Genomic DNA, 72,089 nt, shown 5'->3' on the forward strand with positions numbered 1-72,089 from the left:
AAATAAATCATTTATTTATTTTTATTTCCAAATAAAAGTTCAGATATTTTTTCCCTCCAAACCAAATATCATAAAATATTCCAAATGGTTAATTCTAGAATGTGGTTAATAATATTTTATTATTCCTCATTATTCGAGGATAACTTAATATTTTATTTATAAATAGAAGAGTTTTACATTCATTCTTCACTTTTGATTATTTTCATTGTTGCAGCTCTGATTATCATCACTGTCGCACACCATTTTATTTTTCATTTGAGTCCGCACTGAGCTCAAACTTTTTGTTCGCTGGGTTTTACACATTATAAAGGAGAGACTCTACAAAAGTTGAAGACATTTGAGGATAGCCAAGAAACCATCCCATAGAAGGGGACTGGTAACATCATTTTTTCCCTTTACAATTGTTGTTTAATAAAATATATTCTTTATATATCCGATTTCCATTGGATTATTGGAGTTACTTGCGCTTATTTTACTATTCCATCTTGTTGTTTAACTAGTTATGTTGCATAGATCACGGCTTTGGTAGGTTTTGTTTCTATTGTTTGTTGTAGATCCATACTTGTTAACAACCATTTTCATTGTTAGGGTTGTTTTTCATCCATAGCCTAAAGTGGTTTCTTTTCGTACACCTTCGAGAAGAATATTGCATAACAAATTGGCGACTCCACTCAGGATTTTCTATTTGTCACTAACAATTGACGACTCCACTGTGTTTTTAATTTTGATTCAAAAAACTGGGTGGCATTCAATTTTCAGCTTAGGGTTTTTCTTTTTCAGTCTCTTAATGTTGTTTACTAGCATTCTAACCGTAGATTAGTCAAATTTCTAACTTCCGTAAGTTTTCTGATCATTTTCACAAGTCACAGGAACCAGCCGTGATAGAGATGAAAACATTTTCCGAGACTTGCCACTCGAGAACTAAGGAGAAGAAATCACACTTTTCTACCCCAAAATTGCGATCTAAAGGTCCATAGCAAACTTTCTTTCCCAAAAAGTGCAATATCCCCCTAAAGAGGTCAATACCTGCAATTTTAGGGTTTCTGTGATTTTTTCTGATCTATTTCTAGGTTTTGTCGAGAGTTGTATGTTGGGTTGGTTGATCACTGTCTTAACCCGCTTAGGCCTTGATCTACTCTATTTTGCTCGTTGAAGTAGAATTTAGCCCCTTAGGGGTTCTAGTATGCCTCCACATTTATAGGACGAGTTTAGCTGAGTAAGAAGTCTGAGTTTTTATAGAGCTTTCAGCCATACTTTCCAAATCTATATCTTCTTGTTTTAGATCTTCAAAGATAGGTTTTTTCCATCCAAAGTTTCATCTTAAACCTTGTTTGGTCATTCTCCTTAAGGTCCCATTGGTTTCCCTAGGTTTCACACCCATATCCCTCTTTTTGTAGTGATTTCCCTCCCTGGTTTTTTGTTGCTGTTGCACCACTTTCTAGTAGCATAGTGTCATTTTATCCCAGTAACACTGACCCTTAGATCTCTTGGCCTTTTTGTGTGTTTTCAATTAATTTCGCCATGAACTAGCACAGTGTTTGCAAACCTAGTTTGGGTGGGGTTTAGAAAGTTGATTTGTTGTTCATTTTTTGTTTTTAATTTCATTTTATTTCAACAATCTTTTTCTTTTTTCAAACATAATCTGGGCTTAATTAATAAACACACTTGCACACACAAGCAAACCTTAAGTGAAGGGTGCTTGGTTTACACCGCCAATACAAGAGTTAATTTAATTAATTTATCTCCCCACACAGAGACAAAAACATCGTGTTGATGTCCCTTCACCATTTTCATGTCACTTATGTCTTACAACCATTGCACCACCAAGGCATTTGTCGCGGAGCTCTTAGGCCTTCATCCCCAGTTTCTGATTGGGCATATTACTCCTCCATGTAGGATTCGATTTCATAGTCCTCACAAGTCACGACATAGACTCCTCTTTTGGTTCATCTAATTCCTCAGCTAATTTCGAGCCTTCTTCACCGCATATCGTCATCATGTTAGGACCCACTGCAGGTGTAGGAAACTAACCTAGTGTTGGCTTTGGATTCCATCTCGCTAGTCACATCTAGTAGAACCGCTATAGGAACCGTTCCGGAAGCTCTAATGCTACCTTTCAAGGCTAGGTTAAGTCTCCCGAATTCAATCCAGTTGATTAAAGACCCCATACACCATGATGTCGGTTGGCCAGCTATGCCATTTAAGCTTCCCTCTAACATTCCCAAGTTTGAGGGTAATTCTGGAGAGGACCCCACCAATCATGTCCACTCCCTCCATATGTGTTGTTCATCCAATTCCATCAATGATGACTCCATTTGTCTTCGATTTTTCTAAGGCACGCTCACTGGAGATGCTACAAAATCATATGTTGACCATCCTCCTACCTCTCATTCCACTTTTGTGATGCTTACTTAAGTGTTCCTTTCATATTTTCAATTACCTCTCCAATATGGCACTGGTACGAAGCTCTTGACTGCATTATGTCAGTCCTCTGCCACCCGTCTTTCTGAACATGTCCAGGAATGGTGTAGAAGGAGGAGCAACCACTTTCCTATAGGCTTTAAGTATTTATTGGCTTCTGCAGTAAGTCTAGGGGATTTTCTACCAAATAACTCTTGGTGAATAGTGAGCATGTCCTCATGAAAGATTTTGTATAAGTGAGCATGGTATTTGGTTTCCCAAAGGATATCGAGATAAACAGATATAGGACTAGGAAGTTAATCTGTCCATTTCCATCCAAGAGATGGAAAATCATAAGAAAAACAAATTGTGTCCATGATATATGCACTCATAAAGAAAGGAGTCGTTCTTTGAAGAACATTGCAATTTTGTTTGTAATTGCGGGCCACATGAGAGCTTAGTCATTTTCCCAACCCTAAAATGCCCATTATCTCTCTACACCAAGAGAACTTCTCAGAGCTCACAGATTTTTCATTGCATCTGCAGTATTCTTCAAATTGTCCACCTTTACCAGCAACACCATTTTGTCTTCTATCATATCCCTCACAAAGTGATATTGAACATCAATGTGCTTTGTCTTTGAATGATATGCAGGGTTCTTTGCCAATAAAATTGCACTTTGGCTGTCACAGTCTATCCTTATAGCTTCCTATACTAACCCCATACTTGAACACAATCTCTGCAACCAAACTGCTTCCTTGCTTGCATGAGTGGCTTCCATGTATTCTGCCTCTATAGTTGATAGTGCCACTACATATTGTTTCTTACTCATCCAACTAACTACTCCTCCAAATAGGTTGAACACATACCCACTTGTAAATATTCGCTGATCCAGATCTCCAGCCCATTCTGCATCAACAAAGCCACGAATATCTAACACTCTATCCAATCCTAGTCTTCCTTGGTAGCACAGACCATAATCACTAGTGCCACACAAATACCTGAAAACCTGCTTCACTACTGTCCAATGCTCCTTTCATCATTTTGACATAAACCTGCTCAATACTCCAACTGCATGTGCAATGTCTGGTCTAGTACAGACCATTACATACATCAGGCTACTGACTGCACTTGCATATGGAACACGGGACATGTCCTCTTCCTGTTCTTGTGTCTTGGGACACTATTCAGCAAATAACCTCACACCTACAAGAATAGGAACCTTCACCAGTTTACTATCCTGCATATTAAACCTCTACAGTATTGTCTTGACATACTTCCTCTGGTTTAACCAGAGCTTCCTCTTTGCCCGATCTCTTTTAATTTCCATTCCCAAAATATAGTTTGCAGCACCAAGATCTTTCATGTCTAATTTAGAGGAAAATTGGGTCTTCAAATCCTGGATAATTTCTTTGTCATTTCCAACCAGCAACATATCATCCACATAAAAGACCAGATAAATAACACGGTCACCAATTAATTTAAAATACACATAGTGATCTACTTTTCTTTTGGTGAAGCCAAGTCCCCGTATAAATGTATCAAATTTCTGATACCACATCCTTGGTGACTATTTTAACCCATACAGAGACTTCTTTAACTTGCATACCAGCTCTTTATTACCCTTCACCACAAAGCCTTCAGGTTGCTTCATGTAGATTTCCTCTTCCAGATCCCCATGAAGAAATGTTGTCTTCACATCCATCTGTTCTACCTCAAAATCAAAAGCAACAACAACAAATAAAAGTAATCTAATAGAAGTTACCTTGGCAACAAGAGGAAAAATATCACCAAAATCAATTTCGGACACCTAGGAATAACCTTTTGCTACCAACCGAGCTTTGTATTTATCCACTTTTCCTTCTGTATTTGTCTTATTTTTGAGCACCCATTTGCTGCCAATGAGTTTCCTTCTAGCCGGCAACTCCACCAGATCCCAATCTTCATTTTTGTGCAAAGATGTCATTTCATCAACCATGGGCTCTTTCCAGAGTTTTTCATCCTCTGAATCCACTGCTTCCTTCACAGTTCTAGGATCATCATCAGTAACAGACAAAGCAAAATTTGAATAGAAAGCAGATGGACTATACCTTTCTGGCTGCCTTCTTTCTCAAACCGATCTTCTCACAATCGGAGTTTGTGGCTCTTCATCTTCTGGTTCCTCCTCTGCTATAGAGTCTGATTCTTCCTCATTTAGCTCAAACTCTATCTTCTCAGGTTCCTTTGGTTGGACTTCATGTTTAATAACATCTTTTACCTCTCTGAACACCACATCTCGGCTATACCCAACCTTCTGTGTGACTGTGTTCCAAAGCTTATAACCCTTTAAACCATCCTTATACCCAATAAAGATGCACTTTTCAGATTTACTATCCAGCTTTGTTTGTTTCTCCTTTGGAACATGTACATATGCATCACATCCAAATACCCTCATATGTGAAAGAGAGGGTTTCTTACCAGTCTATACCTCTTGAGGAGTCTTATCCTCCAACGCTGATGAAGGTGACCTGTTGACCAAGTAACATGTAGTATCCACCTCCTCTACCCAAAATTCCTGTCCTAACCTAGCACCACTGAGCATGCTTCTTACCCTTTCCATCAACGTCTTGTTCATTCCTTCTGCAACTCCATTTTGATGAGGTGTATATGGAGTAGTCTTCTTCCATGCTATACCACACTTCTTGCATAATTATTCAAATTCCTTATTGCAAAACTCTCCACCATTATCTGTCCTCAGCACCTTTATCTTCTTCTCTGTCTGGTTTTCCACTAAAGCCTTAAATTCTTTAAACCTGTCAAAGACTTCAGATTTCTTCTTAAGGAAATATATCCATGCATTCCTTGAGAAGTCATCTATAAATGATACATAGTACACAGACTTACCCAATGATGGAACCTTCACAGGTCCAAACATATCACTGTGCACAAGCTATAATATATGTTTCGCCCTCTTACCACCAGAGGGGCAACTCACTCAATTCTGCTCCCCATATACACAATTTTCACAGAAATCAAAATCCAAAGAGCTATTACTCATATCTTCTACCATACCTTTACCATGAAGTATTCGAATGCCCTTCTCTCCAATATGTCCAAGCCTTTGATGCCACAACATGGTCTTCTCTCCAGAGACCACTAGATTTTATACTCCACTTTCAAGAACCATAGAACTATTGCACCCATCAATAAAAGTGCTACCTTGCAGCTTGTATAGAGTTCCAATCCAAACTCCCCGCATCAATACCAGTGCTCCCCAAACCATTTTGCAGGTATCTTTCTCGAACACTGTTTTTACACCTGCATCATCCAGCTTGTTTATAGAAATCAGATTTCTGGCTAATCCAGGAATATGTAGAATACCTGGAAGCGTTCTAACCCTTCCACCTTGCAATTTCAGCTTTACTTTTCCATGACCAATGATTCTAGCCTTCCTATCATCCCCCAAGAAGACATCACCACCATCATATTTCTCATACTCGTAGAACCACTCTCTATGGGGAGTGAAGTGAAAGGATGCACCTGAGTCAATCAACCATTCCTCATGATCTACATGTGTACTTGAAGAAGCCAAGTACACATCCCCACCTTCATTTGAGGTGGTTTTCACCTCTGCAGAAGGAGCCTCATTAGATCCCTTTCCTTTGTCAGGAGCTTTAGATTTACAGTCCCTTTTGAAGTGGCCTTCATTTCCGCATTTCCGGCACACCACCTTTACAGGTTTTCCTAGAAATTTAGATCTCCCTCTAGATTTAGATCTCCCACTCAATGACTTATTTTTGTTTCGGTTCTGGGACCATCCTCGTATAGACAAGGCATCACCATTTTGGCTCTCCATATTTTTCCGTCTCATCTCCTCCATCAGTAAGGCTGAGACTATTTCATCAAACTGCAAGGAAGTTGCATTGCTACCTATTGCAATAACCAGACTATCCCATGAATCTGGTAGAGAACACAACAAACTGATGCACTTATCTTCATCTGAAATATTAATATCAACAGATGCTAACTGACTTACCATAGTATTAAATGCGTTCAGAAGCTCTGTCACTGAGTCTCCATATTTCATCCTCAGGTTATACAGCTTTTTCCATAGGAACAGTTTATTCACCAGAGACTTAGATTGGTACAAAGTCCCTAACTTGTCCCACAAAGCCTTCGTCGTAGCTTCCCCTGATACACTCAGCAATACTGAATCTAAGACACAAAATCATATTGTGCTCTTTGCCTTCTGATCCAACTTCTTCCATTCTTCATCGGACACTCCCGTTGGTTTAGTACCCGGATCTACCGCGATCCACTGATCTTTATCCACCAACAAATCCTCCATCTTGAGTTTCCACAACTCAAAACTCTGACCATTAAATTTCTAGATCTCTATCTTTCCACTGCTTGCCATCTTCTTTCACCACCAGAATCGATCTCGCAAATCTCCCACTGAACAGGGTCTACCACAGGCCCCAGTGAAACTCCTCAGCAGCAAAGGCATCCCCTTGAAGCCAAATCTACTCTGATACCAAATGTAGGTTTTAGCCCCGTACAAAAATTACCTGCATACGAATTCTAAAACACAGAAAATAAACAATGTGAGAGTATAACACATAAAACACATATACATAGAGATTTTCCCCTGGATCCCAAAAACCGGGACTACCAGCTAGATTTTTCATTATGTTCATTTCAATGATACAATACATAGCTATACATGTCGAAGCATCCAATACCATGGACTGAAAACCATCACGTCCAATACCATGGACCGAGAACCATCACATCCAATACCATGGGCTAAAAACCATCGCGTCCAAAAAACATGTGCGAACATTATACACAAAACCATAGGTGGGTCTGCCCAACCTAACATAGGGTCCAAAACCAAAATTTTCTGGGTCGTTGCCCCGAACCCCATAAAGTGGGGTTACGAGTGCCCTTCAAATCCCCTATTAACTACGTGGAAAGAATATAACACAACCCAACAAAGAACATTGTGATTTTGTTTGTAATTGTGGATTTGAGTGGTAAAATTATTGGATAAAATAGTTGCCCAATCCATGGTATAGCCATCGGCAGAGGTTTCTATCAATAGCACCCACTCTTCAGAGAATTTATGCATATTTGGATAACCATAGAGGTGACATAACATAGCAGCAATATGAGAGAAAGGGCCAACAATAGCCGCTAATGAATATATACCACTGTCCTCTAACTTGTTTTTGTTTGGGTCCTTTCTCCATTCTTTGATCATCTCCACAGAGTTCAGATTCTCTTACATGAATTTATGGATGAATTTTGTATCATATTTCTTCTGAGGTTGAGGTAGATGATACATTTTCCTTAAATCCTTAGGTTTAAAAGACCCAATAACTATCTTCTTCAGAGTTATAAACGTTATGTCCATAATGTCCAAATGGTCAACAACCCATATCACCATATCTATAAATGGTATAATTTTGGGGCAGGTAGCAATTATGTGGAGAAATGAATTGGCCACATCATTCCATGCATCATTGTTACTTGGAGGAGAATCATCAGCAGTAGTAGCCTGTTTCGTAAATATTCTCAGATTTTCATCCTCGAATAGTTTGTATATTGCCTCCTAGGAGGAAAAACCTCCATCCGGAGTGCATGTAGTATTTGTAAACAATGGAGACATATCAAACACTTCTTCAGGGGGAAAGACTAATTCTTGTTGTATTACAGACCTCCTCCTCGCCTTGATTATTTTTTACATGTCCTTTAACTACTCTTTATTGGAATTTACCTGTAAAGAAACAACTTCAAACTATGCAAAGAGTCATATCAATTCAATGTGAGTTTTATGGAAAATCCTTTCACATTAACTCAAAATTATTACAAATCATCAAAAAACCTCGAAATTAGAACTACATAGAGTGCTCATTTAATTTTCAAATGTTTGTTCACATGATGTTGACACTTGTCATTATATTGGAAAATCTTTTATCAGCGTTTGGTATTGAGTGATATTAACATAACTCAGTGATCTGCGATTTCTGTAAAACATATAGGTGTGAGATATATCAGCGAAATACTTGAGTTTTAATAGAATGTGATATCGACATCCGTCAACTGACGAAATGCGATATCATCTTTTGGCAGATTGTGATATTGGTTTCGACATTTCACATTTCAATTTTTCGCGATTTCTCTTATCGGCTTTTCGCATTTTCCCTGTTTCATATTTTGGTTTTTCTCTATTTTTCATTTCGGCTATTCTTTGAAACCGCTGATACCACGCGTAGGTTTTAGTAAGACGAATCCTTTTATTGTTTTTTTATTTATTTGCTATGATTTCGGGATTGGTAAGACGTTTAATTTATCTCCTAAAACTACAAAAGTATTCTTAAAAGGTTTTATGCCATTTTCATAAACTTTCTTGTTTTATTCAAAAATCAAAGAGTAAATATAAGACTTACCCTATTTTATCTAAACAAGGAATGATTCTATCCTAAAAATTGTAAAGGGTCCCCATTATTCTTTCTCCTAAGTCTAAAGATAATGGGGGGTTGTTGAGTACCACAACACATTCAAATACAAAGAATATTGATGTTCAATATTACTTCATAAGAGATATGATTGAAGACAAGAAGGTGCTACTAAAAAAAGTGGATACTTTGAAGAATGTTTTAGATTCATTAAGAAAATTTATGATCACTGAGAAGTTCTCTAGGTGTAGAAAAACAAAGGGAATTATTTCCCTAGCCTTGTTGATTATGTACTCTTGTGACCCCCTGTGTGCGAAGAAAAAAACAAGTGGGAGAATGTTGGTTATGTGTTATATTCCTTACAAAATTATCCCTACAAATTGTAAAATGCATGATGCATCGGGGGCGGCGGGGGGGTGGAAGCGCCCACTTTTCAGGGGGTTCATTGGGTGGATAAATCCCCCCTGCACAAGGATTCCTTATGAAACTATCCCTGCATGTTGTAAAACACATGTTGCATAGTGGGGGGGCAGAAGCCCCCACTGTTCAGGGGGTTCACAAGGGAAATAAATCCCCCCTAGATGAATATTCGATATCAATGCTCCTAGAAAAATAACAAAACAAAACCAAGAATATTGGGTGCTTTTTGGTATCTATTTTAGGCAATTTTCAACACACGATTTTTGCTAAAAGTGAGTTTTTGGTGCATGGTGGTTTTGCAGTTTTGGTTTAGGAACTACGGTTGTATTCTAATCGAGGGTAAATGGATTGGAAATTCATATATTCCACGGGATATATATTGTATTGTAATATTGTATAGAAGAATATATGTATATATATATATATATATATATATATATATATATATATATATATATATATATATATATATATATATATATATATATAGAAAAAAAATTATCTGGTTTTCCCAATTTGGGTATCTAGGATAAATATTTGTGTCAATGTGTGTGTTTTTCATTGCATATTTTACATTTTATTAAGAAATTGCTTGTAGGAATTAATTTTATAGGAATATAACCTACAATACACATTTTTTCGTTTCACACTAGACTCAATAGTTGTTCTCTTCTCCTCTATTCCAACATCGTTTACTAGCTTCACAAGCTCCTTGTTTTAGTCTCTTAAGCTCTTCCTCCTTTTTCAAGTTGCCTCAGCTCTCCCTTTCTCCTATCCACTCCATGTACCTAAATGTTGGTTGGAAATTTGAACCATCACAAGGGTTTGGCTTCCTCAGTGATTTCTCAGTCCAACCATCAATCCTTTGGAAGCTAACCAATCATGGTGGTGCCACTTCTTGGTTTGTCAACATTTCCTCATTTGGTTCCCTAACTAGTTATTACTTATTTGTTTGGTTTAACACATAATAATTTCACCTTTGTCTAGTTCCATAGCTAATAGTTACTTATTCACACAATTAGTCCATTAATTCATCACAAACCCTTTGAGAGATGTGGAATCACTGCAAGGCATGATCCACAGTATTTAGCAAAGCTATACCATATAACAACATAGATTTTATAAAAAAATAACTACATGGTGTTATTGCAACAATGATGTCACAACAACATAGCAATAGTGTGGTGTTGCAATAATGATATCACATTGATAGTGTCATAGAACCGTAATATTAGGGTGGTGTTGCAAAAATGATGTCGTAGCAATGGTGTCACGACAACATAACAATAGGGTGGTGTTGCAACAATGATGCTATAGAAATGGTGTCATAACAACATAACAATAGAGTGGTGTTGTAGCAATTATGTCATAGCAACATAACAATAGAATAGTGTTTCAACAACTATGTTGTAGCAATGTTGTCACAACAATGTAACGGTGGGGTAATGTTGAAGCAATGGTGTTGCAACAAAGCAATAGTAGAATAATGTCATCATATGCTTATTTTATCTCCTAAGATACTAACTAAAATCAGTTGATGAGGATTTATTTTGGCTAAGGATGCTCCTACATCATTTAACATTCAAATTATTTACTTCAATTAGTAGCAATTGTGGGTCTTGGTGGCTCCATCTAAGTGGTCCTTTAAGTTATCCTATTTGGCCTCTATTTAATTTAAGTGCTCTTTTGACTAGGCCAAAAAAATCTTATATTTACTTCAAAAGTTGATATTTGAAGTGACCCATTTCTCTCCCTAAGAAGATTCCCAATGGACTTGTCTTTTAAATTAGGCACATGTTTGAAAGAGCCCCAACGGTAATCTTTTGAATACATCCAATGACCTATTAGGATTATATTTTTGAAAGTGCTCAACAACATATTTTGAAGAGGCTCAATGGGTTGATATTCTTAAATTACCAAATGGAAGATTTTGAAAAGGCTTGATGGCCTATCCATTTTGTTGAAATTCAAAGTGTTACCTTTGAATGACTTCTTTGGCTTTCACCTCAATGTTTGTTTAAAGGTTGGGAGGAAATTTTAAAAATTCCCAATGACCCATTGTTGTCTTTTGAGGGATCCAAAATCATTGATTTGAATAGGATCAACAGGTTTAAGTAGGAGTTAATGGCCCAATGAGTAGGAATGATTATTTAAAATGAACCATGATATGGGCCTTTAAAAATATTCTGTGAAGCTTCTAAGAAGGATTAAGTCCTAGGAAAGATGGGTAAATTGGAGACTAGTTAACATAAAAGGGGATTATTGAAGCTATATTGGCTAATTTAGAAGAAAAATACAAAAAAATGTTCCCCTCCTACTTGAATGTGGTGAAAGAGGGAGATGGGTACATTAAGGACATCTTATAGATTGTGATAATTTTTCAAATTCAATTCATCAAATTTTGGATGATTTTAGGTGCACTATTGGGATGGGGACCCCCAGGTCTAATTTTTGTCTAAGGCTTGAGTCAATTTTGATGTAATATTGTAAAGTATCTGCATTTTGAGGAGCGGAGCATGAAAAACGTAGAAAGTTAAGAGTCAAAGGAGCTTTTAGGTAGGTCAAAGCCCCTTATTTTGTAAATGGATGGATTGTTTTTATTAAACAATGAACTCCGCCCATGGTTCGCGGACTATGGTAATGTAATGTAAAGCTATAAAAGGAAGTCATCAAGGAGCCATTAGGCAGTTTTTTAGCCAGTTAATGAATAAGATTTTGATTCTGTAAGTTTTTATTCTAGCGAAGGGGAAGGCTCTTGCAGCTAAGTGCGCAGAGACCTTCGTAAGTTTGTAGTTGAGTGTGCGGGCCCCTACAACTATGTGCGCAGGGTCAGAAGAAGTGTATTCATTGAAGATTTGAAGTAATAAAGCATATTTGAAGCAATTTCATGTGTTCTTTGTATATTTATATGATTATGTGTTTATGCTCAGCTATGATCCTATTCTTTGTAATATTGTTTTAATTACATTGCGAAGATCCAGATCTACTTTTGTATGATAACTTATGCATGTTAAAACAACTGGGTGAATCTCAAGATATATTTAATTAAAATTCACTTAAGTTTGTGATTCTGAAGATAAGGGTTCATGAAGGTTGGATTGGGCCCTAGATTAAGGAAACACCATAATCCTACACCACATAGCCTTCTAGATACAGAAACCTAGTTCTAACATCCCCCAATGTTGCCTCAAGTGAGACTGTTGTCTGCATTAAGTGGGTTGTTGCCAAAAGGGTCAGTAGTGTAGGGTTTTGTTGGCTAGTGTAGCTAACTCTAAACTTGGGTCCAAGCCCCCTCAAGCCAAAAAAATGGTTCTGTTTTCGAGATCCTCATATAGACTAAAGCAGCTTCGGAAGAGAATCCAAAGCGGAGGTTGAACACATGAAGTTTGAGATGAAGATGTAGGTCACAGGGTTGCAAATGAAGTTATAACCAACAACACCTCTGAAAGTTAGAGAGAAGCATGAGGCTGCTATTAAGGTAGACATGTAAGTACTAGAAGCTACAGTGAAGGAATACAGCTAGGCTTTTTACAACACCATGGAGATGTGGGCCTCGCTATAGGAGGACCCACATGTACAGAAGATTGAAGTGGACATACGAGATAAACAACTGCAGTTTGATAAAATAGGGGCATCAACGCGGACCTTATCACATGTGCAATGGTTCGCCAGACTCTGAGAAGGGAAGGCTATTCATAACCAAATAGATGAGCTGCAACAAAAATCCTCAATCCTTTCAGCAAAAACACAGCCTTGGGCTGACGAAGCTAGTCAACTCTCTCAGGATGTAGAGAGTAAACTGAAAGGTATGCAACAAATGAAGAGGACCATTTTCTTAGCAATAGAGGGGCCAACTACTGAGAAGTTGGTCGAGGAGGTTCGGTAGGCTGCCACAAAGTGCACATCATAGCTTCAAGCATTGAAAAAAGAGTTTAATGACCTTAAAGTGCACATCAAGGACGTACCAGTAGAGTGACTCAAGACGAGTCACGTCTTTGTGTTGAGGACCTGTTGGGATGGGGACCCCCAGGTCTAATTTTTGTCTAATTTTTCAGTCAACTTTGATGTAATATTGTAAAGTTTCTACATTTTGAGGAGCGGAGCATGAACAACGTAGAATGTTAAGAGTCAAGGGGACTTTTAGGTAGTTCAGAGACCCTTATTTTGTAAAGGGATGGGTTGTTTTGATAAAACAATGAACTCCACCCACGGTTTGCAGACCATGGTAATGTAATATAAAGGCTATAAAAGGAAGTCATCAAGGAGTCATTAAGGAGATTTTTAGTCAGTTGATGAATGAGATTTTGAGTCTATAAGTATGTATTCTGGCGAAGGGGAATGCTCTTACAACTGAGTGTGCGATGACCTTGGTAAGTCCATAACTAAGTGCACGGTCCCCTGCAACTGTGTGCAGGGTTAGAAGAAGTGTATTCATTGAAGATCTGAAGTAATAAAGCATGTTTGAAGTAATTCTGTGTGTTCTCTGTATATTTATCTATTTCTATGTTTATGCTCAGATATGATCCGATTCTCCGTAATATTTTTTTAATTACATTGCGAAGATCTAGACCTACTTTTGTATGATAAATTATGCATCTTAAAACAACTAGGCGAAGCTCATAGATATATTTAAGTAAAATTAGTTTAAGTCTGTGATTCTAAAGATAAGGGTCCATGAAGGTTGGATCGAGCCCTAGATTAAGGAAACTCCTTGATACTACATCGCATAGCCTTCTGGATGCAAAATCCTGATTCTAGCATCCCCCAATACTACCTCGGGTGAGACTGTAGTTTGCGCTAAGCATAATGTTACCAAAAGGGATGGGAGTGTAGGGTTTTGTTGGTTAGCACAACTAACTCTGAACCTAGGTCCAAGCACCCTCAAGCCAAAAATGGTTTTTTTGCCAGGCTCCTTATACAGACTGAATCAACTTCTGAAGAGAAGCTCCACAAGCTGGTAGCCATTATGAAGGAATCCAAAACGAAGGTTGAACGTGTGTAGTTTGAGATGTAGATGCATATCGCAGAGTTGAAGATGAAGCTACAACCACTAACACCTTCGGAATTTCAAGAGCAGCGCGAGGCTGCTGTTAAGGAAGACATGGAAGTACTAGAAGCTGCAGTTAAGGACTACAACCATATTTTTAGAACACCATGGATATGTGGGCCTCGTTGTAGGAGGACCCACATGTACAAAAGATTGAAGGGGACATACGAGATAAACAACTATAGTTTGATGAAATCAATGCAACAGTGTGGAACCTAGTATCTGTGAAATGGTTTCCGAGACTCTTAGAAGGGAAGGCTATTTAGAATCAGATAGATGATGTGCCAAAAAGCATCAATCCTTTCAGTGAGAACAAAGCCTTGGGTTGATGAAGTTTGTCAACTGTCTGAGGCTGTAGAGAGTAAACTAAAAGGTATGCAATAGATGTAGAGGACCATTGGCTTAGAAATAGAGGGGCCAACTACTGAGAAGTTTTTTGATGAGGTTCGGAAGGCCGCCATGCAATGCATAACAGAGCTTCAAGCATTGAAGACATAGTAAAACGAGCTTAAAGCGCATGTCGAGGACATACCAGCAGAGTGTCTCGAGATGAGTCATGTCTTTATGTTGGGGGCATGTTTGGATGGGGACCCCTAGGTTTAATTTTTGTGTAAGGTTTGAGTCAATTTCGATGTAACATTGTAAAGTCTTTGCATTTTGAGGAGCAAATCATGAACAACGCAGAACTTTAAGAGTCAAAGGGGCTTTTATGCAGGTCAAATCCCCTTATTTTGTAAAGGGATGGGTTGTTTTTATTAAACAGTGAACTCCACCCATGGTTCACAAACCATGGTAATGTAATGTAAAGGCTATAAAAGGAAGTCATCGAGGAGTCATTAGGCAGTTTTTTATTCAGTTGGTGAATGAGATTTTTAGTCTATAAGTTTGTGTTTTGGTGAAGGGGAAGGCTCCCGCAGCTGAGTGCACGGAGACCTTGGTAAGTCCGCAGCTAAGTGTGCAGGCCCCTACAAATGTGTGCGCAATGTTGTAGCTCCGAGAGATAGCCTTGGATTGCTTACAAGACCAGTTCTTGGGCACACCTACATTTGTGTGTCTCAAATGATTTATAGGAAACTGGAGACATCACTTTTCTGTTATAGATACATATATTTATAGGAAATGGGTTGGTTCATTTATCCAAAGAAATAAGACATGGATTTCTGGAACTTCTTCACAAGTTCAGATCTCAAAAACATGCATAAAAATAATGGAGGTTGAGTATTTCAAGAGCGTACAACTTAATAAGCTTTTGTAGGGCAGATGAGAGAGGATAAAGAGAAGGAGAAACCCATCACATAGAGCATAAGGCTTCAAGACTTCTACACTTAACACATAGAGCTTGAGGCATTAAGGATTTCTATAATTATTTGAGTTACAAGCAGAAATATTGGACGAAGGAGGAGTTGAATGTTATGACTCATGTGTTGCAGATTTGAAGATATGATTTCAATAGTCCACATAGGTATATGCATCAATAGTATTGATACAAGTGAATCTGTGATATAATTACAAGCACTTGCATTCACATATCAATACAAATAAATTTATGATGAAGCTTGAAATATTTCTAGTAGCTATAATTCCATGAATACAAATAAGAAATATGAACACAAAATGGGTTTTAATAGAGGGAACACATATTGTAATTCTTGAAGAGGGAATCACCACCATTCCCTTGATATTCTAAAAAATTTGTGTTACAAAGAGATATAGTCTGAAAATAGCATGTAGTGTTTTGAAATTTTGAACCTTTTCTAAGTCTTAATTTCCCCTATTTATCTGGAGAGGGGAGAAATAACATTCATCACACTAAAATATCTCTAGTCTAGACTTAGTTGTTGGGTCGACTAGCTGTCTTAGTCATAAATGGCTTTGTGGCCTGGGAAAGTGGCTCCAAACTTCACTGCTCTTGGGAAACCTTGACCTATTGAAACCCACAATGCAATGAGTGACAACATTGTCTCCAATTGGGGACCATGCTTTGCTGGCAAGGTGATGAGGACCTGTAGACCAGTAGCTTTTCCTTCCATTAGGCATGGAGTCATTCTTGAACAAAATATAATTATGTGAAAAAGGACATTTTTGATAATAAAATAAAAAATTCAAATAACAATTTCAACACACACACTGGATATGTACAATGAGAAAGAGACAAATATCTCTAGTTTTGAAAATAAAATTTTAGGAACTAACATTTACAGGCAGTTCCAACAGTTCACCATCCAACATTTCAAGCATGCAAGTGTTATTTCCCCTCTCTTCTGCAATCTTGAAGGGGTCGAATGATAGCGTATCAAATTCCCCATGTTTTCCTTTGTCTTCTCATCAGACATCCCACCTGAGAACTAAATCTCCTTGTTGAAGAGGTATGTCCTTAGCTTTCTTATCAAATAGAGATTTCATCCTTTGCTAGTAGTTTGACAATTTTATCCCCACCTACTCTCTATTCTCGTGGATCTCCACCAGCTGATTTATCCTTCTACTCAAGGTGCTTGGCTCTTCCTCAGCTTCTTGTAGAAACGTAGCTACTAGCATTGCTAATTAGATTAGGAAGACAACAACCTTGCCATATACTAGCTCAAAAAGGTGATTTCCCATTGGATTGTTTAGGCGTTACACGGTTAGCCCATAGAGCAAAATTCAATTGGGAGTCCCAATTCCTTTGATTTTCTATGATGGTCTTCTTTAGAACCTTCACCATAGTTTTATTTGAAAACTCATCCAAGTCATTCCCTTGAGGGTAGCATGTAGTGGAGTGTCCAATAATGATATTGAATTAATGGCAGAAGTTGGTGAACTTGGCATATTTTAAGACCTGTGCATTATCAATGATAATTTTAAAAGGACACCAAAAGCGGGGTAGTATATTCTCCTCCATGAATTTCATCACCACTGAGTCAGTAGCATTTCTAGCCAGGATAGCCTCTACCCACTTGGTGAAATAGTCAATGGTTTTTAAAATCCATTTGTGTTGGCCACTGGATGGTGGGTTTATTTTTCCAATGAAGTCCAGTCCCCACTATCTAAAAGGCTCCTCTATGTGCATGGGAATCAGGGGGAGAGGAGAAAAATTTTGTCTTTCAGGAAAATAATTGGCATTTCTGGCATGACCTAACCTGGGAATAAACATCTCCAAATAGTGTGGCCAGTAGAATCTTGCCTTAAGGATTTATGTGTTGTTGTCTTCCAACTATAGTGTCCTACACAAACTACCCCATGGAAATCCTCAATCACTTCATGGGTTTCTCCCTCCACCAAACATAGCAGTAATATCCCCACCGGGTCCTTCCAGTAGAGCAGTCCATTGGATATAATGTATTTATGTTCATGCAATCTTACACTCTGGTATTTAGATCTATCCAGTCCTAACAGGCATCTTAGGAATAAGAGGTAATGAAAAATTTTTGTATACCTAGGTGATCCCTCATATTTGGCATAGATATTCTACTCAATCGTTTTAATTCTACTCTAGTGATCCTTTGATCTTCCTTCCTCTGTGATCACGCTTATCCCTAGAGCTTGGCAGTTGGATTCAGATAAAATCTTGGCCAACCCCTAGCCTTTGATGAGCTTGGTAGGCTTTATTTCTAGCTCATATTCTTGTATTTTAGCTATCCACCTGCCCCTCTTTCCTTCATTATCTCCCTGCACCAAGATGTCCTTGACTGCAATCGTTGGGATGAACATTGTGATTCTTGATTGTAGCACATACATACGGAATGACTTCCATGCCTTGATCAATGCATATGCATGTTTCTCCAATATATTGTATTCCTACTCAGCATCCGTTAGGACTTGGATGAAAAAGTAAATGGGTTGCTGATAACCTTCTTTATTTTTCTATAATAGCACAACAATAATAGTATGTGGAGAGGCGAAAGGAAAGATGTAGAAAGGCATTTAATAGTTGGGGCTGACTAACACTAGGGCCTCAACCAAAGCTTCTTTGATTCTAGTGAAATAATCACGGGATGTAGAGCTCCACTTGACTTCATTCTCCTTCTTGAGCATGTATGTAATACCTTTGACTATCTCAGCATAGTTGGGTATGAATCATCTTAAGAAATTTATCCTCCCCAAAAAGGCTTGGACTTCTTTCTTATTTATGGGAAAGGGAATATGGTTGATGGCTTTGACGCCTTTAGCATCAATCTTTACTCCTTCCTGCACTACTATGTGTCCAAGCAGCTTCCTCTCACTCAGGGTGAACTAATATTTCTTAGGATTTAGAAAGAGACCATACCTTCTACACTTCTTGAAGGTGAGCTTTAAATGGAGGATATGCTCTTCACCAGTCTTAGAAAAGACTGTGATGTCGTCTAAGTAGACTGCCACGAATTTGTCTTGCTCACCTATAAAATCTATGTCCATAGATATCTGAAATGTGGCCCCTACATTTATCAACCCGAATGGCATGCAAGCATACATGAATGTTCCCCATAGGGTGATGAAAGCAGTCTTTTTCTGGTCCTCAGGGTGGACTGTAACTTGGTTATATCTGGAAAATTTGTCCATCATGGACATTTTGGCTGCACCCACTACCTTCTGTAATATATTATCCATATTCAGCAGAGGGTAGTTATCTTTTGGAGACACCCTATTTAGATTCTGAAAGTCCACACATAGCCTTATCTCTCTATATTTTTTCTGGACAGGGACCAAATTGGTTACCCACTTAGAGTATCTTAAAGGAACTATGATTTCCTTACCTCCTTTTCAATGGAGGGGAGTAAGAGTGGATTTATCTGTCTGAGTTTCTGTTTGCATAGCTTTATCCCACTCTTCAAGGGAATCTTATACTAAATGATATTAGTATCAAATTATTTCAAATAATCATAAGACCAAGCAAATACATATTTTTAAGTTTTGAATATATCTAAATACCTTTGTTTGTATTGCAAGGGTATTTCTTTGGACAACCTGATTGTCTGGGGTTCCTCCTCTGATATGATGTTGCAGTCTTCTACTTGCTCGTCCTTCTCGGGGGCCATTTGTTTGGAGGCTATGTCATCTTTATTAAAAATCCTTTCCAGTGGAACAAGTCCATGAGGGATGGTGTTCCCTTTTAGTTGCAAAATTTTTTTCCTAGCCACTGTGTCTTTCCACAAAGTGGGTTCTTGTTCTGCTTCTTCTTCTTCTTGATCAATGGTGAAGTGGGAAAACTCCCCAATGAATTGTATGAATATTTTCACCTGCTCGTCATCTTCGAATACCTGCTAGTGTTTGACATTATCAGGTATTGAAGGAAAGTGTCTGACTTCTATCTCATATCTGAGGAGTGGATTCTGTGGGGCCCTGAAAGTGCTCGTAGCTACAGCAAGAGAGTTAGCCATCTTGTTTTCTTCCCTGGGAAAAAATTGGATGTTAAAGGCTAGGAAGAAATTATTGATTAAGTCCCACACTTTATTTCAATATGTCCTCAGCCTAGGGTGTTTAGCCTAGCATTGATTCTGATTTACCTTATGACTAGTTTAGAATCTCCATAGACTGTTAGGCATTCGATATTCATATTTTTTCCTGTTTTTAATCCAAGGAGCATTGCCTCATACTCTACCACATTCTTGGTTGCCTCAAATTCCAGTTTGAGAGAAATGGGTATTAGGCTGCCCTCCGGAGACACCAACAATATTCGAGCTCCATTCCCATATTTTGAGTTTTCTCCATCAAAGTATAATTTCCATATTTTATTTTCATTAACTTGAAAGTGATCTGACTGCTTTTTTAGGTGTACTGATGTTTCCTCTAGGAAGGCCTCATCCTTTTCTAGGAACAAATAGGAGATGTTGTTATCCTTCCCATGCATTGGGGAGTTTCCTGAGCCTTTAGTTGGGGTCATAGCTTTCAGAAACCTGGATTCTCTTTACAACCTCCTATGCTCACCTTCCAAAGTGGGAATGGTGGCATAAGTCAGATCTATCTTGATAGAGCCACCCACCTTGGAACCCTAAGATTTGGATAAGAGCATTCCAAAACAAGGAGGTATATTAGCCACCATTATATCCATTACCACACTTTTCACCGGGATCTGAGCCAGGTTTACCACCAGATCCTTTATCATGCCTAAGCATTTGACTCTCTTGGAGTCAAAGGAGTACATGTCCTTGTATGGTCTAGTGATCTCCAAACCCAGCTATTCCATTACTGATAATGGTATGAGGTTGTGTGAAGCCTCAGAATCCAACATGCAATTATGCAACAAAAGGTCATGGATCACCAAAGTCACATAGAAAGGCGCAGTAGAAGGGTCCAACTCTTCCACATGCGGCCTGAAAACAACCATGGGCCTCTCCTCTTGGAGGTTCAAACTATCCTGGGTTGGTGCTGAGGTGACTAGATGCATGAATTGAGAGACTTGGGCTTTGTAATTAGGTTGCTTTAGAAGCTCAGTCAGAGGAATAGGAATTTTTACCTTTTCCAGCTCCTTTTAGAGATTGAATGTGGGTTGGGCCTTTTCTATATCTCCTAGCTCTGTTCTTTCTCCCTTCCCACTGGTAGTTTTAGGAAGAATAGGTGCCTCCTTTTATATGTGTCCCTTAGGACCATTACTTTCCTTATCTATAGAGACTCCTATCTTGGGTGGGTCAAGATGGAGCTTACCTTTCCCATTGTCTGGTGCGGGAGGAGCAACTTGGGGAGAAGTTCCTTCTTGTTTCTTTGGTTCTCTTGACCTATTCTCTGAAGATCTTAGATTATACTTACGTTGGGGTTGTGTTTGCATGAACTCTGCAAACGGTTTTCAACAATAATCCATATCTTCCTCATCTGTTGTTTCTTATCTATGATGAATGGCCTCCTGGTGAGCCATATTCTCATGTTCTTCCTTGGCAAAAGCAGAATATATATTTCCCTCCATCTCATGTGTATCCAACAATTGTTCTTCGAGACCATATTCCAGGTATAAGGGATGAGGGATCTGATCAATTTTCTCCTTTCTTTCCCTTGGAAGTAGCTGCAATGGAGGCCTTCTGTATTGTGAGTTATATCCCCGGTTGTTGACTTGAGCATTTTTTCTTGAGAGGTTCTTGTTCTCAATTTCAAGATTTCCAATCTTTTGTGATAAACTCCTGATGAGTTTGTCCAAATTGTCCCACTTTGAGTCTGATGATTCTCTATATTTACTAGACGAGGATGCCTCTTCTTTCCCTCTTTTGGGTTCAGTAGGTTCTTGCTTTACCCTTGACTTTCCTGTCAAAGCCAGATTTTCTTCTACTTCGAGAGCATTGATTTGAAGTTGGTCCAGAGTGAGAGACTTCCTTTATCTCAAGGTAAAAGTAATGTGAAACTCAAAGGCTCCTAAGAAAAACACACGAGCTGTAGCTGGAGGAGGCTTTATGTCATCTGGCAGGTTATTGTACTTCTTATTGAATCTTTTGATAAATTCTAAAGTATCCTCCTTTGGTCTTTTTCTTATGGCATTAAACTCAGTGAGGAGGTACTCATGATTCCTCTTTCCTCCCCATTTCTTGGTGAAAGAATTTTCCATCTCCTCCCAGGTAGTGATGGAGGCATTTGGTAGGCCTTTGAACCACTTTTTGACTTCCCCATCAAGACTTTGTACAAAAAGTCTCATGACCACATCCAGTTGTTCCACATTCATGTTCTCAGCAAAGGCATAAAAGGTTTCTATGTGTCTCTATGTTGTGTTGTCATCTTCCCCATTGAATCTAGGCAAAAGCTTAAGGTAATCTTGGGGCATGAAAATTAAGGGCTGAGGTAGATCAAGAGGTGCATAGTTATTTAGTAAAAGGCCTAGAAGAGCCATCTGGATTAGTGGAGGGGGATTATAATTTGCTTGAGGAACTAGGGTCAAGACCATAGTGTTTGAAGGGGAAAGAGGGTATGTCAGGGCCTGTTGATGCCTCTAAAATCCCAACACCAACATTGGGGATAACCACCCGGTCTGGACCTTAGTAAAACTCATTTTCCATTTGGTGTGGTGGCTCTGACTGGATATTATGGGACCAGTTTCCAATATAATGAATGTTTTTATGGATGATTGTTTTATAATGTACAATAAATATGATAAGTGCTTTAACATATAACTCAAAAATATACAAATATGCTTATTTAACCTGAGTAATGTACTAACAATGCGATTTCTGATTATTTCTAATAGACAACTAATCATATAGATGAATTATTGATCGATAGAAAAATGCATTCATAGATAATGATTAATTTGTTTAAGAAATTAAACAAAGTAACAATTAATAAAACATATCGCATTCACAACATTGTATATTGTTGACATATATCTTTAAAGCATAAAAATTCTAAATCTTTAGAAATGACATGATAAAGAATTATTTGAAGAGCATACATACATCAACAATAGCAACTTTTAAAACGAATGCTTCATCACATAAGGAAACAAGACAAAAGAATAGTGATAAAAATACTGCATGCATTTGAGTCTTGCCAATGCAAATAACACTCGAATTCCACTTTCTTATTTGAGAAAACTTCCAAGAGATACAAAAGTGCAGGTCTTGAAAATGTTTCTTCACAAAAATGTAGAACCTTGATCCATTACTGATAAAAATATATTTAGAAGTACAAAAATGTAACTTCTCAAATCAAGTTTTTATGCAAATTGAGGACCCTTTCTTCCAAGACGTGAAAGGGTTTAAATAATAAAAATAAAAACTAACTATCAATAAAAATCTCTTTGAGCTATTAAAACTGCAAACATGAAAATCTGGGATTTGATTTATGAAAATAACAGTGTGATATCCTTTGAACTGATTCATTGTATCTACTTCTCCTCTTGCACTTGCAACTGACAAATTGAGAGAATTTCTCGAATTTCTGGAGGATGACTCAGCCTTGAATGTAGTTGACCTGTATTGTGGCATCTGAAAGCTCGGGAACCATGTGATTGATAGCATCGGCAAGGCATTTGGTGGCCATCTGCTGGATGTGAGGCTTGACTAGGAAGAACCAAAATGCATCCCAAGTCAAGTTTTTCACTTTCTTGATTTGTTCTTCTCTGCTTGAGAGATCATGTCTCCATTGATTTCCTAGCGCTTTTGCCTTCGAGAGCTTTCCCAAGGAGAAATTGGAGATTAAGTTAGCTCCATATAATCTATCATTTACCAACTCGATCACATTGTTCGTTGTAGCCCTGGCTCTAGAATCAACTCTTTCAGCCTTTATTAATTATGATTCCCATGCTGAAAACAAGATTTCTTTGTGCGATTATTGGATTTTTGGTAGATTAGCAGCCATGCCTTCTTCTGAACTTTTCCAAGAGAGAAATTTTGTGGCCTTATCATATGTGTTTTCAAATTCTAGCCTGGTGTCACTTCCTATTCAATGAGTGATGCAGTGATAGTGCACAATGGGTCAACCAATGATATTTTATGGCAAAGGATATTCACTTGCCGAGATAAGGCTTTAGTCACTTCCAAGTCTTCTTTCTTAAATTCATCAATCTTCGGATAACTTTTGAATTTCTCTACCTATGATTGCAACTGTGCGATTTTTTCTTCTTTGGCCTTCTTTTCCTGCTGAAGTGCCACTTGAAGCTTGCTGAGTTCTTGAGACAACTTTTGTTGTTTCTGGAGAGCATGTTGATTGGTCTTTTGTTTCTCTAGATTTAAATGTTCTTTCAGTTGCTCATTCTTTTATTTTTTCTCTACTAGTTGTTGCTCAAGCTGACCAATCTTCTATTATTCCACTGTCATTTGCTCTTCAAGTTGGGTGATCCTTAGATCCTTTTCCTTGATCAATTGGCTAACTTCGGAGTCCTTGTCCATTGTAGCGGCTGTATAGGCACCTGCATATTGAGATAACTTACTTAAATCCTCAAAAGGATTAACTTCTTAATCTTTCCATACCACATTCATAAGTTTAGCTTGAGGTGTTGAGAATGTTCCCTGGTCAATTTTCCTCCTTTTCCTCTGTCTTTTGATGACAGCCCTATGCTTTGGAGTGTAAAATACATCCAAGGGTGGTATTTCCTCTACCTTCAATACAATATCTTCTAAGGGATTCTCTGGAATTATTTCAATGTCATGTTGAGTGTTCACTATGCTGACTACCCCTTCAATTGCAGTACTAGTAATAATAGGCTCCTGTGTTGTAGGCGATTCTGGTATAACGATGTTTTGGGAGTCATTCTAGTTCTTGATCATTTGATCGAACTGATCCCATTCCTTGATTAAGCTGGAATCAATATGCACATCGGTATCTAGGAGCTCGTTGGTCTTTTCATTTGTCTGCTCCTTTTCAGGACTCTTCTCCTTTTGAGGACTCTTTTCAGTAGTTTGTTCTTCACTGTGGCCTTCTTGCTACACCATAGGAGTAGTGTTCAATAAATCTAGAGGCAGTGTTTGTAACCTCTCTGTCCTAAACTGCATAAACTTATCTATCCCCTCTACTCCCAATTTGATCTTTGCTAGATGTTTTTCCTATGGAAATAACCCAACCGAAGTGAACAAGTCATCATATTCATCATTCTCATGTTCAAATTTGGCATGTTTCACCTGAGTGGTAAAGTTGTAAGCCACTGCTTTTGGATCATACTGTCTCTTAGGAATGACTACTAACTTCAGAATTTTTATCTTCTCTACTTTCTCTGCAAGTTTGAAATCATGCAGTGAGTAAGTACCATAGTGTAGGGGAAATGAAGGCCAAGTTTGTTTCTTGGACTCTTTGAGGTTCCTAGACATTCCTGTTTCTGTTATCTGGTAAGCTATTTCTCTGGCCAATAGCTTATCAAGAATGTACAAGGGGAGAACATGTGGATCTGTGGTGCTGCCAAAAAGTATGACATAGGTGATTTTTCTTCACCGAACCAAATGTCGATTGATGTTAGGTCAATGCTGGCCTCATCAGATAACTGAGGAGGAGGTTTTTTGAATATGGCCTGATGAACGGGTAAAACAAAACCATGGAAAATTCTATATATATGATCTTTATAATGGGCCTTCCACAAATACTTATGATAAATGTGAATAGGAGTTGGGTCTTGAGGAGTCCATTTCCATCCTAGAATGGGGTAGTCAGAATTGAAACATATGGTATCCATGATGTAGGCGCTCATATAAATGGGGGTATTATCTGGGTCATTACATACCTATTTCTTCTATAATCAAGGATTTGGTTGGCCATTTTATCTGATAAAATGGTTGCCCAATCCATGATATAAGAGTTAATTGTTGCTTCCATTAAAGGCACCATTTCTATGGAAAACCTAGTTGAATCATAGACTCCAAAGAGTCTACATATCATAGCACCAGCATAGCAATAGGGAGATGCTAAGGAGTCCACAGAGTACATACCAGAGGATTCATGCTTATGCTTGTTTGGGAAATGTCTCTATTTCTTGATAGGGTCTGACTCTACATCGTTCTCCTTGGCGAAAGCTTCTAAAAATGATTTGTTGTAATGTTTCTGGGGGTTTGGAAAATGATACATCTTCTTGACATCTTCTACCCTCAATGACCTGAACATCCTTCCATCAACAGTAAAGAATGCTCTGTCAATTATGTTGATACTCTCTATTACCCATCTCACTAGGTCTTTTATGGTAACACTTTCGCACAAGCTGTTATTCTATGGAGGAAGGAGTTGGCTATATCATTAAGAGTATTTTTTGATTTATCAGTTGAATCAATCATTCCTCCTTCTTCAATTTCGCTTGGATCCTCAGCTTCAAGTAGATTATATATGCCCTCCCATGAAGTCTTGCCAAGGCCTGAATAGGTATTATCAGCTATCAGTACCAACTTTTTTAGTTCATCTTTCGCTATGACGGGCACCTTTGCTTTCCGAGATCTCCTATACATTTTGATAGACTAGTGATTTTAGATTCACTCTGCAAAATGAAATAGAAAGACTTAATAGTGGAAAAACTTGTTCAAAGCTAATACACAACGCATAGGACTAACAACAATTAAGTGTAATAGATGCTACGGATCTATGATATATTAAGCCACCATGGATGAAATCCTTGAAGGATTCAACCATAACTGCTTCTTAATGATTTCCCCGTAACTTCCAACATGAAACTTTAATGTCGTGATGGTATGTTGCATCGCAAATTTATAACGGTCCTTTTTAGAATGGGTATCATGACTTCCCGATTGGCAATTAGTGATAATTGCATATCGCAGATCGGGAGTTACAAGTGCCATGCTTAAATGGTTCCTTTGCATGGTTGCGATTGCGATCAGTGGTGAGATGGCATGGGGAGGCGACATGCTTTAAAATTGATAAATTGTTTAAATTTTCTTTATAGTTGACTTATAATTTTAAACCGCACATGTTCATAATACTTCATGTTTTGCCTTTATTGAAAGCGCGCTACACGATAATGAAATCACATCAGAAGATTTCAAAGGGGCTTTTGGGATGTGTTTTATTATTTTAGCAATGCGCCATTGTGATCGGCTTATTGCATCGGAGGTTTTCTATGGAACACTTGTGACGGCTTCTTGATGAGTAACAATATGCGATTTCTGATAGAGTTATCACATCGATGAATATCAATGGAACGCTTTAAGTCCACTATTGAAATAAAAGATGTGAAAAATGCGACATATTCCCTTTATAATTTTTTTTCTTCGATAAAGATTTATGATAAGGTTTTATTATAATTCAAATCGGATCAGACCTTATCAAGAGGACTTTCATGGGTTTGATAGATTTGCAAATTGTGATTTAACCTATCCTTAAAACAAATTTTATATTACCTGTTATAAAAATTTATTTTCAAATGTTTTATTGATTTTATTTATATTCTAAAAGGGGACCCATTTCTTATTAAAGTTTTATATAAAAAAATTGAAATGGGGAGAGTTGTTGTATAGCACAACGGGGCCTTAGGAGTAAGTCGTGAATAATGAAAAGCAACAAGCAAAGAACTGGATGAGGGAACTTCAAAGGCTGGTGAGATGGTAGCATAGTTAAGGGGAGTTTTCTCTTTCCAAATTTTCTTGGAAATTAATTTTTCAAGGTCAAATACAAATGGGGCTTTCTGTTGGGATGTAGCTAAGTGACTATCAGGCCTTTTAAAAGTGAGGGTTATGAATGATAATGAGGGGGATGTGGAGTCTCCAAGGTGATATGAATGCATTCAGAACAGACTTTTCTCACCTACACGAAGGGTTCTCAATTTGTCATATCCCGAGGGAAAAATCCTTCAATAAGCTTCCCAGTAATGGTGCCAAAATATGTTGTAGCCTCGATAGATAGCCTTGGATTTCTTACAAGACCAGTGCCTAGGAAAATTTAGATTTGTGTGTCTAAAATGATTTATAGGAAATTGGAGACATCCCTTACGTGCTATAGATACATATATTTATAGGAAATGGATTGGTTCATTTATCCAAAGAAATAAGACATGGATTTCTGGTACTTCTTCACAGGTTTAGATCTCAGAAATATGCATAAAAATAATGGAGGCCGAGTATTTCAAGGGCTTACAACTTAATAAGATTTTGCAGGGTAGATGAGAGAGGAAAAAGAGGAGGAGAAACCCATCACATAGAGCATAAGGCTTCAAGACTTCTACACTTAACACATAGAGGTTAAGCATTAAATATTTCTATACTTATTTGAGCTACAAGCATAAATAATGGATGAAGGAGGAGCTGAATGCTATGATTCATGTGTTGCAGATTTAAAGATATGATTTCAATAGTCTACATAGGTATATGCATCAACAATATTGAGATAAGTGAATCTGTGATATAATTACAGGCACTTGAATTCACATATCAATACAAATAAATTTATGAGGAAGCTTCAAATATTTCTAGCAGCTATAATTGCATGAATACAGAGAAGAAATATGAACACAAAATGGGTTTTAATAGAAGGAACACATACTGTAATTTTTAAAGAGGGAATCACCACCATTCCCTTGATATTCTGAAATATGTGTTACAAAGAGATACAATCTGAAAATAGCCTATATTGTTTTCTATAGAATTCATGAACCTTTTTTATGTCTTGATTTCCCTATTTATCTGGAGAGGGGAGCAATAACATTCATTATAGCAAAACATCTCTAGTCTAGACTCAGTTTTTGGGTCGACTAGCTATCTCAGTCATAAATGGCTCGGTGGCCTAGGAAAGTGGCTCCAAACTTCACTGATCTTGGGCAACCTTGACCAACTAAAACCCAAAATGCAGTGAGTGACAACACGCAGGATCAGAAGAAGTGCATTCATTGAATATCTGAAGTAATAAAGCATATTTGAAGCAATTCTTTGTGTTTTTTGTATATTTATTTTTTTTCTGTGTTTATGCTTATCTATGATCCAATTCTTTGTAATATTGTTTCAATTACATCATGAAGATCCATATCTACTATTGTATGATAAATTATGCATGTTAAAACAACTAGGCAAAGCTCATAGATCTATTTAAAATTCGCTTAAGTCTGTGATTCTGAAGATAAGGGTTTGTGAAGGTCGGAATGTGCCCTAGATTAAGGAAACACCTTGTTGCCACATCACATAGATTTATAGATGCACAAACCTAGTTCTAGCATCCCCCAATACTACCTCGGGTGAGATTGTGGTCTATGCTAAGTGAACTATTGCCTAAAGGGCGAGTTGTGTAGGGTTTTTTTGGTTATCACAGGTAACTCTGAACCTGTTTCCAAGCCCCCTCAAGCCAACATGCACTAAACATTTTATTTTTGATTTTAGTTACCAAAAGAGGTTTGGTATAGGATTACCTCATCTCAAGTTGAATTTTTCTTCTCAATCACATGGAAGTTTGTATATAAAAGTTATCGCCTTGGAAAGGTAATGATCCGAATAGTGCCCACCTGTCTAAGCGACATCCTTGTTAGCTCACCATAATTCCAATATGGGGAATTCAAAGAACATGGGGATCAACTAGAGACTTTGGAATCATCATGGATTTTTTAAGATGGTTTCAAATCCCAAACCCAAACCCTAATTCAGTTATCAAAATCCTAACAAAATTGGGTAAGAGGGTTCACCTTTCTACTAGCCATCCATTGCACCATGTGTTGAGGAGGTTATAATAAAGAATAGACATGGAATAATATTCTATAGGATTATAGAATACTATGGTATTTGACAACTTCATAGTAATCTTGGATAGTTTGTAATTTTTATTGTAATCTCCATAATATAGGAATACAAACATGGTCATTCATTGAATGGTGGTTTTCTTGAATGGGTTTTAAGGCTAAATATTTTTGTTCCATTGTTTGGTTTTCCTATTGCAGTATATTTCATATGCCATAGTAGTTAAATATTTTTATTTTTTATTTTTTTATTTATATTAATTTAATCTTTCAAGATACAAAAGCTACTTGCATAGACAAACATAGGCTCACTCTAGTCATTTAATATAAAATCTATCTTGGTAAGATTCCTATGCAAATTCTAGAGTGTTTTATAGATCATATTGGTATTAGAGTAGGATTATTTGGGGTTTTTTTGATTTAGTGTAGGATATGCTTACCTAACTTAAAAAATCCCAATCCCTAAAAGAGTTGTACCCCACTAAACTCAAAGTCAACACAAGAAATATTAAGAAGAAACCACGATCCCAAACAATGGAAGAAAAGTACAGGGAAAGATTCATAGATGAAGGTGAAATAAAATCTTTAGGTTAGAAGATCAATTTGTCTATATTTCAAGAGTATAGTTGATCTTGAGAAAAAAAATAATCCCCATTTTGTAGAAAACCAAGTCTCATAAGAAAGTAAGATGTCATGAGGAGTCAAGGAAAGTGAAAGAAAAATTGAAGATAAAACATGAGACTATGGTAACTAATGTTCTTATCACATGTTTAATATGGAAGAAAAGGTCTACATAAATCCCTATGAAGGTGATATAGATGCACTAAATTTGAACCATTGATTGTAGCAATTACAAGTCTCGTTTAGTTTACATAACGCGTGAAAACAACAAAACATAGTTTTGCTAGTTTGAAGTAAGAAGGTCATGCAACTACATGAAAGGAGAGTTATATGAATGCCTTGGACTAAGCAGAGACCCTATAGTAACTAATTTTTAGGTATTCAAAGACATCCTCAAGTCCCAGTCTACCACAATAGGTTTGAAGAGGAAAAAAGGATTATGTAGCACTACCACTAGAAAATATAATGACATAGTGTACAACAATACACAATAAAGTTATAGAAGTAAGACATTGTTGGCATTGTAGTGTTGTAATTAATGTCAATAGTCACTTAGAAAAAAAAAATCTTGTGTTGATGTCAACCTCTATTGTGTCTCACCCTTTGTGATTATAGAAAAGTTGCAGGAGGATGCACAAGTACCTAAAAAGGTGGAGTTTTATGTTGATACCTTGATGCTTACAGAGAAAATGTTTGAAGGCTTTGTCATGATTATCAGAGACTTGTCATGGATATGCAAAGGTTCTACAAGGTTAGGAGGTGCTTCAAGAAGTAGATGATGAAGTTCTAGAGGTCCTGAAGCTAGGCAGATGACAGAATGGAGGCATTGAAGGGGTAACGCAGATTTCTTAAGCACAACCCGCATTAGGAACTAGGGCAACACAAGTTTTATGAAGGAAACCTACGTTACTAACTCACTTCTGTCAACACTCTTTATTGGTTTAAAAACAATCAAGTATTGAACATTAATCTATAAACATAAAGTATGCCTTTCTATATCAAGGCAGTCGACAAACTTTACGCAAGAGGCTTCCAAGGACTAATTTTTGTTCTATATGAGATACTAAAGTCTAAATCTCTCTCATGCAAACAGACTAATCCTAATTGCCTAATTATGAAACCAAATCTCATTACAATAACGGAAATTCAAGTGTGCAACTAACTACTAAATAAGCATTCTAACTAAGAAATATCACAAGTAATCCTAATTCTAAGTTTTAACCATTCATGAAAGAATACCAGAAATGATCTAATTTAAGAGTAGTTCTTTAGGAAACAACAATAAGGGAACAATAATGGAAATAAGGAAACACTAATGAAATATCAAATAGAAAACTATAATTTATCCAGGAAATAACAAAACGAAATAATACTACAAAATATACTACTATTGAAACAATAAACAAAACTCTTTAATAGTTTATTATCCGAAAGACTTATTCAAAAAAAGGAAACAACAAATACTAATATAATTTACTTTACACAAACATGACAGTGTGTTATCTAGGAAGTGGGCCCAAACTGCTCGAAATTAGACTGCCTCAAGAGAAACTCAGATTAAAGGATAATTGATAACGTCGAAGTCAAATAGGAAATCCTTGCATTATAATCCTTCAAAAAGAATGATTGCAGTTGAAAGTTTTTTTCTTTAGTTATGTCTCTTTTATAAAAAGTACAACCCCAACAGAGGTAAATTCCTTTGTTTTTATATTACAAAAAGGAGAGTTATAATAGAAAATATACAGAATAAGGAACATTCCTGAGAATTGAAGATTCTCATAATCTTCTTAAATTAAACTAACTCTCTTATATTAATTGAAGTAACCAAGATTTTCCTCATAACCAATTCTTCAATTAGGAACAGGTTCGCCTAAATTAACCACAAGCTCTTTTAACATGATCATCCTCCAAAGATCTTCGCAATCTTGTTTTCAACATGGCCTCATCCAATGATTTATTAGCTTAATTATAAAGAAACATATTTGGTTTATCTTATTAAAACATAATCATGCAAGCAAATAGATTATACCAAAGTTTAAGCCATATTGAACAAAGAATATAAATAAAAGCCAACAAGAACAAGGATTTATCATAATAATTCAAGAGGTATATTAGAAGAAAATATAGAAATTACAAGGCCCAACATCACCCCACAATTGACATGATTTCATGTCCTCATGCAATTAATATCTAGATCGAGAAAATAGATAGTTAACATGCAATCCAGTCAGGGAGTAAGCTTCATAAGTTTCTTCTCTTCTATACATGAATTTATCCTTGTACTTGATTTCTTGGATAGCCAAATACTCAACTTGTTTAGACAGTTCATAATCAGATTTATAGTAAGATAAGGGACACCAAATCATGGGGAACTGGTACCTACATCCCATCCAATTAACTCCTACATCCATCACAATTGCAGCATAGGCATGAACTCAAGAAAGAGCTTGTTGGAAGTTATCTAGGAAAAATGGTTCCCTATTCTTTACTTCTCGTGAAGATCTCTTCCATCTCATTCAAGCCCTTTTAACTACATCTTATTTGATGTCCTTGAAATAATCAAGGCCTAAAATCAATATACCCAAATGAATATTTTTGAGTGAAGAGCAAACATTTGGTTGTTGAGAAAATTTGGTATGCCTATAAAATGTAATGAACATGTCCTTAGGTTCTCCTTGAACCTATAAGTCATAGTTTTCTTCATTCTGCTCATAATTTTTATAGGAATTTCACCATTTTATCTAATTTTGTGTGAAAGAGATGAGGGCTTCAAGTTGCATGTCTCTGACAAAGGGTGCAATATTTTCATCTCTTTGTTCCATCAACAGAAAATTATGCATATAAAGTTTACATAAGAGATACTACACATGCTCATTTTTCTTATGGAAGACATTTATAAAATGAAAAACATTAGAAAACTCATAAGGAAAGCCATGTTGTGTTGCCTGAATCTTGAGCATTAGATACACCTCCACTAGAAATAGAGCAAAATTGTAGGATGGATCTCCACATGCCAAGATATATGGGATCATGGAATAGATTTCATCCATTTCTTGGGTAAATTTGTGAATTTGATATTTTAACTCATCAATATTCTTTTGGGCATCAGTCAAATGTTCAGTTGTTTCTAACTCCACATCTATTAATGCATAGAAGCGTTTTTACAACTCTTGATATTCTTCTTGAGGAAACAAACTCCCCTTCATATTTAGCTATAGTCTTCTTTAATGTTTGTATTTTGTATTCCAAGATTAAGTGTGAATAAGGAGGCATGGCATATGTTTACACTCCTATTTTTGTCTGAGTCATTCTTTAGTCTTTGCTTCTATGTTTTGACACTCAAAGACTTTTCTTTTCTTACCAACCCTAAATTTCTTAGGAGTCTTTCCCTTTCGACTAGCATAAGACTTTCTTTTCAGTTAACTATCTCTCTAATTATTGTATCCTCCTTCTCAAAGCAACATTTTCCCTTTTTAAGGTAAAAACTTTTCGAAACAACTTATTTCTCACTTTTCCTTTTCCTACTAAACTTTCTTCTTTTCACCTTCCACCTTTACTTCTAGATGAAATAATCAAAGAAAAATCAAATAGAGTATAGGATTTATATTCTGAAAAATTAACAAGGGACTCAAGAATTTCAATGGCTAGAAAATCAATCGAAAACCTTTGAGTTATGACAACCAAGTAATCAATAGAAGGATCACAAACCATAGAAACTGAAGAGTTAGCACAAGGTTCAATAAGGGTTCTTGTGTCATGACTTTCGAGGACTCAATAGAATTCTCTTGAATAATAGTAATTGAGGAATCAATATGGGTGCTTTGAACTTCATCAACCAAAGAATCAATAGGAGACCCTTTAACTTCGTTAACTGGGGAATTAACATAAAGATCTTTAACTTCATCAACAAGAGAATCAACAGAGGGTTATTTGAATGTAGTAGTTGCAGATCTAATAGAATGTTCCTTCACTGTAGCAGTTGTAGAATCAATGGAAGGTTCGTGGATTTCAAAAGTGGGAGAATCAATGGGGGAAGTCGAAGCTATGGTTGTTGTGGAATTAGATGGAAATGTAGAAAATCTGTGATAAGTTAACCCGATAATGAAATATAAATCAAATCAGAATACTATAACCCACTTCTACTATCAATTTGTAAAAGCTTAAAGATCGAGCTGAACAATATAACCAAAAGAAGAAGAATCAATGGCACAATATACAAGAAAATATTTTTGGGGAAAATCTCAGATAAAAACCCCACACTATTGTATTATCATAAATGGTGGAAATACATAGGAATTGTACAAAGCCTTAGCTCTCACAGCTAGCCAGCCCTCAGTACAATCATCATAGATGCTCGGTCTCAACACATTCCCTAGCAAGGGCCATGTATCGAGTGTACCGCTCAGGTGACCTCCTTTGTCTGTGCTGAGAAGATGGTGCTCCCACATTCTCTCTCGCATCCTCCAACAATTTTTCAGATTCACTTGTGCGCTCTTGTCCATCTCTAGAAGACTCCGCTTAAGTGGATGTCTCCACTCCTGGAACCTCTGCATGCGGATGCTTCGCATCAGTCTGAGGCTCCTCCTCCTTAGGAACCAATAGTTCCTCCACAGCTTGTAGTTGGAGCTCCCTCTCAAGGGAAACTCACATGACCTTCTGCTCATCAAACTTGAGATCTCTGCAAACCACTATCCTCTGACTAGTAGGCAAGTGCACCTGATAGTTGTGAGGTGTATCAATGTACCCCACAAATATCCCCAACTCCACTGTCGGCTCAAGCTTCTTCTTTGCATCCTTTGTCACATGGCAATATGTCGATGAGCCAAATATCCTAAAGTTACCTACATCTGGTCTCCTACCGGAGAAAGATTCCTCTAGTGTCTTCATCCTAAGTATGCGATGCGAGCTTCTATTCTGCAAATAGACCATTGTGTTTTATGCCTCAGACCACAAGTGAAGTGGTAGGCCTTGGTCATGCAAAATTGGTCATGCTACCCCTACAATATTTTTTTCTTCCTCTCAGCCACCCCATTCTACTATGGGTTATGATGTGCTATCAACTCTTCTTTAATTCCTTACACTGCACAGGAGTGCTTAAACTCTTGAGAAACATATTCTCCACCGTTGTCACTTCTCAAGGCCTTGATCTTCTTCCCTAACTCTTTCTTGACCAAAGCTTTGAACTCACAAAACTTTGTGAAAGTTTGATCCTTCTTCTGCATGAAATAAATCCAGCATTTACCTTAATAGTCATCAGTGAAAATCACATAATACCTTTGCTTCATTATGGATGTCATCGAGAATGGTCCACACAAATCATTATGAACTCGCTCTAAGATAACCTCTACTCAACTGTCTCGATCATGAAAGGAAGACTTGGTGTACTTTCCCAAGGTACAACCTTTGCATGTGTCAACTTGCTTAAGTTTACCTTTGGGAAGTTCTGTAGATATCTGTTGCATTATCTTCAAAGCCCCATGATGCAAATGGCCCAACTACCTGTGCCCCAACTCACCAATGTCTTGGCTTTGCACCAATTCTACTTTCGTACTCAATGCTACACAATCATCTACCTCTATTTTATAGAGATTCTTCACCTGAATCCCTATCATCTTGGTCTGACCCGTGGCTATGTGTCTTAGGAACACCTTTCCTTTACTAAAGACAACATAATAGCCTTTGTCCTCCAACATCACGACTGATACCAAGTTCTTCTTCAGTCCAGGCACATACATCACATCTATTAAGGTGAGAGGAGCTCCATGCTCCCTATAAAAAGCAATCGTGACTACTCCTAAAACACTATACCTTCCATCATCACCCATCTCTATGTGCATCTTAAGGCCTTTATCCTCCAAGGAACTGAATAAATTTTTATCACCGGCCATGTGGAATGAGGCTCCACTGTGAAGATACCAGACACAACCCATCATCGATAACACCATGCATGAGATGAGGGTAAAGTCCATTTCAAACTGAGAGGCTAATGCCTCACCTTCCGATCCTTCTGAGGATCCCTTCTTGGACTTCTTCGATGGGAAATTAGTCGCATAATGTCCCATCTTGTGATAATTAAAGCATCTTACTTTATACATGTCGCCCTTCTTCCCTCCATGAGAAGAATTCGATTTGAAATGGGAAGCCGTCCCCTTCCCTTTCCTTGCCTTACTTGCTAAGGCCATATTTTCTTCATCATCATTCTTAGATGAAGAACCATCTCATGTGCTCCTCCTGATATCCTCCGATAGAAGATTCGACCACAGTCATTCCCAATCCAGCAGTTTCACCCTTCCATTCATAGAGTCATGGTAGCTATTCTAACTCTTTGGAAGGCCAAGGAGAGTGAGGCTCACCATATCATCATCGACAGTAATTATTCCCACACTGCCAAGCTCATCTCTGCAAGTGGTGAGCCTGTTCAAATATGTGGAAATAGTATCACCCTTCTCCATCTTGATTCTTCAAATCTTATCCTTGAGCGCCAATTTCCTCTAATCGCTATTGTTCTGATAGAGGTCCTTCAATGTCTTCCACATTGAAAATGGAGTATCCTTCCCATGGAGACTCGAGACAATATGGTCTCGAACTCCCTCAAGGATGATCCATCTCACCTTCGCCACACACTTCTTCCACTTAGCCAATTCTTGTGCATTACTTAAAGTTGGCTTTGTGATTTATTGATCAATGAATTCCTTCAAGCCGTTGTCTTCTAATACAACCTCCATTCTATCTTTCATGCTATGTAATTCGAGCTACCTCCCAAGGCATACTCGAGTCTCAAGCCATAGAATTCCATTGGCCAACCTTGAAGTATGATATGAATGCAATTTACACCTACAACCCTGAACTTCAAACTTCGAATTCTGTTCTCAGTATACTCTTCACAGCTCCGATACCATGTAGAACATCTGTGATAGTTTAACCCGATAATGCAATATAAATCAAAGTAGAATATTATAACCTACTTATACTATCAATTTGTGGAAGCTTAAAGATCGAGCTGAAAAATATAACCAAAAGAAGAAGAATCAACGGCGCAATACACATGAAAATACTTTGGGGAAAGTCTTAGATAAAAACCCCACACTATTGTATTATCATACATGGTGGAAATGCATAGGAATTATACAAAGCCTTAGCCCTCACAGCTAGTCGGCTCTCAGTACAATCCTCACAGATGCTCATAGGAAATCTTTGCTTCTCTCCAGCCTTCTTCTCTGCCCTCCAAGCTCCTATTTCCTTGCGTTGTTCCTTGTGGATGATTAGCCTATTACCCAGTGGAATAACAAGCCTTCAAAACTACACAATCCTCAAGAATGGATCCTTGACTGCATGCATGATTTTTATCCATGAGAAAACACATGCAACTGATAGTACACTATCCTTGAACATTAATCTCAACTGGGTCTTTCTCAGAATAGACATGCATGAGTTTCTGATGATGGAATCTTTAGTTAACTGGAGTAGTACTAGTTGAGTGCATTAATGCATCAACTGACTGTTAAATCACTATTATTTCCTCAAACAGTTTGGAACTAATTTAACTGGACTTATCTCAGTAAACTAAGTTAACTAATTACAACTCAAATATAACTCAATCTTATCTCCTTAATTTAAGGGATAACTCTTGCATGACTTCAGAAAGACTTCTAAATTGAATTTCTCCAACTAATTAATTTAAAATAAAGTAATTAATTATTTCCAAGTAGCTGTTAAGACTAAATTCGATTTTAATTCACAATTTAATTCAAGGACAAATTAAATTGGAATATTCTTGTTTCCATATTTCAACTAAAGGATCAATGAAATGTTCTTAAGTAACAACAGTTGATTCTTCCTCCATACTCAAATATTCTAACAAATCTTCTGCCCTCTCTAATGTTTGCTCCACATCTACACTAGATATTTTTTTATTTGAATCCATTTTTTTAAGTACTTGTGCATCTTCAATATACTTAGCGATTTGTTCCAAATTCTCCTCGCATGATTCTTAAAATTTTCCAAGGCATTATTCATTTTCATGTGATTTTTCTCCTTTATATCATAAATCAATTGACATATCTCCCTAATCTAATTAACTCAAAGTTACTATTGTTTCTGGTAGTTCTTTCATGGGTTGATCCTAACAAGTTTCTCCTTTCTCACCAGAATCTTCCTCTATTAAATCTATTTCTCTTGAAAAGGAGGTCGACTTCCCTAGAGACATGAGAGGGGATGAACTAAGTCCTTGGTGTGGTTTAGACAATAAGGCTGACATTCTCTTCCCTCAAGGTAATATAGCCATGAAAGAGGCAATTTGTTTCTCTACCTTAATGGAATTTTCAGCAACCAGATTTTCCAATAATAAAGCTTTAGGTTGAGAAAATTCAGATGGAGTGCAAGTAGATATAAAATCTTATCCCTATGAAAATTCAACTTGAATAGTCTCAGAATGAGATATAATTGAATGAGTAGCTTTGGCCTGAGGAGTTTCATATTGGGGAATTGAGGTTTATTGCTATAATGGTGCACAATTTTCTTGGGCCTGCTTCTTCCCTATTTAGAGGAGAATTGAGTTGTTCTAGCATCAACAGATCAGTCGAATTATCATCATCCTCTAGTCCCTCATCAATTTCAAGATTTCCTTTCTCTTTAGAATTTCTACTCCCAGCTATGGTTACAGAATTTTCCTCATTGACTGTAGTTTCAGGGTTCTCACTAGTAGTTCCCATTTTATGATTTTCATTGCTTATTGCAACTTCAGGGTTTTTTGAGGCATTTTCTGGAAGGACTTCCTCATCATTATTAGGTTCATTTAAATGTTCTTAATTTACTCTAATGAAGTTTTCCCAAGTATGTTGAGTTTGTTATAAGCTCCTTGTTACTAACAATTTCATCAATCTATGATGGCTTACAATTACAAAAGGTTCTTTGGTTATTCTAACTCTAAGTGTTGTTTCATGCAACATAGTATCAAGAAAAAGGGAATATTTGGAGTTACCTTATATTCCAAATACACTAATATCTTAAGGTGGTGACCTCTAACCATGCCATATTTTCCATCACATGTGATATATCTTTGAACTATTTCTTCCAGATCCTTCCAAGGTTTTGAAAACAAGTTGGGCTTATACCCATTCACTTTTCTTACCAGTTTCTCTCCATTCCTCATAGTGTTAGGCTCCTATACTACTAGTGTAACACCTTATTGTTATTAGTACAACCCCCTTATTATATTGTTGTACCCATGTAGTCCCCATATTGTTATTATTGTGCCCCATAGAAGCCCTCTATTGTTATTATTTTGCCCTTACATTATTATTGTTATGTCGACTCTAATTATATTATGACCCCTTAGACTCCTATATATAGAAAGGAGGTCTTGTCATTTGTATCATCTGAATTATTCATTTGTGTAATTTAAAGGAGGTTTCCCCTCGAAGAGGCTAAATTCTAAGGCATTGATCTATCTTTTCTATCTTTTTGTGAGTTGGTTTCATAACATTTGGTATCAGGGCTTTCGATTCTAGGGTTTCGCTGCTCCAAACAGGTCATCGTGGAATTTGCACTATAACTTTTCTTCTGCGACATTTCAGATACTAAAACCAAAACCCATTTGGGCCGAAATCGTTATGAACCTTGGGTCCAAATTTCAGATTGTTTCACACTACATTTTTGGAGATATGATCTGAGGAAGTTGGCCTTTTTGCAGACTCCCGAATTTCATTCCAAATAGGTAACCTGGGGAAAATCATCATAACTTTTGTTTTGACCATCATATTGAAATTTCGTAAGAAGCTATAGAAAGAGGACGAACTGTAGTTTCCTGTGTATATTTTTCAGATACTAAGGTCAAAACGGTGACATGTGGCACTTCATACAAGTTCACTCTTCTGGAAAGGTTTATAATCAGGTCATCTGGGGAGATTGTGCATAAATCTGTCTTGGAGAATTCGATCAGACTGGTGGCATTGAAAAGAGGACGCAGAGGGCTACTCCAGTCACAATTTTAGAACTTAAATATCCAAAATTACAGAGTTACAGTCATTCCAAGATCAAACTCCTAAAATCAAGAAAAAGCGAGATGAGGACGTTTGATGGCAAGGACCCGGTAAATTGGATACTACATATGGAGAAATATTTCGATCTACATGAGGTGCAACTATCATAAAAGGTACGTATTGCATCTTCATATTTAGAGCCAGATCAATTTTTATGGTATAAGGGGCTTTGTTCTCGTAAACCACTTGTTACGTGGTCAATTTTCACGAAGGAAATGATAGCACATTATGAGGATACAAAGAGAAACTCCTTCTTTAGCCAATTGATAAATCTCAAACAAAAGGGTTCAATGGAAGAGAACATTGAGGACTTTCAAAAATTGAATAGAAGGGTAAATTATATTCCAGAGAAGCAAATGATTGATGTCTTCATAGGGACTTTAAAAGATAATGTTCAACATGACGTTCGTTTTTGGGAACCTAATTCATTGGAGGAGGCATTCGAGTTGGCAAGAAAAATTGAAAGTGAAATTATGGAAACAAGGAATCCCACCACTCATGACTATAATTATGAAAGTGTTTCTTCTCCTAGCCTTCCACAACCTACAAGGATTACACCACAACAATTGGAAGAGAAAAGAGAACAGGGGCTTTGTTACAATTGTGATAACAAAGCCACTAAAGGTCATAAGTGTGCTGAGAAGAAATTATTTTACATAGAGTATGAAGAGGAGGAAGAAAAGGATCAAGAAACATCAAAAGAAGAGGATATACACCAGGAACAAACCCCAGAGAAAGAAGAAATGAATCCGACCATATCTTGTAAAGCATTGACAAGAATTACCACTCCTCAAACTCTCAAGATAGAAGGACATATCAAGAAGAAAAAGGTTCAAGAAGTGAAAGATCATATCGAGAAAGTAGAGATGAATCCAAACATATCTTGTAATGCATTGGCTAGAATTACCACTCCTCAAACTATAAATATAGAAGTACATATCCAGAAGAAAAATGTTCAAGAAGTGAAAGATCACATCAAGCATCAAGAAATGAATCCAACCATATCTTGTAAAGCATTGGAAGAAATTATCACTCCTCAAACTCTTAAGATAGAAGGACATATCAAGAAGAAAAAGGTTCAAGCAGTGAAATATCACATCGAGCATCAAAAAGAAGTTCTCCAACTTTTAAAGGATAATGCCACTTTGGTGCAGAATCGAATGAAACAACAAGTAGATCAACATCGCAATGAAAAAAGTTTTGATAGGTGATTGGGTATTTTTACAGCTACATCTCAAGCAAGCTATATATGAGAAGGTAATGTTGGAAATACTACATGCACTTAAGAAATGGCGACCTTACCCAATGGGAAGACACTTCAAGGTAAAAATTGATCATGATAGTCTTAAATACTTTTAGAACAAATATTATCTTTAGAAGAACAGAAAAAATGGGTCACAAATATGTTGGGTTATGACTTTGAAATCATCTACAGAAAAGGGAAGAAAATTTTTGTTGCAGATGCACTCTCAAGAAAGGATGAGGATGTGGAAGAATTGTTTTGTGCTATTTCTATTATCCAACCAGATTAGATAAATGAAGTAAGAGATGAATGGAAGAAGGACAAAGAAGTGTTGCCACTCATTCAAAATTTGCAAAAGATCCCAATTCAAACAATATGGCCAGAACTTGAAGAGGAAGGAAAAATCATATTGGAACCTGGAGTAGTCACAGAAACAAGAACCCGACAGCTATGAAATCGATCAATTTCAAAGTATCTCATCAAGTGGAAGAACTTACTTGCTGAATATTCCACATGGGAGGACAAGAAATTTATACAAAAGCATCAAGAACTACTCAAGCATTGAGGACAACACTTTTTGAAGGAGAGGGGCATGTTAGGCCCCTATACTACTAGTGTAACGCCTTATTGTTATTAGTACAACCCCCTTATTATATTGTTGTGCCCTTGTAGTCCCGATATTGTTATTATTGTGCCCCATAGAAGCCCTCTACTGTTATTATTTTTCCCTTACATTATTATTTTTATGTCAGCTCTGATTATATTATGACCCCTTAGACTCCTATATATAGAAAGGAGGTCTTGTCATTTGTATCATCTAAGAATTGTTCATTTGTGTAATGTAAAGGAGGTTGCCCCCTCGAAGAGGCCGAATTTTAAGGCATTGATCTATCTTTTCTATCTTTTTGTGAGTTGGTTTCGTAACACATAGCATATTTCACATGTTGTTGCTAGCCCTGTAACCTTAGTTATAGCTTCTTCATCTACTTGAACCTACAAATTATTTACCATCATCATTCTGTTGTTCAATTTTTTCATGAATTCTAATGCAACTTCTCTATTGAACTTTGAATGTTTCTTAAAAACTACACCCATTCTACTCGCTTCAAAATATTGTGTGCTTCATTTGTGGCTCGTAGATGAATCAACTCATATCTAATCAACTTTCCACCCATAATTGTGCCTGAAACTTACTTTGAGAGTTCGAGAATGGTTATAGTCCTCTATGAATTACTAAATTTGTTATACTAGCTTTCCATCTTTCCTAATCGCAAATGCAGTAGCAACTCAGGAATAATATCACAGCATGCAGATGTAACAAGAAAAACCAATATCATTATGACTTCGTACCTCCACCCCCTAATTAAAATTAATGATAATCCTCAACCAGAGAGCACATTAATTTGAATGGAAAGGAGAATTGAAAATATGATCATTTCAAATTCCGAGAATAAAAATTGTACCTTGATATAAATTACCGCATGATATATTGATTTAGCCATCGTAAAAAAATCAATGATTAGATCAAGAGGCCACTGAGAAATTTGCAAGATATTGTTAAAATAATTAATTGATATGACACCCATTAGTAATAATAATGGCATGATAGCGATTGAAGAGTGTGGATAAATGCCAAAAATTGAGAAAAGGATATTCAAATGATACATTCCATTAATGTTAGTATATATTAGTAATAATAATGTCATGATAGCAATTGAAGAGGGTGGATAAATGCCAAAAATCTGGAAAAGGATATTCAAATGTTACATTCCATATATATATATATATATATATATATATATAGGTGATAATAATTCGAACAATGTAAGCAATATGTGACAAATTCTAGGGGTCCCACATCCCATAGCATAGTAACATATTCAAAGTATAACATCAAGGCATTAGCTTTTATGAGAAATTTCAAATTATCCCGAAAGCCAAGGTATGGGGTTTATTATACTTAGCCTTAACTTATGGGAGTGAGGATGATTGAAAATGACAAAATCATTTCCTAGGGTAGATGATATAGTTCTAACTTTTTATCTTCTTTTACTTGGAATAGCCTCACTTCTAACAGGCCTATTCATTACCCCTATGGGTTTATCTTGGTACCATACAAGCATGGCTCTGCTGCCAACAGACCTGTTCAGTACCTCGACATGTTTTTTTATACTTCCAGCTTCCTATTAAAGATTTAGTGTATATAATAATTTTAAATGATGGAAGGTAGATGGTACAAAAGTTTTATTCCTTTAAGCACATTATTTTAATTCTTGGGTTTGGTTTTTGAACATATCTCTCATCATGGTCCCTCTTTCGTGGCTATTTTAATGTGAAGTAAGATGGAGCATTTCAGGGAATAACACAAAACTCCAACATAATATTTAACGCCTTTATTGTTATTTTTATTGTTTAATATACATTTGTATGGGAATGGGCCTCCATAGTCATGCCACTAATTCCTTAATAATAATTAATACAGATTTCCCAAAAGGTACTTGAAAAGTAACCAACATGAATGGAGTAATCATTTGAATTATTAGGGAAAACAGTAACATAGTTTCCTTCCTTCATCTAACTATCAAACATGGGAAAGTGAGTAATGGAAGGAAAAAGGGAAAGCTCTTCAATCAATCATAATCATTCTAAATAGGGGTCAAAATATTATTTACCCAAAAATCCTACAAATACATAATAGCAATACTCTTGTTCAAATTTGAGTAAGGGAATGACAGTGGTACCAAAGGTAACAACAACAATAATTTAAGGTAAAAGTAGCTACGAATTAGGAAACAACAAGTGTGACTTAGGTAATGATTGTTGTGACTGAAGACATAACCAATTAGTCATAGAAGAAATACTCATAAAAGCTAAAACAAAATCAATCACAAAAATAAAAGTAGCCAAACAACTAAACAAAAGCAAAAATCTCAATATTCAATCTCTTTTTCTTTTTTTTTATTAAGAACAAAAAAGAAATGAATCTACCTGGTCATAGGTGTGGGGACCTTCCTCTTCCCACCTACAATCTGCAATTCTGCATCATCTATAACTTTGTGAAGAAAATATTCCTTTGTGACTAGTTGATGGTATAAATGTAACATATGACCATTGGAAAGAAAGGAAATACCAGAGTCATCAATAGTCATGAGGCTAACAGTCCCATATAGTTCATTGACCTCGTAAGTACCTAACCATCTAGTTTGAAGCTTTCCCAGGAAGTCTTGGAACTTGGAGTCATCCAATAATGCCCAGCCACCATTTTAAAATGTTTTTCTTTTAATGAAACGACCATGCCATTTAGCCCTTTGTTGTTGGACTATAGATGTTTGCTAAAGAGCAGCAAGGAATATTTCTTCTTATTCATTAAGTTATTCTAGGTATTATTTTTTCTCTTTTGAAAGGTCCAAATCGACTTCAAGGCTAGTGTTCAGAGTCTTAATTTCAAACTCGATTGGAAATGTTGGACTTTTACCATATACAAGATGGTAAGTAGCAAATATTGTGGTGTTATGCTAGGTGGTACGATAAGCCCATAAGGCTTCAGGGAGCTTAAGAGCCCAACCCCTGTGGTTGGTATCTAGCATTATTGTCATAATATTCTACAAAATGTTTGCACTTTCAACCTAGCCATTTTCTTGTTGATGGTATGACGAAGTAATTTTGTGTTTAATATGATATTTTCCATAATGTTACTAAAAACTTGTGAGTTGTAAATTGTGATCCTCCATCAGTGATGAGTTCTCTAGGTAGGCTATATCAGATAAAAATTTTGAATAAGAAATTTGTAACTACTTCTTATGTGGCTCTTGAAATAACTATCACCTCTACCCACTTTGTCACGTAATCAGTACAGACCAAAATATATGATTTATGATTTGAAGGAGGGTTAATAGGGCCCACAAAATCCATAGACAACCTTTCAAATGGTTCCAACACTAGTTGTGTATGGAGAGGAATTTCATCATATTGAAGGGGGTGTCCCATCCTTTGGCAATTATCGCAACTCTAAACATACCTATTGTCACCCTCGAATATTGTTGGCCAAAAATTATCCCATTTGCAGTACTTTATGCCCATTTCTTTCGATTAGCAAAGTTTCTTCCACATGGCTCATCATGGTAGGCTTTAAGAATATGATAAATCTCATCTTCCCTTATGCATATGTGAATCTGAAGGCCTACTCTCGTATGAAAAAGATAGCCATTGATCCAAGAAAATCTAGCACTATGCAGAATAATTTGTTTCTTCTCTCGAGGAGACAATTGTGAAGCTAATTTTCCTACTGCTAGATAATTCACAACATCGACATACCATGGTGTTTTAACAAATACTATGAATAAATATTCACCTATAAGTTGACCTTCTATAGGGGATGAATCTCTTGCAGATGGAATCCTCGATAAGAAGTCTTCCATGAGATTCTCTTTTCTTGGCCTATCCTTGATAGTAATGTCAAATTCCTATAATAGAAGTAGCCAACGAGTCACACTACCATTATTAATTGGTTTATCATCTAAATACTTAATGGAAAATTTATTTGTATATAAAAATATGGGGTAACGAGTAATATAATGACGAAATTTATTAACAGCATAGAAAAAAGCCAAGAACGCTTTTTTTGTCACAGTGTAATTTAGCTCTGCTGGTGTTAAGTTTTTTCTAATGTAGTAGATAACATAGGGATTCTTGTTTTCCTCCTACCCAAGAACTTCTCCTATAGCCATATCAGACACATCAGATGATATGTGGAATGGGAGAGTCCAATTAGGACCTCATAACACTAGACTTGTTAACAGTAATTTCCTTAATTCTACAAAATCATTTTCACACTTATCAGTCCAGACAAATTCCACATTCCATGTTAATATATATAAAGGAGTTGAAATATTTGAAAATGTGCTATAAATTGTTGATAATAACCAGCATAACCAATAAAACTATGTACCTCTTTTGGTGTTCCAAAGATAGGAAGTGTAAGAATTATCTCAATCTTTGCAGGGTCTACCTGAATTCCTACAACAGAAATAAAGTGCCCCAATACTACACCTTTTGTCATCAACATGTGGAATTTTTCATGACTGAGGCATACCCTGGTCACTATACATCTAAGAAAAACTTCTTCCATATTATCCAGAGCCTCTTCAAATTTGTCACCTGTTGACGGTGCTAGACCCGCCAACATGTAAGGGGATCTCCCCAGTAAGAAGTACCAATTAGACATCAAACCGTTTGGTGTAGGAGTCCCAACAGTAGGTCGTAAAGCAATGCATTGACCATGATGTCGCATGGAGGAAAGTAAGATAACCCTGTCATTAACAAGGGTGTGATAGCTACAGTGAGTGAAGGGAGAGGTTTCTAACACAAGTGGGTTGAGATGAGTGCACCCCTTGGCAACCTGTAAGTGTACTCAGCTAGAAAGGGAACGCATGAGCGAAGATGAATCACAAGCTGGAAAGTAGGTCAGTCTGACAATCCAAAGTGATGGTTAAACCAACAACACATCTACAACAAGATTCATATAATTTCATACAAAAGTGTTCATACACAACTACATAAGCTAAACAACATACATTGCTACAGCAACTGGAACAGTCCAACTACAATAACAACATATGCATGAAAACATGTTGCCTCTTATTATATAAAAAAGTGTAAGTTCCAATCATACAATGCATCCCTGTAAACCTGCTAGCCCCAACAATGGAACGTTGCAGCCACATCTGCTTGCTCCTCCAAAGAGATGAACTAGCTCCTTGCAATGGAGAAGCCAAGGCGCGTTACAATACTATCCAATATCTTTCCAAGATGGTCTTATCAGAAGATTGGTTGACCAAAAGCCCTTACAATGAGTTATGAGGGACTATTTATAGCAAAGGGTTGGGTGACCCTTGACATTTCCCTTTGTGACAATTCATCTACCCTCATGACTCTTCATCTACTTTATGACTGTTACATCCAACTATTGACACTTGACTTACACTTGACATGACATTACATTACAATGCACATGTACTCATGTGAGACAACATGGCTTGAGAAAGCCATGCAAGACATAATTGACACTTGGTCTATTGTGATGAGACCAACTCTTTGGCATGCTTGTGATGGTGATAGTGGTGAGTTGATGCCAAGCTTGGCCATTCGTCATGTTTTGCATGCACCTCATGGTGACATCTTGTTGAAGCAAACTCTTCCCTCCGTTGAAATCGGTGCATTGGTTCAGCTCCTTCATCCAACTCATTTGCTAACATGCACATGGTCTTCTTGGGTGCGGTTGAATTGGCAACACACTAATGCATAATGCTCATGTTGATCTTCAAGTGTGTGTTGGTGGCCATGTGCATCAACTTACCAAAGTACATGTTCAGCTCTAGTTGGACTTGCTTCTTATCTTCACCTTGGTGAGTGTGTTGAATGGGTTGGATTGCATGTGTGTGTGCAATGACATGCATGTTGCTGAATCCCTTGCATGCAATCAACAAAACTGCTCACCGTGTCTACTCCATGCCAGCTACTGGGAATGGATCTTTAACTTGTATGGGTGCAATTTCATCCATGAGTGCATGTTGTGCCCACTGCTATTCTTGTTCCTGCTACAACTCATTCGTCTATCTGTGCAGCTTCATGTTCTTCCTTGAGTTGTTGCTTCAGCACATGCAACTCCTTCTTTGTTCCATTATCTATCTTCATGAAATCTTCATGTCACGTCGTCACCTCATAGCCTGAGTCTCCAAAGTTTCTTTCATCATCAGTGGATCTGCTTGATCTTGCAACTTTGTTTCGCCTCTGTGTCGTCAATAACCTTCCTCTTGCATTCATTACATTCGTTGTGTTCGCTTCATTCGCTATGTTTGCTGCATTCACTGTGTTCATTGCATTCATTGCGTTCACTGCATTCGTCGCAATTAGTATGTTTCCTTCAACTATTGTTCATGATGTTGCTCGTTTTGATATCTTGATGTTCTTGTCTACGAACAACTTGATATCTTGGTGAGTAGGAAATATCATAGACATTTGATCGATTGCATCTCTAGGTGTGCTCTGAATGGTGTCTTTGACTTTGCCCTCTTGGAAACCATTGTACCTGCACTGTTGAGAGGCATATGAACACCTACAATACCTGGAGACATGGAAACACTCATGGAAATTAATCTATTAGTTGAAAAACCAAAATGAAATTGGGAACTAACTTTCAACATACCTGTGTGATTGATCATGAAGGTTGTGCAATTTCGGTCAGGAGGTTGGGAAAATAATTGCCAAGACTACGAAAGGCACAGTCTGGGTTGCTGGGAGACTGGGTGACTTCTGGAACTGCGCAATGCATAGTCCAGTCTGGCTGTTGACTATTGGAATTTCCAAATGTGTAATCTCATCTCGCAATGGTTGCAGGCTCAATGACTGCATTGTACAATTTTCTGGGCCAGCAGTCATTATCCCTCAAAAATGCGCAAAACAGTCCTTGAGGACAGTGCCTAGGACAAAATGTGCATTTCTCGAGAGGAAGACAGAACCTTCCTTCCCCAAATTGTGTAATGTTGTCTTAGTGAAGGCAGATTCTGAACCAAGATTGGTCCGACTCGCCAACGGGCAACTGAAAGAAAATATGACAATGGATGCATGGCGACACTTAGTGAAAGTAGAAGTGATTGACAATGCATGCAAACATGAATGAAAGATTCAGTAAACAGATCAACATGAATGTGTGTGAGGCGGATCACCAAATCGGCGACCGTTCGTGAAAAATAGTTTCATGCATGTGATAGCAATGAGATAACAAGGAAAAATGAAAAAATGCTAGAACAAGCTAGTATAGATGTAAATGACAGCAAGCTCTCAAAGAAATCAAGCAAACATTACTCGCACAAGAGAAAATACAAAAAGCGACAAAAATGCAACACAAGTCATGGAAAGCGGGCTTACCCCAAAACAGTTGAGTTGAGTGTCCCGAGAGCTCCTAGATGTGATGTGGGATGTCAGAGTTGCAAGGTTGATGTGAGGAATGAGCTTTGCACCATCTGGTTGATGAGTTTTGATAACATTGAGGTTGTGACGTGCATGCCACAAATCTAGGGAAAGCGACACTTGGTGGGAGGTTTCTAAAACGATTCTTGCATGTAACCTCCAACTACTAAAAATACATCCCTGAAACAAGGGATGCCTTTGCATGTTGCCTTAGGAGAAGCAGCCCATGCATGCAATTCAGTTTTGTTCGGACCTAGAGGGAACTAGTCAACTCAGCTACACATGCAAGAGACTGCTCAACTTCTAGAAGAAAATGTGCATTTCTGGATGGGACATGGGTTGGCTACCCACAAGATTCACGTAATTTCTGGGTAGAGCAACTGACTGCTGCCCAGATTTGTGAAAATTCTAGGATGGGTAGCCCTGCTAGGGAAAATTGTATAATTTTCACAGTGAGTGTTGACTGGAAGAATTGCACAATTCTGGAGCCTAGCAGGCTGCTAGTCAGGATTATGCAATTTTTGGAGGGAAGACTAGTTTCTCTCCAGAATTTCACAATTTCTTGGGGGAGATACTCAGCTTGCAGCTAGACCAAGTCTAGGTGATCAACCTATGAGGGGAATACATCGAGTTTTGATTGATAGGTTTCCTTTGTGCAAGAAAAACACTGAAGCTTGTGAACTTGACAAAGCAAGGCAAGCTGCTGTGAAAAGCTGGAAGCAAGGCTCCAAAACAAAGCTAAGGAAAAATTTTGGAGGGTGGTTGTAGCCACTACCACACATGGCGACACACTAGTACAACTCCAACTCTCTGAATGGACCTTGTTCATGAAAAGCAAGTCTAACACCTCTGGAAGTATTGTTCATCTCATCTTGGTTTCACACTAGCTTAATTGTAAGATGTAGCATCTGCCAAGCTCTTGGTCAATTTAAACACATTCCAAGCCAACGAAACATAGTTGTTTCGATTGGGGTTGAGGAGTATATTGGTGCACAAGCATTATAGTCATCAGAGTCTTAATTTCATCTCTGGTGTTGCTCCACTACCAGCAGGTCTAGACAGTACCCCGGCAGAATCACATAGGAACACAAGCATGGCTCCGCTGCCAGCGAGCCTGGTCAGCACCCTGGTAGAGTTAATTGCATCACCTCTCTGTACAGGAAGCCTTTCTCTTCTTTCGTGCTATTCATTTCCTTTTTTTCAAACTTTTTTCATTTTTTTCATTTTTGTAACTATGCATAACACTTATTCATTTGAGAGGCGGAAGAGGGATCCCAACTTATTGAGAGAAGAAGAGATTGTTCTAGTAGAGAATTAGTTTATTATACCTCTGATGTGCTTGTTAAGGTTTCCCCCCTCACCTTACTCTACTTGACCGAGCTGACAAGGGTTAACCAAAAAACAACCGACTAGAGTAGGTGACACTAGTTAGCACGCAAGTGTTGTGTTTTCACCAAGGTTCACTTCGAACAGTAAGTATTTTTCTTTGACATATCATGGACTGAAAGTAAGTATTTTTCTTTGACATATCATGGACTGAAAGTAACCATTTCTTCATACAGAGGCAAGATGACAGATAAACAAGTAGTGATAGTTGTACAATCCCTCTTGCACTTCACCCAGTTTGTTCCAAGGATCATACATGGTTTCATGCGAAACTAACCTACGAATGAAACAAGCGAACTAACAATCAACAAAGCAAAGCAAAAGCAGAAGAAAAGGAAAAATCAAAGTGAGTAATAAAACAAGCAAGTAGGCAAAATAACAAACAAATGAAGCAAGTAAGCAAACTGACTGAAAGCAAACACTACTCCTACTCCTAAGCTAACGGTGCATGGGTCATCTCACATGAAGTGATATTTCCAATGCAGACACCAGTGCATTGGTTGACCCATGTTGGTGAAGGCATGGTTCACGAACAAGACAGTTGTGCAAACCAAAAAACAAGAAAGATGTGATAGTTAATACAAACACACTCCAAGCTTACAAGAAAACACAGAACAAAGATGAGTGAGAGCGCAGGACATGCATTCTGTGGAGATGCAATGGTACTATGCTACATTGCATGCAGATGTTGAGTGCATGCATTCTCTTGACTGTGACATGCAATCAAACATGTGAAAGGTAGACCACTTGTGTTGTGCATGTGTGCTTGGTGTGTAAGATTCCTCCAACGCATGAGCAATGGGATCGTGTAGTTCAAGTGGAGGAAGTGAAATCTGGGCGTTTGGTTGATCTTCTATGAAAAGTAGAGAATAACGAGGAGCCTTGAGTGTTTCCACAATTTCTTGACCAGAAGTGAAACCAACCTTAGGACAGCGAGGGCCTGACATAACCATCAACTCAGGCTGAAGTGCCTCGACAGTCTGGGGGGGTTTTAACTTCGCTGATAAATAGATCATTGTAGACTAGTGTCTTGGATAAATTAACAAAAATTGAATCCACATATTCATCGGATGAGGAAGTGAATAGATTACGACAACTAAGATCAGAAAATTCAAGGTGCTTGTCGACATCCTCATGATTTGATGAATCAGGCAAAGGGGTAGATGAGAAGAAAAGATGTTCACCTTCTGTGTTTTCAAGAAGGATAGATGACAGATTGAACGAATTTTCCAAGGAATATGTGTCCTCTCCACACTATAATAACAGACTAAAATCTGATGTGTCCTATGAATGATCAGAAGTAGAAGCCTCCAGAAATGAGTTTTCACAAGGGAAATCAGCCAGTGGCAGAATCACAAGGGATGTTAGGATGAAGCGGATGAGGCGCGACTGGAAGGGAGTTATCCTTCACCGTGAGCTCTTCTTTAGATTCCCACACACACTCATCAGGAATTATGGCGCAGTTTGGTTGCATAACACCAACTCCGTCGACAACTTGATCCTCGTTCATAGCATTTGAGGAGTCCAGAATGGGAGTACACAAGACAATACATTCTAGAGGATCAACAGAACGTGAGGAAGAAGGTCGAGGGAACGAATCCATGTGACAGCCAACAGGCTTGCAAGCCAAATTTGTACAAATCTCAAGAGCAAGTGGGGTGGGAGAGTGTGATAGTTCAACAGAGGCATGTGAGTGATCTCCCACATCACTTTGCAGTGGTGGAGTTATTTGATGAGGTGAAGGCGAACAGTCACTTGTGACAGTGACTATGCCTGATTGTGATTTTGCAGATCCATCACCAAAGTGTGTTGCATGGGGTTTGGATGCGTGAAGAAGATACTCAAATCTTCCATCAAGAAATTCCCAATCGATATCATCTTCCGGGAATCAGTATGCAAGATTACAAAAACGTGTGTGGAACTGTTCAATGGATTCATCGGTTTCTTTTCGTAAGTTCAAAATTTCTTTGTTGATTTCTTGATAGTTAAATTGATTGAAATCATGGTCTATCTCTACGACCAGATGAGAAAGAGAATGAACAGATTTTTTGGGCAGCTTTGCACACCAGTGCATTGGGTGCCCTTGAAGCATGTAGATGAACAGTGCGTAGCTCATGTATTCTTTAAAGAATCCATATCTTTCACATGAGCCTACAATGTCAACCGCGTGCCTTACCAAGGCTACGTAGCCTCCACCATTGAATGTTTTACGAGACAAGTTATCCTAGAGCCTTTTGGGGATGATGAAATCATTCCCATATGACATAAATTCTGGAAGAGCAGCTCGGTAGTGAGTCATGATAGATGTGTGGATATTCAAAAGAGATGTCATCTGGCCCTCCTTCTAGTGCCAAAATGTTGACGATGTTGGACCCGCCAACATGTAAGGGGATCTCCCCAGTAAGAAGTCCCAATTAGACCTTGATCGTGATGTTGCACAAAGGCAAGTAAGATAACTATGTAAATAGCAAGGGTGTGACCACTGCAGTGAGTCAAGGAAGGTGTATGAGAGGTTTCTAACATAGGTGGGTTGAGATGAGTGCGCTCCTTGGCAACTTGTAAGTGTACTCAGCTGGGAAGGGAACACACGATTCAAGATGCATCACAAGCTGGAAAGCAGGTCAGTCCGGCAATCCAAAGTGATGGTTAAACCAACAGCACATATGCAACAAGATTCATATAATTTCATACAAAAGTGTTCATACACAACTACGTAAGTTAAATAACAAACATTTCTACAACAACCTGAACAGTCCAACTACAATAAAAACATATGCATGAAAACGTGTTGGCTCTTATTATATAAATAAGTGTAAGTTCCAATCATACAATACATCCATGTAAACCTACTAGCCCTGACAATGGAATGTTACAGCCACATCTGCCTGCTCCTCCAAAGAAATGAACTAGCTCCATGCAGTGGAGAAGCCAAGGCGCGTTACAATATTGTCCAAGCTCTTTCCAAGATAGTCTTATCAGAAGCTTAGCTAACCAAAATCCCATACAATGAGTTATGAAGGACTATTTATAGCAAAGGGTGGGGTGACCCTTGACATTCCCCTTTGTGACAGTTCATCTACCCTAAGGACTCTTCATATACTCTATGATTGTTACATCCAACTATTGACACTTGAATTGCACTTGACATGACGTTACACTAAAATTCACATGTACTCATGTGAGACAACATGGCTTGAGCAAGCCATGCAAGACATCACTAACACTTGGTCCATTGTGATGATACCAACTCTTTGGCATGCTTTTGATGGCGAAGGTGGTCAGTTGATACCAAGCTTGGTTGTCCATGACGGTGTGCATGCACCTCATGGTGACATCTTTCTGAAGTGAACTCTTGCCTCCATTGCAACCAATGCATCGGTTCGACTCATTCATCCAAATCATCTGCAAACATGCGCATGGTTTTCTTGGGTGCGATTGAACCAACAACACACTAATGCACAATGTTCGTGCTAATCTTCAAGTGTGTGCTGGTGGTCATGCACTTCAACTTGTCAAAGTACATGTTCAGCTCCCGTTGGACTTGCTCCTTGTCTTCGCCTTGGTGAGTGTGTTGAACGGGTTGGATTGCATGCGTGTGCATAATGACATGCATGATGCTGAATCCCTTCCATGAGATCAACAAAACTGCTCACCATGTCTACTCTGTGCCAGCTGCTGGGATGGATATTTAACTTGTACAGGTGCAGTTTCATCCGTGAGTGCATGTTGCACCCTTTGTTGTTCCTATTCCTGCTACAACGCATTCATCTGTCTATGCAACTTCATTTTCTTCCTTCAGTTTTTTCTTTAGCACATGCAACTCCTTCTTTGTTCCATTATCTATCTTCGTTCGATCTTCATGTCGCGTTGTCACCTCATAGCCTGAGTCTCCAAAGTTGCTTTCATCATCAGTGAATCTGCTTGATCTTGCAACTTTGTTCCGCCTCTGTGTTGTCAACAACCTTCCTCTTGCATTCGCTACATTCGTTGTGTTCGTTGCATTCATTGTGTTCACTACATTTGCTACGTTCACTGCATCCGTTGTGTTTGCTACGTTCATTACGTTCGCTACATTCGTTGCATTCGGTATCCTTTCTTCAGTTGTTGTTCATGATGCTTCTCACTGTGATATCTTGATGTTCTTGTATATGAACAACTTGATATCTTCGTGAGTAGGCAAGCGCATAGACATTTGATCGACTGCATCTCCAGGTGTGCACTAAATGGTGTCCTCGACTCTGCCCTCTTGGAAACCATTGTACCTACATTGCTGAGAGGTAGATGAACACTAGCAATACCTGGAGACATGAAAACACTCATGGCAAGCAATCTATTAGTCAAAAACCGAAATTAACTTGAGAACTGACTTTCAACATAACTATGTGACTGATCATGAAGGTTGTGCAATTTCGGCCGAAGGTTGGGAGACTAACTGCCAAGACTACGAAAGGCACATCTAGGTTGTTGGGAGACTGGCTGACTACTGGAACTGCACAATGCATAGTCCAGTCTAGCTGTTGACTATTGGATTTGTGCAATGCACAATCTCAGTTGGCAATGGTTGTAGACTCAGTGACTGCATTGCGCAATTTTCTAGGCCAGCAGTCATTGTCCCTCGAAAATGCACAAAACAGTCCTGGAGGATAGTGCCTAGGAAGAAATGTGAATTTCTGGAGAGGAAGACAGAGCTTTCCTTCCCCAGATTGTGAAATTTTGTCTCAGTGAAGGCAAAGTCTGGACCAAGGTTGGTCTGACTCATCGACGGGCAACTAAAAGAAAATATGACAATGGATGCATAGTGACACTTAGTGAAAGAGAAGTGATTGACAGTGCATTCAAACATGAATGAAAGATTTAGTAAACAGATCAACATGCATGTGGGTGAGGCGAGTCACTGGATCGGCGACCATTCATGAAAAATAGTTTCATGCATGCAACCATAGTGAGATAGCAATGAAAACTGAAATAGTGTTAGGACAAGCTAGTATACAGGTTAATGACAACAATTTCTCAAAGAAATCAAGAAAACAATACTCACATGAGAGAAAATACAAAAAGTGACAAAAATGCAACACAAGTCATGGAAATCGGGCTTACCCCAAAACAGCTGAGTTAAGTGTGTCGACAACTCCTAGATGTGATGAGGGTTGTCAAAGATGCAAGGTTGATGTGAGGAATGAGCTTTGCGGCATCCGGTTGATGAATTTTGATAACATTGAAGTTGAGGTTCTGAAACAATTCTTGCATGTAACCTCCAACTGCTAAAAATAGATCCTTGAAACAAGGGATGCCTTTGCATGGTGCCTTGGGAGAAGCAGCCCATGCATGCAAGTTAGTTTTTCTCGATCTCGGAGGGAACCAGTCAACTCAACTATACATGCAAGAGACTACTCAACTGCTGGGATAAAATGTGCATTTTTAGCTAGGATTTGGGCTAGCTGCCTAGGAGATTTGGGCAATTTCTGCGCAGAGCAACTGACTGTTGCCAATATTTGCACAAATTCTGGGTTGAGCAGCCCTGCTGGGGAAAATTGCGCAATTCTGGAGCCCAGCAGGTTGCTAGTCAGGATTCCGCAATTTCTTGAGGGAAGGTTGGTTTCCCTCTAGAATTGTGCAATTCCTTGGGGGAGCTGCTCAACCTACAGCTGGACCAAGTCTGGGTGATCAGCCTTTGAGGGGAATGCATCGAGTTGTGGTCAACAGGGTGCCTTTGGGCAAGCAAAACACTAAAGCTTGTGAATTTGATGAAGTAAGGCAAGCTGCTGTGAAAAGTTGGAAGGGAGGCTCCAAAACAAAGCCAAGGAAAAATTTTGGAGGGTGGTTGTAGCCGCTACAACATCACCATAAGGGGTGAAGGTGTCCATATAGACTTCAAGTTCATCATCAATTAAATCAGAAAATATACTCATAATTGTTCTTTGAAAGGTAGCAGCTGCCTTACAAAGACCGAATGGGAGAACTCGATGTGCAAATGTTCCCCAAGGAAAAGTGAATGTGGTATTATCCTGATCTTACAAAGTAATCTAAATCTGATTATATCCATTTAACACATTTAGGAAAAGAAAAAGAAAAAATCCAACAAGTGTGTCAAGAACTTGATCTACGAATGGAAGAGGGTAATGATCTTTTTTTGTAGATTTATTTAATTCCCTATAATCGACACAAATACGCCACTTCCTGTTCCTTTTAGAGATGAAAATTAATGGTGAAATCCACTGACTATCCGATATAGGATATATAAAATTAGCATCAAGTAATTTATGAAGTTCTTATTTCATTATATCCTTAGCTTGTGGGTTTAATCTTCATTGAGGTTGATGGATAGGACGAGCATCTTTATTTGTATAAATATGATGTGTGCATAATCCAGGATCAATACCCTTCATGTCTATATAATCCCAAGTGAAGTCTTGCTTATGCTTTTGAAGAACTTGCAGTAATCATTCACGTTTGGAACTTGTGAGGTTAGCATTAATATTTAATGATTTTCCTTGTTCAATTTTGATTGGAATGTTGTTATTGACTAATGTTGTAGGGATATAATAATTGGTAGACTCCTCCATGGGATTACCCTATCCTTCATTATCTAGAAAAACTTCAAACATTCAATATCCTGGGTATTCTATCATCGATGGTTGGGTAATGAAGCTACTAATGGTATCATATTCAAAAAAAATTAAAGGTAAGTGCCTTTTCAATAGTGAGAATAGGACGCAACTTCCCTTCTTCATAATTATGAGAAAACCATATTGGGTTACCTAATTCCATGTTGGGTTTAGCAGGCGGATAAATGGTAAGACTCTTAACGGTTGTTTCCTAATAAATTGTCATGTTCCCAATTCAACGCCCAATATATGTGTCATCAATGGCAAGATAAATCCTGCCCAATAGAAGAGGATGTCCTTCTAATTTGTCTTTGAGATTAAAAACCAGGAAATTAGTGAGAGCTTCCAAATAATCTATAGGTTTTAACCCTGTACGTAAATTACCTGCATATGAATTCTAAAAATAGAAAATAAACAATGGAAAGTGCATAAAACATAAAATAGATATACACATATATTTTCCCTGGATCCCAAAACTGGGACTACCAGATTGATTTCTCATTATATTCCTTACAATGTTACAACACACACACAGATATATATATATATATATATATATATATATATATATATATGTATATATATATGTATATATATATGTATATATATATATGTATATATATATATGTATATATATATATGTATATATATATATGTATATATATATACATATATATATATAGATATATATATATACATATATATATATACATATATATATATACATATATATATATACATATATATATATACATATATATATATACATATATATATATACATATATATATATACATATATATATATATATATACATGATGAAGAATTCATAAAACCCAATCCATTTACCCTGGATTAGAACATAAACATACTTCCCTTGACCTAATCTACAAGATATCATGGACAGAAAACCATCGTGCCCAAAACCATGTGCAAAACCCATGCAAAAAGCCATAGGTAGGTCCACCCACCTAATATAGGGTCCAAAAAAAAATTCTCGAAGCGTTGTCTTGAACCCCATGTAGGGGGCTACCGCCCCCCTGCAAACCCCCCAACAGAGGGGGATGTCACCCCCCTATGACCCCCCCGCTGCGCCCAACACAATGATGGGGGGGCTACCCCCCCCCCCGCTGCGCCAAACACAATGATGGGGGGGCTACCCCCCCCCCCCCCCGCTGCGCCCAACACAATGATGGGGGGCTACCCCACCCCCCCACTTTTCACATGGGGTTAATCGTGGAAATAATATAACACACACCCAATAGAATCCATAGAGCCAATTATATCCTCAAGGATCTCTTCGGGTTTAACCACAGATCTATCTACTAGTTCCAACATGGTGGGAGTTGATCTTTGCTCATGCATTCAAAGAAAATAACAATATTTTAGTGTCATAATAGTAGTAGCATCTCCTAGGTCTACCATGGTATTTAGAAAACTAACCCTTTGATTTGTATAGTAACAACAGGATTTCTGGGATCTTCATACATTATAGGAATTTGTCTCCCTAAAATTAAATCAAATAGTTTTCCAATCACATGAATGGTAGGAGGATCCTTATACTTGCTTCTAGGCTTCTTAACGTAGAATTCCTTAATATATTTTGCATAGATAAGTACATATCTGATATATTGCAAGAGGAGAATTTGAACACAAAGATTTTGTAATTCTCTTATCAAATCAAATTATGGATATGTAGGTTGTTTAATTATAGTCAATCTTTCCGAAAATGGAGGTGCAACAATTGTAACCTTACTATTTGTCTTTTGGTGTGTTCGAGAAATGGGTCTATTGTTAATGCTACAGGTGATTTTGACCGACCATAGGTCGCAACTAGTGAAAAAATGTTAATCTAAACTTGATCCTACTCCTTAGTATGTTTTTCATTTCCTAATTTTTCAGTCTTTTGAGGAACTTTCTAAAACAATTTTTTTCCCTTATCGTAATTGAACTATTTTACATTCCAAAGCAGAAAAAAAGAATCAGATGTTTCTGATATTTCTAAAAATTGAACAGGTTGATTGTTTGGATTAGGGTTTGGTTGTGTGGCATTTGAGGGCATAGATGTGGTGGGGTGTTTGAAGGTAATTGAATTTGTGGTTGGGATGGTTGCAATTGTGATGATGCTTATGAATGAGGTAATTCCCCTAGAGATTGGTTAGTTGGCCCAGGAGGGTGTTTCCAATTTTAGGCCATACTGGTCCCTAAGTGTTAAATTATGGTATGTTCTATGCTTATAACAGTTTACTTCTTTTTCTTATTATATTCCACTGATTAGCAATCACATGTACATAAAGTAAAGTGCAGATAGAACATTAAACGATCGACAGAAAACAAGCCAAGACAAGAGACACAAGATGTGGCGGCTAGCCAGGGACAAACCCCACAATATGTGGGGAAACCCTTTGATCAAATATTCTTTTATCTTCAATAATTCAGCAGAGATAAATAGTACAATAAATATGATTCATATCAGCAGTAGCAAACCCTAGATCAGTAGCATCAGCATTAGCGGCTTCATTATCAAACTAGGGCAGACCATATCTCACAAACCAACAGTCGGATTGACTTCATTCCACCACCAAAAGTTTCAGCTTCTAGAGGAGGTTCAGATGAACCTACAGCACAGTTCAGATGAGGAGATCTTCTAGGCCATGCAAGTCAATCTTTACTTCTGCAGTTGCAGCTTCAGTTTCAGCAGTTTCCGGCTTCAAACTAGGGCAGTCGATATCTTGCAAACTATTCGTCGGATTGACTTCATTCCACCACCAAAAGTTGCGGCTTTCAAAGGAGGTTCAGATGAACCTACAGCGCAATTCCAAACAGGAGATCTTCTAGGCCACGCAAGTCAATATTTACTTCTGCAGTTGCAGTTTCAAATTCAACATCTTCCGGCTTCACATGTGTGAGAGAGAGAGATCCATTTCAGCGCAGTAGGGAAGAGACTCATATCTGCACAGTAGAGAGAGAGAGAGATGTAATGAGATGAGTGAGTCCAAATGAGGAAAAGTCCTCTTATATTTATACACAACGTTGGTGGGTGAATAGATGCAACTGTTGGGCTTATGAGCCTACATGAGTTGTAGGTCAGCTTGATAATAATTCCATAATCAAAATAATTTCATATCTCCATGAATACTTATCGGAATTGGATGATATTTATATCAATCCTACACCTCTCGACGAGAGGAATCTAATAAAAATATTATTAGCCATGAATAAGATGACCCACATGAAGTTTTGCCCTGGTTGCCAATTTTAACACTCCCTCTCAACCATGGAGAACTTCATCTGCAATCTGTCTATCGGTCGTTACTATTCATCCATCAAATGCACTGCCTTGTACAGCCTGACCCTTGCCCTACTCTGCTCTATTTTGCCTGTTCTTCTTTGTCTTGTTCTGCCGTACACTGATCTGTACTGTTTTGTTCTGTTCTGCTCTGCTCTTGCATTGTTCTGTTCTACTCTGCTTTTGTCCGAATTATGAAGAAGAAGAAATGATCGAGGATGTATCATACTAACTCAAAGTCAGTCTCAGAGTATGTACCACTGGTCCCAGACCAGTCTCAACCAACCCAAAGTCAACGTCATAGTGAGTACAACTCCAATGTTCCTAGACCAATATCATCCTCCACTAACTCAAAGTCAGTCTCAGAGTATGTACCGCTGATCCCAAACCAGTCTCAACCGACCCGAAGTCAGCGTCATAGTATGGTACAACTCCTACCACTGGTTCCAGACCAGTATCATTGATCCTAGATCAATGGAGGTCATCCTAGCGTAGGGAGTACGATAGTTACAACAATGCGTCCATCGGTACTACTATGGTCCCTAACTTCATTTCCCTGCTCATTGATCAGATGAGAGGTACTTCCCATGAGTCCCAGACGACATGGGTAGGATGCCTGGACAGGAGAACTAATCAATCCTGTCCTCACAGGAGAACACATCAATCCTGCTACAATTTCCATGGAGAACACATCAATCCAGGCCTCACAGGAGAACACATCAATCCTGCTACAATTGCCATGGAGAACACATCAATCCAGGCCTCACAGGAGAACACATCAATCCTGCTACAATCGCCATGGAGAACACATCAATCCAAGCCTCACAGGAGAACTAATCATCCTGCTACATAGGAGAGCGAATCATCCTGTTCCACAAGAGAGCGAATCATCTTGTCCCACAAGAGAGTGAATCATCTTGTTCCAGTGTGCACCACCAGGGGAGGGTGAGTCACCCTGTGGTCGTATGTTGCTCCAGTAATAACCGCAAGCCCTCAGAGCTCCCAGAGCTCAATGTATGCAACATGCAACACCCTTGTACAAGGGTTTCTTACCGACTCCAAGTCGTTTGGGAAAATCACAGATTAGATCTTTCCTCGGGGCTTTGACAAGGTGTATCAACCTGTACATCATCTTAATGCGATGTAGCCTCCTTGCTCATCAACTTACCATATCCAAGATGATGTCTATCTGCTGGAGCAATCGACGAATACGAGATTCCTCAATAATCGAATCCCACCTCTGGTTGTTATAGAGAATCACAGTGGTATCCAATGTAAATCCAAACAGCTCACTGAAGAGATTTCGCAACCAGACTACCTCACACGAGGTTATGCTAGCAACAATATATCCTGCTTCGGCGGTGCTCAAAGCCACTGACTTCTGCTTCCTACTCATCCAGGATATCGAAGCAAATCCCAAGGTGAAATAGCACCCGGAGGTGCTCTTACGGTCCACCACACTGCCTGCCCAATCAACATCAGTATATCCAAGTAGTCTCACATCTCCGGCAGTGTATCTTAATCCATGAGAGATTGTGTCCTGAAGGCATCTCAGAAGATTCCTGGCATCAATCTAGTGAGGCTCAACCAAATATGAGCTCACAATGCTAACTTCAAAAAGATATGTTTGGACGGAGGTTCACCAAGAACATCAATGCGAATGAGTTTATGAAACTCAGAGGCATTTCCCAAATCTGGTCCGACATCACTACCATATAACTTCTAAAAGTTAAGATCCTCGAGGTAGTCATAGGCTTGCAGTCCATCATACCAAATCTTTCCAATATCTTTACCACATATTTCCCTTGAGATAGGAAAATTTTCCTTGGCTTCTGCCATACTTCAAGTCCTAGGAAGTAGTGCATTAGTCCTAGGTCTTTCATTTCAAATTCAGAGGTCAGCTCCCTCTTACATTTGTGAATGAGAGGGTCTGCACTTGTTAGAAAGAGGTCATCCACATACAATACTAGTATGAGAGGCTTTTCATCTTCAACCTTAAAGTAAAGGTTAGTATCGGCTTCACTCCTAGTGAATCCCAGCTTCATCAAGTAGCTATCGATCCTCTCATAACATGCTCGGGGTGCTTGCTTCAGCCCATAGAGATCCTTCTTCAACCTGCATATATGAGATTTTCAATCATAAATCTCAAATCCTCCAGGTTGCTCCACGTAGACCTCTTCTTTGATCGAGCCATACAAGAACGCAGTCTTGACATCCATCTGATGTAGGTTCCATCCTTGTGAAGCCACAAGGGCTATGATCAAGTGGATGGTCGTATTTCTGGCAACAATTGCAAATATCATAGTCTATACCTCCCTTTTGGGATAAACCACGAGCAAAAAAATGAACCTTATACTTTTCCATACTTCCATTTGCTGCATGCTTTATCTTGTAAAGCCATTTTGAAGTAACAATTGTCTTGTCCAGGGTTTGGGAACTACTTCCCAGACATCATTCTCCATAATAGACTCATATTCTATGGTCATAGCATCCTTCCATAGTTAATGCTTGATGACATCTGAGAATGATGAAGGTTCGTCTTGTATGATCGTGCTCATGATGGTCAGGTATCCCTGATACCTGTTAAGTTTCTTACTTTCACGGAAGGTTCCTCAGGGTGTAGCATGTCCTTCAGCATCATCAAGTATCCCCCTAAGCCATGAAGGCCTCTTCCTAGAAGAGGAAGGCTCATGTGGATGAGAATCCATAAGATCCATGGGTTATTCTACATCAAGCATTGATTCATCATCCTTTTCTTTCGATTCCTTGGTGTTGGCTTCTTGAGAGCTCCTCAAAGTCAAAAGATTGTTCACCTTGCGGTGAACTTTTCTTTAGGAGTCTTGGAACCCAATGCTTGATGAGGGCATCAATTTTGTACATATACGACGGTGATTGTAGTTTCAGCCCATAGAAACATCAGAAGTCTTTGATCATGTAGCATGGCCCAGACAGCTTCCATCATCGTGCGGTTCTTCCTTCCCACCAAACCATTCTGCTCAGGAGTATGTGGTGTAGTAGTCTCCCTCTTAATGCCAACCTCAGGTATGCCTGAGTGAACCAATTGTAATATATCAGAGGTCTTGCTTTGGCTTGAGGGGAATGGTCCCCTTTTGAGCTTTCCTTCAGCACATCCTGGACATACACCTTCATTCTCTATTCAGAATTCGGGCATCCCTATCACCATTTGTCTTACACCGAGTATAGCTTTATAATGAAGGGGGGAAAACTTCTAATGCCAAAGTTCGGACTGAAGAGATGTGTCAAAAGACATGACACCTAGCAGACTTCCATCGACCTGATATAATGAATCAACACTAAACCCAAGAGTAAAGGCATCTTTAACATTATTTTTCCATATACATACCTTGCCATCACTGAAGGTTACCTTGTAGCCATTGTCTTCCGTTCCTGAGATGGACACTAGGTTCTTTTTGAGGTCGGGTGCATTTAATACATCCTGGAATTTCTGGCCTTCTTGAATGCTTGTCCTCTTCCTTGATTCCCAGCTCTCCTCTTACCTTTGTTGTTGAATTTGTCATTCCTTTTATTGCCATCAGAGGGATTTTGATCATCGTCCTAGATTGAGTCCTTTCTATCAGGGCACTCCCTTGCATAGTGACTTGCTTTATCGCAAATGTAACATCGTCATTTTCTTCTAGCCTTAGGTCCAGCCTTTCCTTTTGATTTAGTCCCGGAATTATTTCTTTTCTTTGCATCAAAAGAAAAGGCAGCGGGAGGACCTTTAGGCATGGGCATTTCTTACACTTCTTCCCTTGTTTCTTCTTGAATGCATCTAGCCATTAATTCCTCGAAACCAGGAATTACATTATAGTTCAGAAGAGTAGCCCTGAACACATACCATTCAGATGGTAATCCTTCAAGAGTTGTGAGTGCCATTTCTCTGTCAGTAATAGTTTCCCCAATAGATAGGAGATCGTTCTTGATCTCGGTGATTCTTAATAAGTATGCTTGCATACTTTCATCTTTACCCTTCTTGATTTCCCTTAGCTTATTTCTAAGAAACAAAACTTGATTTGCATCATTAACTTTAAATAAACTCACCAGTCTGTCGTAGATTTCCTTGGAGGTGTCTAGATCAGAGATGTAGGCCACCAAGCACTTGTCGATAGAGTCTCAGATGATCTTCTTGTTTTGACTTCTCCATTTTTTCATTTGTTCCAGGCAGCAGCAGATGCATTTGATGAAGGCTCAACAATATTGCCTCTTACATGGTCCAGCACTCCTTGATCTTCAAGGGTTAGATCAATAGACATCTTTCATCTGTGACAGTCATCTTTCTCACGGAGCTTGTCTTCGGCAGGAAAGAGTGTTGAGGACCCCATAGTTCTTTTAGGATAGCCTTGCCAATCTTCTCTTCAATGATTGCATTTGCTATTGCTCGGGCTTTGTCTTCACCTCAGCTCTGATACCATGTTAAATTATGGTATGTTCTATGCTTATAACAGTTTACTTCTTTTTCTTATTATATTCCACCGATTAGCAATCACATGTACATAAAGTAAAATGCAGATAGAACATTAAACGATCGACAGAAAACAAGCCAAGGCAAGAGACACAAGATGTGGCGGCTAGCCAGGGACAAACCCCACAATGTGTGGGGAAACCCTTTGATCAAATCTTCTTTTATCTTCAATAATTCAGCAGAGAGAAAGAGTACAATAAATCTAATTCATATCAGCAGTAGCAAACCCTAGATCAGTAGCATCAGCATTAGCGGCTTCATTATCAAACTAGGGCAGACCATATCTCACAAACCGACAGTCGGATTGACTTCATTCAACCACCAAAAATTTTGGCTTCTTGAGGAGGTTCAGTGTTGGAAATAATACTAAGAGGGGGGGGGGGGGGGTGAATCAGTATTACCACATTAATAAAACTTTTTCCATTTCCATAATCAGATTCATATATGCTACTTCCACAACTTTTTATGATTAATTTAATTGATCTTCAATGAGTGCATTAGAACATTATCAATCATATTATCAGTTAACAGATGCAGTAACATGGAATAGATCATCACACATAATAAGGCACACACATGAACACCATGATATAAGGTGGAAACCCAATGTGGGAGAAAACCACCTGCTGCAAGTCATCTCAATCTTCTTCTTAATAAGAAAATCCTTTTACAATGTTTGTACTGGTGCAGTCTTATACCAGTACGGGAGCTACAACCCCCTTTGCTCTTGTACTAGCCAATCCATTTACTAGTACACAGGCTGCTACCTACTACAATGCTCCAAATATTTCCTTTAGCTCTTGTACTAGCTGACCTACAATCTTCTCTCTTCTAGGTACCACGTTTCATCAATTTTCAGACTGGATACACTGAAGCACAACACATAATATGAAAGGCCACATTTCATCAAATTTTCATACTGGACCCAACAACAACATAAACAAGCTTCTGAATCATCCAAGCACTAGATCCATACATATACAAGTGAGTCATCAACCAGATCTAGTCCATCAGATCACATGAAGATAAGTCATTATGAACCCGATCCATTCATCTATCAAAATTGAAACATACTCTATCACTTCTCAGAATACTGTCATAATATCAGAAACTAGAAATTACTTCAAAACCCAGAACACAGCAATGATAAGCATGGACAGCTAAATATATTTCAAGAGAAGTACGCAGCTTCACCCATGTAATGCCTGCGTACAAGTACGCACTGTTCTTCTGTGGCGCTGCGGACCTCCGCACCTACCCCTTCTGTGGCGCCGCGCACCTCCACACCTGTGCCTTCTGTGGCGCCGCGGACCTCCGCACCTGCGCCTTCTGTGGCACCGCGCACCTCCGCACCTGTGCCTTTTGTGGTGCCGCGCACCTCCGCACTGCGCCTTCTTTGGCGCCGCGCACCTCCGCAGCTGCGCCTTCTGTGGCACCGCTCACCTCCACACCTGTGCCTTTTGTGGTGCCGCGCACCTCCGCACTGTGCCTTCTGTGGCGCCGCGCACCTCCGCAGCTGCGCCTTCTGTGGCACCGCTCACCTCCGCAGCTGCGCCTTCTGTGGCGCCGCGCACCTCCGCAGCTGCGCCTTCTGTGGCACCGCGTACCTCCGCAGCTGCGCCTTCTGTGGCGCCGCGTACCTCCGCAGCTGCGCCTTCTGTGGCGCCGCGGACCTCCGCACCTGCAGCGCTTCTGCGCCTGCGTATCTCCGTGCTTTTCTTTCACTGCACTTGCGTACCTGCGGGTATAGATAATTTCAAGACTTCAAGAATAACCCAGACTGTCAGATCTACAGATCTGATCATGCGCCGAAGAGATCTCAACCCATCAGTAGATTCACCTTATTTAGATCTAGACATTACTCCCAAGAGATCATAGTATTTCAGATCTAGCTCCCATAAGATGTTCAACCCCAAAAGCATGCTTAAGCCAAATGATCTCCTTTGCTTTATATAGGCAATCTCTTCCTCAAATCATGGATCAATACCACGAGCCAAAACCATAATAACACAATACTGTCGGCTAAATACCAAGGGTTAAACATAAGAAACCCCACGTGTGCTTTTCTCTGCCTTGAAGTAAGTGAACTGGGGGTACGCACCTCCTGAACGGGATAACTGCGGGTATGTACGCACTTTATGTAACACCAGCCTGCGTGTACGCACCTTCTTTAAGGTGTACCTGCGTACCCCTTATTTTCTTCAATATTTGATAGCTGATCATCAATCTCTGCTGCTGACTTGAAGTACTGTGATCTATCACCTAAATGGGTTGCCATCAAGGACAACACTTTAGCCATAATGCCAACAATCTCCCCCTTTGGACTTGATGGCAAAGCTTACTTGTGAACTGTCATATGATCCCTTTTGTGTTGTCCCGTAACCCATGCACTCTGTCACATCTGATATTTCTTCTGTAGATTCATCTGAATTTATACAAGTGAGATGATCTTCTATGAGAGGGTTGCCATCAAGTACAACACATGCATCATAATGCCAACAATCTCCCCCTTTGGACTTGATGGAAACAACACTAAATCACTCTCCCCCCTTGACATCAAGGGCAAAGGGTTATGCTCCCCCTAAGAACATGCTCTCCTTGACTATAAACCAGTTCTGCTGAAGTCTCTGAATGAACTCCCCCTTTGTATATGCCATGGTGCTCCAATCTAATAATGCTCTTTCTGAGAACAAGCTGAGATGTCTGCTCTGCTATATAGTGTTGTTCATGCTCAAGCTCCCCCTGACTGTAAGCAAGGTCTGCAAATAGATGTTCTACAAGAAGAACATGACTCTATATATCATAAATGACCTTCCTTTCACCAAAAGACTCAATACATACATTCATCACAATGGTGATACATCAAAAGTTTACATATGACAACATCATTCATCCCAGGCATAGTGGGGAAACATAGGCCATTACATGACCTAAAGAGATAACTACAATAGAGACCCACTATTACATCATGAGTAAAGACCAATCACTTAAGATAAACATCAATAACAACACTGTATGATCTGCTTCATAGTATCTGTCAACACCAAGGTACTTCTGCATCAACTCATTCATAACCATCCAGATCTACATGAACCAAGAGCCATCAAAAGGAAGCATCTGCATCAATCAACATATGTACGAAACAACCTATCATCATATAGGTAAGATCTCATCATCATCAAGTCTCAAACAATGCAACTTTGAATAATCATCCATGTATCCAGTCAACAATCCTCATCCATATATGTGCCAGGAACAATAAAGACTCCATGCAAGCACCATTAGAGAATCAACCACAAATCTGATCCAAGAACCATGTGAACAACTCATAACCATAGCAAGATGAATCATAAGCATCGTCATCAAGGACCATAATGCCAATAATGCATTAAGAACATATGCTCCCCCTAAACTGGTGCCATCTGTCAGATCTAATCATGCATATTAATAAGAAGAGTCAGCCAATAAATGCCTTAAGATAGGTACGCAGTTTCTCTTTATCTGCCCTGCGTACCCATGCAGCTTTCCTGTTTCTCCTCTACGTACCCACGCACTTTCACCGTAAATCACCTGCGTACTTCTGATTAGGGCCGAATTGGCAGTTCACCAGTGTGCCACAGTTAGTCGGATGCCCAGATCTAATCTTGTGCTCGAGAGATCATACTTCATAGATCAACTTTACTTTCCCTACTGCCTTTCTTCAAACAATCATATACGCGATTGTGCAGTATCCAATTCGTGTATATATGCGACTTCCCTTTATGAAGTTTGCATATGAGATTCAGGACACTGAAGTTTTGTACTTTCAGCTCCCTCTGATTCTGGTTTGTCTGTACGTTGTGCTGTGCCCCCTTTTTCTGACTGTACTTCCTTTTTCCTCCATATCTTCAAGCGTGATGATGACATTTTCTCCTTTTGATATGGTTCCCACACTTTGTTCCTGCATTCCTTAGCTATATGTCCAAGCTTGTCACATGCATAACATCTTACATGTTTCATATTCCTCCTGTAACAATCAACAGCTTTGTGACCAAACATATTGCAAGCAAAGCAATATCCATAAAAGTACCTTGATTGAGATGACCTTTCTGCATAATGATCTTGAACCCTTCTTCTTCTACATCTAGCAGCAACATGTCCAAGATTATGACATACATAACATTCAACATTATTCATAGGAGGAGTAAAGGATTTTCTTTGAGGAATCTCTTTCCTTGGTTGATGATGAGATTGATCTTTCATTTCTTCATTGATCACTTTAGATTTCTCTTTAGAATTCCTTGCCTCACCTTGTGAACTAGATTCACCTTCAACAGATTCATGGAAACCAAGACCAGTCTTTATAGCAGGAGACCTTTGACTACTAAGAATATCATCCAAGACTTTAGAGCTATCTTGAAATCGTAAAAGCTTATCCTTTTCTTCTATTTTACCTTTCAAGATATTTACCTCAACCTGAAGCTGTTCTTCCTTTTCAAGAGATTGCTTTCTCAAATCTTCTTCAGCTTTTCTTCCTTCTTCCATTTGTTCCCTTAGTTTGAGAATCTCCTTTTCTTGTTCTTCATTCAGATCCTGCTGCATTTGACGAACTTGGAAGGCACATTCTAGCTGGGATTTTAAGCTGATGACTTCGTTGTCTTGTTTTTCAATTGCTTGATGTAGATCTTCATTCTTCTTCTTTGATTCTTCAAGATCTCTCTTTAGTGAGAGGATTGTAGCTTCAAGATTTTCATAGTAGCTGGATCTATCTTTGAGTTTCTTGATGGTTGTGTCCTTTTTATTGACTTCATTTCTTAATGATGTCACTTCATGCTGCAATTTTTGATATTGGTCTTCCTTGTCTTTGAGTAGTTTTCTTACCTTGTTTCCTTCTTCTAGTTGGGCCTTTAGTTTGGTAGCTTCTTCTTTGAAGTCACATTCCCTTTTGTTCAATAGATCTTGTTGATCTCTAATTTTGTCTGTCAGCCTTTTAAACTCTGCCTCTATTTGGTATCTTTCTTGTTCACCCATAAGAGAAAGTTCGGTAGTTTCACTATCACTTCCATCTCTTTCACAAGCAAATATAGCTGGAACATCAGAGGATAATAAATTCATACCTGATAATGATTCTGAATCTGATTCCGAATCTGAAGAGCTTCTTATGCCTAATCCCCAATCGATTCTCCCACTGTCATAGTTCTTCTGAGATGACTTATTTTTCTTAGATGCTTTCTTCTTAAGCTTCTTTCCCATTGTTCCACGGATCTCCTTCAAGCGATCAAGCTTCTATCAAAGGACCTGCTCTGATACCAATTGTTGGAAATAATACTGAGAGGGGGGGGGGTGAATCAGTATTACCACATTAATAAAACTTTTTCCATTTCCATAATCAGATTCATATATGCTACTTCCACAACTTTTTATGATTAAGTTAATTGATCTTCAATGAGTGCATTAGAACATTATCAATCATATTATCAGTTAACAGATGCAGTAACATGGAATAGATCATCACACATAAGGCACACACATGAACACCATGATATAAGGTGGAAACCCAATGCGGGAGAAAACCACCTGCTGCAAGTCATCTCAATCTTCTTCTTAATAAGAAAATCCTTTTACAATGTTGATACTGGTGCAGTCTTATACCAGTACGGGAGCTACAACCCCCTTTGCTCTTGTACTAGCCGATCCATTTACTAGTACGCAGGCTGCTACCTACTACAATGCTCCAAAGATTTCCTTTAGCTCTTGTACTAGCTGACCTACAATATTCTCTCTTCTAGGTACCAAGTTTCATCAATTTTCAGACTGGATACACTGAAGCACAACACATAATCTGAAAGGCCACATTTCATCCAATTTTCATACTGGACCCAACAACAACATAAACAAGCTTCTGAATCATCCAAGCACTAGATCCATACATATACAAGTGATTCATCAACCAGATCTAGTCCATCAGATCACATGAAGATAAGTCATTATGAACCCGATCCATTCATCTATCAAAACTGAAACATACTCTGTCACTTCTCAGAATACTGTCATAATATCAGAAACCAGACATTACTTCAAAACCCAGAACACAGCAATGATAAACATGGACAGCTAAATATATTTCAAGAGAAGTACGCAGCTTCACCCATGTAATGCCTGCGTACAAGTACGCACTGTTCTTCTGTGGCGCTGCGGACCTCCGCACCTGCCCCTTCTGTGGCGACGTGCACCTCCGCACCTGTGCCTTCTGTGGTGCCGCGAACCTCCGCACCTGCGCCTTCTGTGGCGCCGCGCACCTCCGCAGCTGTGCCTTCTGTGGCACCACGCACCTCCGCACTGCGCCTTCTGTGGCGCTGCGCACCTCCGCAGTTGTGCCTTCTGTGGCACCGCGCACCTCCTCAGTTGCGCCTTCTATGGCGTCGCGCGCCTCCGCAGCTGTGCCTTCTGTGGCGCCGCGTACCTCCACAGCTGCGCCTTCTGTGGCGCCGCGTACCTCCGCAGCTGCGCCTTCTGTGGCGCCGCGGACCTCCGCACCTGCAGCGCTTCTGCGCCTGCGTATCTCCGCGCTTTTCTTTCACTGCACTTGCGTACCTGCGGGTATAGATAATTTCAAGACTTCAAGAATAACCCAGACTGTCAGATCTACAGATCTGATCATGCGCCGAAGAGATCTCAACCCATCAGTAGATTCGCCTTATTTAGATCTAGACATTACTCCCAAGAGATCATAGTATTTCAGATCTAGCTCCCATAAGATGTTCAACCCCAAAAGCATGCTTAAGCCAAATGATCTCCTTTGCTTTATATAGGCAAGCTCTTCCTCAAATCATGGATCAATACCACAAGCCAAAACCATAATAACACAATACCGTCGGCTAAATACCAAGGGTTAAACATAAGAAACCCCACGTGTGCTTTTCTCTGCCTTAAAGTAAGTGAACTGGGGGTATGCACCTCGTGAACGGGATAACTGCGGGTATGTACGCACTTTATGTAACATCGGCCTGTGTGTACGCACCTTCTTTAAGGTGTACCTGCGTATCCCTTATTTTCTTCAATATTTGATAGTTGATCATCAATCTCTGCTGCTGACTTGAAGTACTGTGATCTATCACCTAAATGGGTTGCCATCAAGGACAACACTTTAGCCAT

This window comes from Pinus tabuliformis, chromosome 1_2 (assembly GCF_031772625.1).
Source record: "Pinus tabuliformis cultivar Carrire ecotype Pingquan chromosome 1_2, CPIR1, whole genome shotgun sequence".
Lineage (NCBI taxonomy): Eukaryota > Viridiplantae > Streptophyta > Pinopsida > Pinales > Pinaceae > Pinus > Pinus tabuliformis.